This window comes from Leopardus geoffroyi, chromosome D4 (genome assembly GCF_018350155.1).
Source record: "Leopardus geoffroyi isolate Oge1 chromosome D4, O.geoffroyi_Oge1_pat1.0, whole genome shotgun sequence".
In the NCBI taxonomy this organism is placed as follows: Eukaryota; Metazoa; Chordata; class Mammalia; order Carnivora; family Felidae; genus Leopardus; species Leopardus geoffroyi.
In genome coordinates, this window is record NC_059342.1 from 45872754 (window position 1) to 45937948 (window position 65195).

Below are 65195 nucleotides of genomic sequence, written 5' to 3' on the forward strand. Positions count from 1 at the left end.
TGGGACGATGGGGCGATGGGGCGATGGGATGATGGGGCGATGCGACGATGGGACAATGGACAATGGGGCGGTGGGACGGTGGGCGATGGGACGATGGGACGGTGGGACGGTGGGGCGATGGGGTGATGGGGCAGTGGGACGATGAGACGATGGGCGATGGGACGGTGGGGCGATGGGACGATGGGACAATGGGCGATGGGGCGGTGGGACGGTGGGGCGATGGGACGATGGGGCGGTGGGACGATGGGGCGGTGGGGCGGTGGGACGATGGGGCGATGGGGCGGTGGGACGGTGGGCGATGGGACGGTGGGGCGATGGGGTGATGGGGCAGTGGGACGATGGGGCGATGGGGCGATGGGACGCGCCTGGACCAAAGCACGGATACAGTCGTGGGAGCCAGTCGCGCGCCGCCAGCATCTGGAATCTTTCTGTGAGGAAGTCGGGCGCCCAGTAGCGTTCTGCTGACATCTAGCAACAGTGGCCAGCGTCGGAATCAAGGGTCGACGGGACTGTGGGACGATGGGGCGATGGGGCGATGGGACGATGGGACGGTGGGACGGTGGGACGGTTGGGCGGTGGGGCGATGGGATGATGGGGCGATGGGACGATGGGCGGTGGGGCTTTGGGACGATGGGACGATGGGGCAACGGAGCGATGGAATGATGGGACGATGGGCGATGGGGCAATGGGACGATGGGGCGATGGGGCGATGGGAGGCGCCTGGACCAAAGCACGGATATAGTCGTGGGAGCCAGTCGCGCGCCGCCAGCATCTGGATGCTCTCTGTCAGAAGTCGGGCGCCCAGTAGCGTTCTGCTGACTTCTAGCAACATTGGGCAGCGTCGGAATCAAGGGACGATGGGACTGTGGGACGATGGGACTATGGGGCGATGGGGCGATGGGGCGATGGGAAGCTCCTGGACCAAAGCGCTGATATAGTCCTGGGAGCCAGTCGCGTGCCGCCAGCATCTGGATGCTCTTTGTGAGGAATTGTGGCGCCCAGTAGCGTTCTGCTGACTTCTAGCAACATTGGCCACCTGGAAGCCATGCGCAGGCGTGAACAGATTGCACTTTGCAAAGGAGTAATTGAGAATCTCGCACAGCACTGTGGTCAACTTGGTCACCATGATGTGTTTGATAGTAAATATTACATTAAAATATTAGACATAAGATATTAAACATTCTCATATTAAGATATTCAACCGCTATTTTCGTTAACTTTTTGCAGTGGGATTGAATGCACACAATTGAATATAACTTTACTCTTCCACCATTGAGGGAAACAAACTCAATATAGTGGAGATTACTTCTTCTTTTCAGTTGGTAGAACTGTACGTTTGACAATTTCTTGTGTCTCCCTGACAAACTTCATGTCATTTTTATTTAACTCCTGGTTAATGAAACATCTCTCCCAGTATTCCAACTTGACTCTATGGTTAAAGAGGAAGGGTGGTGTTGTGCACAAGCATTCAGCACATTTAGCAGGTGACATCTTTTTATTTTCTTTGGCAAGAAATTCATACACTGAATGGAATTTGCCAAAATTTCATATGCACTGTGGCTCCTTTGAAGACTCAGGAACTTGCACGTGCAAGGTCAGTTCTCCTCTGTATTTAACATGTTGATATTTTGTACCTCATGGATGTTCTGCGTTAGCTTACATTTTAAAGTATTGCATTAAGGTATTTATCTTGATTACTTAGATTTGGTGCCTCTTTAAATTTAGTACTTGAAGGAAGTACTCACCTACTTTACCCAAATACTGACCCAAGAAATAGCTTTTGAATTAGGGCTGTGAATTTCAATGGCTGAACATCTAGGAATGTCCCATTTCTCATCACCCTCTCCTTCATAATTTTTCAAACTGGTTTCCTCGTTTCTACAAATTTTGTCTTCTCCACTGTGCCTTCAAACTATCACCAGAAGTGGTCTGAAGGTGAGTGAGCCTGAGGGAAGGAGCTCTGACCGCTTTATACTATTCACAGAGCAGCCATTTCTGTCAGACAACTTTCAAGAGGCTGGTTCCCCGCAAAGACCTTCTTTGCGCTGTGAGATCTCTTTCCTTTATGTTCCAGGTACTGACCCCAGAGGGGAAACTTGGGCTCTGCTCCTTCACAGTCCTCAGACACTGCCCTCTCCAGGAGTGTCCTGGGTGGGGGGAGGGGCCCCATGCACACCCCTGAGGGTGTTAAGGGAGCTGCACTGAAAGCTTGAGCTGGTTTGGCTGAGTGTGGACTCTACCCAGCATTGGATGTCCTACTAGCCCTGCAGGCAGCGACCATTTACTGCGGTCAGGTGGACTCCCATCTGTGATCAGCCTAAAATTTGCAAACTTTATCTCATTTAGTCTTTACACTTTCCTTGTGACCACTACTAATGTTGTCTCCACTTCTTTTTGAGGAGGAGATGAAAATCCGGTGTCATTTATCTTCCGGAGCCACAGGTGTCTTCAAAAGTGGGGCTTTCTGCCGCCCTCCAGTCCGTCCTCTTCCTCAGCTCTTAGTACGTCGTGCCCAGAGCTGCACTGCTCTTTACAGGTAAAGAGATAGGGGAGAATTCAAACTTAATGGAGAGCCCCTTACAAGGGAAATGCAGAGGGTTGGGGCAAGTTGTCTTCGAGTGCATTGGGAGAAGTGGAAGCATGGTACCTGGATCACACCACTGAGCGTTCTTTCTAGAATTGAAAAAGAGACATGGACGGAGAGTCGGGTTTTTACTTCAACCTGGGGTCTCATTTAGGTGAACGTATCCTATTGGACTGAGACTTCTATGATGTCCATGAGTGTGTTTGATCTGCAGCGTCACAATACAAAGGAAGTGTTGAGGTCATGACGTTGTCTGAAGCCCCGACAAAAAGTGGAAAGAAGATCGGGATAAGAACCGAGGCGGCAGTCCCGGCCTAATGAAGAACCTCACGTGTAAGAAGGTGTTCAGAGCAGCTGGGTAAAGTCTCCCCCGGGTGGACTTGTGCATCATCACGCCCGCCTGGGGCCTGCCAGCCTCTTCATGATGACACTGGAGACGATGCTCTCCAGCTCTGTCAGCACCCTCCGCGGCAACCTGGCCCAGAACCGTGGCCTGCCCACGCTGGAGACCGTCACAGTTCTGCAGTATGTGGGGAGGACCGTCCTTGCTGTCGTGCCTGACGGACCGAGAACATTTTCAGGTTTCCCCAGAAGCAGGTGCGTGGCAGCCAGTTCCAAAGAGCGCAGGCCACCTCTGTCTTCAGGAGATGACGATCCAACTTCACGACGATCCAGCACGAACCGCTGAAAGTGCTCACTGGACTCCATGAGAAGGTGGATGACCCGGTGACCAGGTCGGTGCAGGAGATGGGGAAGGAAAACACCCTCCCGAGCAACGAGGACGCCAGCCTGCCTGTGGGGAGCTAGTTGCAAAGAATCAGTCTCCTCTGGCAAGAAAGTACATAGCTGCCCTGCCCGGGACGTTGTCAGACTGGAAATTCAGAAGTGGAAATCAAGAAGTGCTTTCTCTGTATTAATAAGCTCATCAGAAATCCCGGGAAGTTGGAGAGGAGACTCAGTTCAACCTTCCACAGCTGAGCTTGGGAGTTAAGATGGCAGAGGGTGACCCTTAGCTTGTCTAGTCCCTCAAACACAGCTAGATAGTTATTACATCATTCTGAACACCAAAGAAATCAACCGGAGGTCTGAATGACAAAAACTGCAAGACTGCATATAGAAAAGGGACCACCTTTTGGAAGGGAGGAGGGGAGGAGGCTTTACTGGGAGAGCTATTGCCCTGGGCCTGGCCGGTGTGAGGGAGCTGGCTTAAGGATGCTATCACAAAGTAGTATAAGCAAAATCCGACCTTTTAGCAGTCCACTCCCTTGGGGGAAGAACATGGCTTACAGGTACTCAAGCGGTGAATAGGGGCAGAATCCCAGGAGTGACAGCATGGTCTCAGGATCCCTGGCTTCGCAGGAAACGGGGTCTTGCCAACCATCCACAATTGAGTCTCATCAACGCCTAAGTGGCTTCCACTTGTGAATAGTCACCCAATTCAAAGATGTGTTTTCTTCCTTCAGCTGTAAACTGTGTTCAGTCATTTTTGACAGTTTCATGTTTTCAATAACACGGGGACTCTACTTTGGAATGGATAGACACTACATTTTTACATGTTTAAGAATTATAATTTATGCATTTATCCACAGCAAGTGTTGTATTTACAAAATGTACTTGTCATATTATTGTATGACCGGTTTTGTCTTCTGTGTTCATTTGCTTCAGGGATATGAAATCTAGCTGCAACGTTATGTCTTACTCAAAATGAGATCCAAGTGTGCTTAAATGCTTAAGGTGTCTTTAAATCCAAAGGGAACATAAACAGTTTGACTCATTTCATGGACTCATAAAGAAATATTTTGAAGTATCTCAGTAATTCACTTGTGTTGGTGAATGTGTTGGGAAATGAAACAAAAATATTATTTTCTTTAATGAAATATGGCCCTTTGTAGCAACGTGGATGGAACTGGAGAGTGTGATGCTAAGTGAAATAAGCCATACAGAGAAAGACAGATACCATATAGTTTCACTCTTATGTGGATCCTGAGAAACTTAACAGAAACCCATGGGAGAGGGGAAGGAAAAAAAAAAGAGGTTAGAGAGGGACAGAGCCAAAGCATAAGAGACTCTTAAAAACTGAGAACAAACTGAGGGCTGATGGGGGGTGGGAGGGAGAGGTGGGTGGGGGATGGGTATTGAGCAGGGCACCTTTTGGGATGAGCACTGGGTGTTGTATGGAAACCAATTTGACAATAAATTTCATATATTGAAAAAAATATTATTTTCTTTAGTGAAACACTGTGGCAGAGAAGGCTAATCATAGGGAGTAAGTAATTACGTAGGAATCCTTTCTACAATGATGAAGGAGATGCAGCAGACACTCTGACAGATTATAGCAGCTGGAGCTGGTCCACTGGACTTAAAAGTTTCTTGGAGAAATCATGTCTAATGATTGTTGATTCCATTTCAGCAATTGCATGAACTAGACACCAAAGTGAAAGATATTACAGAATCTTGGAATTTCACTTTCAACAACTAAGTAGTGAATACATCTTCTATCCGTGGGCGCTGCAGTGGGTACCCGATACAATGAAATAGTGGACACACCGCCTGCTGTCACAGAGCTTCCAGTCTGGTGGTTCTGGGTCATTGAGCTTTCAAGTAATGTCATTCTGTGGCCAGGACAGGGAACGGACAGGACGCTGGAGCACAAAGGAGCATGAAAGGGTCACAAACTCTACAAGCAGCATCTGCCAAGCTGGCATCCAAGGATCTGTAGGAGTTCGCCAAATAAATGCATGATGGTCAATTCTGAACATGATCAGTGGAGATATTGTAGGAGCAGATAGAAATAAGAGTTTGGAGATGATGACTAATGCTGGTGATACGATTCTGGGCAAAGACACACACCTGGAAGTCATATCTCAGAGATGACACTCGGAACTATTTGGGAGGTTGAGTCTGTATGTGCAGAGAGGAAGGAGTGTGGCCCCCAGCATGGAATTTTGAGGAACACCCAGATTGCCCCAAGATGAGAGAAAATAGTCAACAAAGGAAAGAGCGGAGCAGGAGCAGAAAAGCAGAAGACAGTAGAGGCACAGAAGCCACATGGAGGTCAGACTTGAAAGTGGAGGCGTGGCCAAAGGGCTCAGATGTTTGGAAATGGCAGCCAGGGCTGGCTGACAGCAATCTCTGACCTCAGTAAGATGTGGTTTAGTGTAAACCTGGGCCGAGCAGTTTCAGGAGAACAGGGAGGCTGAAGCCACGTTACAGTGAGGGCAGGACGACCTGACCGCGAAGTGGGAACAGACACCGCAGAGAACTTCAAATAGTCTGGGTATGAACAGAATGACAGAAGCGAGATAATACCTACAGGTGGTTGTAGGGCTGGGATGAAGAAGACGAAAATGAGGCACATCTGATGCTCACTTTTTTTATGTGGAAAGGGAAATACTGTCAGGAGAGAGGAGAGGTCACTGATAAAGTATAAGCATCTTACTAGAGCCTTCTCTGCTGTGCGCCAAGGAAATCTGTCCAAAGCTAAGCCTTCTGGAACTGTCCCTCTGTTTGGGGTCACAGAGGTTTTGCACCCAGGGGAAGGGCACCATGGTGAGGCTTGGGATGAGGGAGAGGGATGCTCTCTCATCAAGCGGGGGAAGGTGGAAAAGTGAGTAGGGCCTTTATCAGTAACCCGACTCTGGGCTCAAACTCATGAACTGTGAGATCACGACCCAAGTGAAAGTTGGGCACCCGACTGACTGAATCACCCGGGCACCCTGGACTTAGGTTTTAAGAATAAAGAGACTCAACAAGTTGTCTTTGATAAGAATTTATTAAGACAAAATGCATATTTAATAAAATGAAAAGGTGAATACGTTTTAAACATTTTAACACAACGTAAAGGCAAAAAACCTTTATAGGGAAATATAAATATAAATTAGTCAAAAGAATGAATGAATGAATAAATAAATAAATAATAAACAATAAATGAATAACATCAGGGCAATCATCTCTTAAGGACTGATGATCCTGAAGCCGGATTTTTTTTTTAAATATTCTTGCTTAATACTACTCACAACATATTTGTGGAATTAAAGTCAATAAATTCTGTAATGAAGGCTGCAGTGAGAGTCTCTTGAAGTGAGCAGACATAGTGCAGGGGTGATGTGGCACGTCAGGCGGTGAGAATCACTTCAAGGTGACCCCAGGTCTCCATCCTTGATGGCCAAGCTGTCTTGCAAGGTCGCCGAGGAGGACAAGGCTCTCATGATTTCCAGCCTGACAATTTCCCAGGCGCAGTCACTGTATCCCTCGTCCTCCAGGTAGACGCGGATGTCCTGGAAGTACCTCTTGATGGCCAGGGCAGGGCCGTGCATCCCCGGGGCGCGCTCTCCCTCGCCCGTGGCCTGCACCAAGCAGGCGTCCAGGGCTTCCAGCTGCCGGTGGAGGCCAGAGCGGAGTCCGTGCAGCGGCGCGGGGCTCCAGGCCGCCGAGGAGCGCTCCGTGTGCAACAGGTTGAAGGTCTGCTGGAGCAGCTCCCGCAGGACGGCGGCGGCGGCCTGGGCCTCCCGGAGCTGGCCGCCCTCCAGCATCTCCCGGGGGAAGCGGAAGTCTTTTCTGGCCCGCAGGCACGAGAAAGGGGACAGTCTCCGCATCTGGCCCAGGAGCACCAAGTTGTCCCTGCTAACCTGCGCCTGGCTCCCAGGCAGGGCACAGCCCAGAGAGCCTCCAGGGCGGCAGGTGAGCAGCGCCAGGGCGGTCAGCAGAGGGCGCAGGAGAGCCATGGGGAAGCCGAGGGGGCTGCTGGCCGGGCTGAGCTGGGCGGCTGGGGGACCTCGGGGCCGAGGTTCTCTGAGGACGGCCTCGAAGCATGGCTCTTAAATAGGCAACGCGGACAATTTCATTTTCTGAACATCCTGTGCACTTTTACTTCCCTCTTTTGTTTTCATTTATGCATTCTCCTTATTGTGTAAAAGATATCATCAATCTAAAATACTACGTTGGCAATGGAAGCTTTATTTCCCAATAAACTTCTGATATGTCCATCTCAATGGATCCCAATGGAGAGAGGGATGCTCTCTCATCAAGTGAGGGAAGGTGGAAATGTGAGTAGGGACATGCGAATGCAGATGGACCAAACTTCCATTTTTCAAGCAGATCAGTTTCACGCAAGCATGTTCGTCAGTGCTGAGGGTGTTAAAAATCTAAATTTAAAAGAAATAATATCCTCTTTCTGGTCTATTCAAGGATAACAGGAAAATAAATAAAAATAATTTTTTCCCTAGAATCAAGTAAGTATTCATTTTAAAAAATGACAGGAAAACTCAGGAATTAAGGAAAATATTTCAACACTGGAGATACTGAAATTCACTGGTACATGAAATCAAGCAAGTGGCTAATTTCACCGCCCTCTTTCTTACTGGATAGTGATGAAAAGAATGGTTGATGGAAATATTTACTCCAGGTCATGGTTAGGGAACAATTGGCATGGCCTCCAACATTTTTTTTCAAAACCTGAAGAATGAAAATTATTTTTTAAATGTATTTGGGATAATTCCCTGGGAGGAACCAAACACCAGCATCTTATTTCTTGTAGCTTCATCCTACTCCTTGGTGTTTCCTTCCTCATTATTACTCACGCCTTTTAGACGGGCCATCATTCTCTTCTTTCTTGGATTCAGCATTGTTTTTCTTCCTGTGAGCACAGATATCAGGTCTTTAAAAGAAGAAGGAGAAGAAGAAGAAAAGAAGAAGAAGAAGAAGAAGAAAAAGAAAGAAAGAAAGAAAAAGAAAGAAAGAAAGAAAGAAAGAAAGAAAGAAAGAAAGAAAGAAAGGGGTTGAGGGGCCCTGGGTGGCTCAGTCAGTTAAACATCCAACTTCAGCTCAGGTCATGAACTTGTGGTTCATGAGTTCGAGCCCTGCGTCGGGCTCTGTGCAGACAGCTCAGAGCCTAGAGCCTGCTTCAGATGCTGTGTCTCCCTCTCTGTCTGCACTCCCCAGCTTGCTCTCTGTATCTCTCTCTCTCTCTCTCAAAAATAAACATTTTTTAAAAAAATTAAAGAAAAAGAAAGAGGTTGAAAATAAGTACACATGACATTTCCTCTCTGTCCTATATGATTTGAACTTGAAATATTTAGGCACGATCTCAACTAGTGTATCAGAAGGGCTAAATGAATGATGCCACGTGCCTTCATTCTGGTGCTAATAAGAAAGCACCATGGACTGCGTCTTGTAAACAACAGCAATTTGTTTGACATGATTCTGGAGGCTGGAAGTCTAACGTCAGGGGGCCGGTGTGGTTGACTTGCAGTGGGAACCCTTTTCTGGGCTACAGATGGCCATTTCTCTTTGTATCCTCACCCGGTGGAGAGCAGTCAGGGGAAGCAATCTCTCTTGTGACTCTATAAAGGCATTAATCCCTTTCATGAGGGCTCCTCCCTGCAGCTTCATCCCGTCCCAATCATCTTCCAAAGACTCCACTTCCTAACACCATTACACCGAGGGGTAGGGTTTCAACATGAATTTGGGTACAAACATTCAGGGCATAACAAGATCCTCAAATATTGTGGTGATGGCAAAGTTTTACTAGAATAGTTTTTAATTTCCACATTTATTTGGAACAAAGCACACATTCTTTGATGCTGACTTCTTTTTCTTTTGGCACATTAATCCTAATTGTTGACTCATTAAATGTTACAGTGCTGCTCTCTGATCACGATCGCCAAGGACCTGTCAAATTCCACAGATTTCTTTCTTTCAGTCTTATCCAGAAGGATGGTGCTGCTGATGACAACCGAATCTGCAAATTACGTTACCTCTTGTAAGGGATTCATTTAATCCTTTCAACATAGTTGTTGATATTATTATTTCCAAGAAGTGCCTGCTAAGAGTTAGATAAATAAAACAATGTAATAAGTCAATGGTAAATCCCGTTTTAAAAACCTGCTGTCTCACATTCTGAACGCCACCCCCTTATCCACGACATTAGACACCTGTGCAAACTGCATGCGTTGAACCATCACTTACTTTCTGGAAGGCCTACACATAGATGTTCCTTTATTGTCTCATACCTCCCTGATCACATGTTCTCTCTGTTCCTTAAATTGTCTTCCGCCTGCAAATATGTTCATGCACTGACCAAATAAAAAGGTGTCTTGTTTTGCATAATCAAAATTAAATGATCAATTGGCAATCATTTCTCAGAGCCTAACATACGCCCAACAAAAGTAATAATTCTATTAATAATTATAAAATAACCATATTTAATGCACCCCAGATGTGGCTCATAGAGATTGCTTAGTTAATTCTCACCATAAGTTTGGTAGATGCGTGAGACACAAGCCCATATGAGTCACAGCCCCTGCACCAGAGAGTGACTGATTACAAACATTTCAGTGACTCCTGCGTAGAAAAGACTGAACTACTGACTCTTACGGATCAAAAGAACAAATACATATGCTACCAATTTAGGCGAACAGGGGAAATGATAGGAAAAATATAAGATGATACATCCTAACAGGTAACGTGTGAGAAATGGAGCAGAGCAAAAGGACTGCCATCGGCAGAGAAACCAGGGAGTCAGAAATTCATGCTTCCCCTGGGCCACGGAGACACCCCTCACTCAAGGCCCCCTAGGTGCGCCCCCACGGCCAGAAGGGGGCGCATGAACTCACCATAACCTTCCAATTGGCGCCGCCCACCGTCAGCAGTATCAGCCCGCCCCACCCCCCCACCGAGACGGCTGGAGGCTCGGGAACCGTGGGGACTCCAGTCCAGTGAACAGACCCTCCCTTGTCCGGCCTAACCGTCCAGGGGAAGCTGTGCTGCACTTCGCATCGAGCCTTTCATGTTCCCGGTCGGCCCCCGCGTGGATCCTCTCCTTTGTCGAGCAGTGTTTCAGCCAGAGCGGTTTACAAAAGGGCGCGTTTCCTCGGGATGCGGGGCAGAACCGAGATCATGCTTCGTGGGGTATGTGTGCAGATCCAGGATTGTTTCTGGGGAGAAGGACGCGAGGTCAGGGAAACGGAAGATGTGTGCCTATGTACAGATGATTTCATTCCATTTGAAAGGTTAATTTTTGCTACCATGTTATAGTGGTGAAAAAAAGATTGTTAAATTTTAAGTATTTTTCAGCAGAAAGTTTACAGGCTAGAAGGGGGTCGCACAGTATATTCAAACTGTTGAAAGACAAAAACTTCCAACGAAGAATACTCTAGCCAGCAAAACTATCATTCAGATGTGAAGGAAAAGATCATAATAAATTTATGATCTGAGCGAGGGACACATGTAACATAATCACCTTTGGGGAGACATGGAATAATGGCTTTTATACCTTTCTATATACCTGTGACAGAAACAACTATCATAGCTATGTTTAATATGTTCCTGATGTTTGTCCTGAAAAAGAAAACCAGGGGCGCCTGGGTGGCGCAGTCGGTTGAGCGTCCGACTTCAGCCAGGTCACGATCTCGCGGTCCGTGAGTTCGAGCCCCGCGTCGGGCTCTGGGCTGATGGCTCAGAGCCTGGAACCTGTTTCCGATTCTGTGTCTCCCTCTCTCTCTGCCCCTCCCCCGTTCATGCTCTGTCTCTCTCTGTCCCAAAAATGAATAAACGTTGAAAAAAATAAAAAAAAAAAAAAAGAAAACCAAAGCTGGAGGCAACACAATGCCGGACTTCAAGAGGTATTACAAAGCTGTAATCATCAAGACAGTATGGTACTGGCACAAAAACAGACACATAGATCAATGGAACAGAATAGAGAACCCAGAAATGGACCCACAAATGTATGGCCATAGTTGGCTGCACAGTTTTTGACAAAGCAGGAAAGAATATCCAATGGCATAAAGACAGTCTTTTCAGCAAATGGTGTTGGGAGAATTGGACAGCGACTTGCAGAAGAATGAACCTGGGCCACTTTCTTACAGCTTACATAAGAATAAACTCAAAATGAATGAAAGACATAAATGTTAAGACAGGAAGCCATCAAAATCCTAGCGGAGAAAGGAGCCAAAAACCTCTTTCACCTTGGCCGCAGCAACTTCTTACTCGACATGTCTCCAGAGGCAAGGGAAACAAAAGCAAAAATGAACTCTTGGGACCTCATCAAAATAAAAAGCTTTTGCACAGTGAAGGAAATAATCAGTAAAACTAAAAGGCAAGCAACAGAATGGGAGAAGATATTTGCAAATGACAGATAAAGGGTTAGTATCCAAAATCTATAAAGAACTTATCAAACTTAATACCCCAAACAGAAATAATCCGGTGAAGAAAGGGGCAAAAGACATGAATAGACACTTCTCCAAAGAAGACATCAAGAGAGCCAACAGACACATGAAAAACTGCTCCACATCACTCATCATCAGGAAAACACAAGTCAAAACCACAATGAGATACCACCTCACACCTGTCAGAATGGCCAACATTAACAACTCAGGCAACAACAGATGTTGGTAAAGATGCGAAGAAAGAGGAACCCTTTTACACTGCTGGTAGGAATGCAAGCTGGTGCAGTCACTCTGGAAAACAGTATGGAGGTTCCTCAAAAAATTGAAAATAGAACTACCTTACAACCCAGCAATTGCACTACTAGGTATTTATCCAAAGGGGTGGTTTTTCTTTTTTTTTTTTTTAATTTTCTTAATAAAATTTTTTTTAATTTTTTTTTAACATTTATTTATTTTTGGGACAGAGAGAGACAGAGCATGAACGGGGGAGGGGCAGAGAGAGAGGGAGACACAGAATCGGAAGCAGGCTCCAGGCTCCGAGCCATCAGCCCAGAGCCTGACGCGGGGCTCGAACTCACGGTTGAGAGAGAGACAGAGCATGAGCAGGGAGGGGCAGAGAGAGAGAGGGAGACACAGAATCGGAAGCAGGCACCAGGCTCTGAGCTATCAGTACAGAGCCCAATGCAGGGCTCGAGCTCACGAACTGAACCGTGAGATCATGACCTGAGCCGAAGTCAGACGCTTAACCGACTGAGCCACCCAGGTGCCCCAGGGGTGCTTTTTCAAAGTTGCACATGCACCCCAATGTTTATAGCAGTACTATTGACAGTAGCCAAAGTATGGAAAGAGCCCAAATGTCTATTGACTGATGAATGGATAAAGAAGATGTGGTATATATATACACACATATATACATGTATATATGTGTGTATATATATATATACATATGTATATATATATATACATATGTATATATATATACATACAATGCAATATTACTCAGCAATCAGAAAGAATGAAATCTGGCCATTTGCAACTTCGTGGATGGAACTGGAGGGTATTACGCTAAGCGAAAGACAAATATCACATGACTTTACTCATATGAGGACTTTAAGAGACAAAACAGATGAACATAAGGGAAGGGAAGCAAAAATGATATAAAAACAGGGAGGGGGACAAAACGTAAGAGACTCTTAAGTACAGAGAACAAACAGGGCTGCTGGAGTGGTGTTGGTGGGGGGATGGACAGTTTTTGGGATGAGCACTGGGTGTTATACATAGGAGATGAATCATTGGAGTCTACTCTTGAAATCATTCTTGCACCATATGCTAACTAACTTGAATGTAAATTTAAAACGACAACAACAACAAAAACACGTCCCTGATGCTTTCTGCCATTTATTCAATTTCGGTAACTTTGTGAGTTGTTGTCTTTTCACGGAACGGTACTTTGAATGGAATATGGTATTCTCATTATTCCTGTTTTGAAGCTGCAAAAACTATACAACAGGACAATGAAAATAATTGCCCCAATCATGCTGCAAATTGAGGGAATAAGAAAATGCCTTGTTATCAAATTTATAAGTCACCTGAGAAGACCAGAGTAACCCATGAGCAAAAAATGGACTAGGACAGAAGTTTTTGAACTTTCTTACTGGCACAACTATTTTAAGTTTTTTATAGCTGTCACTTTTACTAACAACCCTGAGGACTTACAAAATCTCTAACACTGTGCAGAATACTGGGTGAGAGTAAGAACTGTAGAAACGCTTTTGCCCCAAGGCGTCAATTAACCACAAGCATATCAGTGACCCTCAATTATAACGACCAGTGTGGGCTAAGGGGAGATAAGAGTAAAGGGCAAGACTTTGATCTTGAAAAGCACAGGACCACCGGAAATCATTAGAATGATAAAAGTTGAAATAAATTAAATGAAATGTATAAACACTTGGTAGGATTTAGGGGGTCAGTTTTCATAAATACACCCTGGGTCATGACTGCAGGATATAGCTCAATAACAATAGTTTCTGCACAGTGCTTCGACAAACTGATTAAAAAAAATTTTTTTTAGAGTATCATACTTTTTTAGGACAGGGAACACACCTTATTTGCAGTGTGTTTAACTGGAAACTACATGCTCAAATCTCAACCAAACCTCAATCCATGGTGGTGAATAAACGTGCTTGCTATAGATGAGATGTTTTGACATATTTCAAGTAGTCAAGTATCAAGGTTTGGCTTAGAATTACATATTGACATTTCATTTATTCTGTCTTATTTGCAAAATATTTGAGTGGCATCCCTATAAGTGTCTTGATAAGTGAGGGAGACAGAGGAATATAGGTGGATTTGAAGGTAAAATTTACATAAGTAACCTGAAAACGTGTCTAGAGGAAACTTTTCACAAGAATTTTGGGCCTTCCTGCTCTTTCCTATGGATGGTCACTTTCAGCATCTAACTCAGGATGAACAAAGTGTTCAGAGAATTATCATAAAGAAGTGGTAAAGTAGGAAATTTATCAGAAAACTCCAGTGAATATATTAAAATTATTTTTAACGGATCATGGGAAAAAGTAAAGACTCATCCACTTTCTTTTTTGAGAAAAATAAAATCCTAATTCAAGTACTTTTTTTTTTAAATGTTTATTTATTTTTGAACAGAGACAGAGCATGGAGCAGGGGAGGGGCAGAGAGAGGAAGACACAAAATCTGAAGCAGGCTCCAGGCTCTGGGCTGTCAGCACAGAACCCTATGCAGGGCTCAAACCCCCAAACCATGAGACCATGACCTGAGCTGAAGTTGGATGCGTAACCAACTGAGTCACCCAGATGCCCTGTGATTCAAGTACTTTTTAAAGGATTAAATAAGAAACTCAGATTTAAGGGGTGCCTGGGTGGCTCAGTCAGTTGAGCATCCAACTCTTGATATTAAAAAAAATAAAACTATGGATGCAAACCAAGTAAAATATTAGTAAAATAAATCAGAAGGCATGTTAATAATTAATAAATCATAATCCAGTAGAGTTTATCTAATAATTCAAGGAGGCTCACACCATAGCTATTTCAGTAGATTTTAGAAGTCTTGTGCTCAAAATGCAGAGCTTTAGCAAGTTCATGGGTGAAAAACTTCAATTGTCTAAAACCTCAATTACAATCAAATTCAATACATGATGTGCAAGAAAGAGTTGAGAATGATTTCTTGTATTTTTTTTTATTTTTTTTTAACGTTTTATTTATTTTTGAGACAGAGAGAGACAGAGCATGAACGGGGGAGGGGCAGAGAGAGAGGGAGACACAGAATCGGAAGCAGGCTCCAGGCTCTGAGCCATCAGCCCAGAGCCCGACGCGGGGCTCGAACTCACGGACCGCGAGATCGTGACCTGAGCTGAAGTCGGCCGCTTAACCGACTGAGCCACCCAGGCGCCCCTGATTTCTTGTATTTTAACCTGAGGACCTGGAAATACGGAATTGCCATTAATTGAAGGGGAAGCAATAAGAGAAGAAGGTTACATGTGTTTGCTTTCATTTGGTTTCCAGCTATTTTTTTTTATTGTTTATTTAATTATAAAGGGGAGAGAGAGAGAGAGAGAGAGAGACAGCGCATGAGCAGGGCGGGAGCAGAGAGAGAGGGGGACACAGAATCCCAAGCAGGCTCCAGGCTCTGAGCTGTCATCACAGAGCCCGATGCGGAGCTCAAACTCACAAACTGTGAGATCATGACCTGAGCAAAGTCTGATGCTTAACCGACTGAGCCACCCAGGTGCCCTGTTTTCCAGGTTTTTAAAAGGAGATTTCAATTTAGAATAACAAATTTGAAGCGCTCATTAGATACCACGTATCGAATAGTCTATTGGATATGTGATTCCAGAACTTTAGAATACATCCTCAAAAAGGTGTAAAGTCCTGAAAGCTAGATTGGGTCAGGACCTAGTTCATAAGTTTAAACTGAAAAGAATTCAAGGGACTGAACACAGGAAAACCACACGTTTAGATGTCACCAATGAACCTCGGAATGCGCAGCCGGAAAGGTGGAGGCACACATCCGGGATCTAACTGAAGATCTTATAGACTGTGTGTGTGTGTGTGTGTGTGTGTGTGTGTGTGTGTGTGTGTCTGCTACACAGTGTGTGTGTCTAAAGAGTTTGTATGAAAAATGAATAATGAATTTCTTTAAATAATGAAGAAAAAGACAACACAAAAGCAATGGATGCATTGTCTGTGGGTAGGAAACCCGGCCTGGGTTGCCAATGAATATGGAAATAGGGGCTCTTAAAGCCGAAGTCAGCTCCAAATCTGTTCTTCTCAGCTCTGCTTTGTGATGCTGGGGCTCCAGTTCCTTCGGCTATATTTCTGCTTTGCCAGCAGATTTTTCTTTTGAAGTTACTCCATACCAATCACAGAACATGGACTGGAAAGTTGGAGTAAACTTTGTTTACTTCACTGCTGACTGCGCTGTGACTGCTCATAACTACTAACCGTGCGGAAAAGGACAACTCATGGTTGCTAGCAGACGCTATTTGTCACCTGTCAGATTGGCAAAAACTGAAAAACAAAAAAGAAAGAAAAATATAAGATCCTGTGTTTGTCAATGTGTGGGAACCTAATAATTTATACACTCTTAAAAAACTGCTTATTTTATTTATTTACTTATTCATTTATTATTTTTGAGTGAGAGAGAATACAAGTGAGGGAGAGGGGCAGAGGGAGAGAGAGAAAGAATCTGAAGCAGACTCTGAAGTGGGGCTTGATTCCACAACCCGGGGACCGTGACCTGAGTCAGACACTCAACTGACTGAGCCACCTAGGCAGCCCGATGTGGTCTTGAATATAAACTAATATAGTCCTTTTTTGGTGGACAGTTAGCAGTACTTATTTGCAAGGTGTATGTATTGCAACCAATAAGTTTTACTTCATGGCCTCTTTGTTAGAGAAAGACTCTCAGGTATAAGACATTTACATGACACTTACATCGACACACTGTTTAAACTTAAAAGCAACTGAGAAATTGCCACACAGACAATGTGGGCAAGAGTTTGGGAAAGAGAAGGGGGAACCCAGCTAGAAGCAGAGCTAGTTCAAGGGATCCGTCCCCTCCCCCGCCCCCACCCCCACCCAATTTTGGAAGATCTATTAGTAGCCCTTTTTGAGTGCACAGCTTGTCTGATTACCCAACCCCATGTGTGTTTCTGGAGAAAAGTACAGATCTGGGAGCCAGATATGACTTGTTATGGGACCCACAGCCAGTCCTTCAGCACGTGAAGCCACTCCCTCTCCTTGGATTAGTGTTTGCCCTTGGGAGCATAAGAAGGGTCACTCCTGAGGGTCACGTCCTCCCAGAGCTCTCTAGCCCTGGGTTTTCTCCCTATGTGGTTACTCATCCTGTCTGAAATCCACGTTAGGAGAATCATTTTTAAAATTAAATTCAGTATTATTAATTATGTAACAAAAAAACAGACATTAATCTTCCCAGGGTTTCATTGCTGTGTAAGTGCGCACCTGCCTGGAGGAGATAAGGGTTGCTTCTCTAGGCCTGGATATGGGAGCCAAGAGACTGGAGTAGAGTAGAGTGAGGATGAGCTACATTGACCCCATCCTCTTGTCTCCTCCAGGTGGAAACGGCACAACAGGTGGCTCCAGTGGCTCTTTTTTCTACTTAATTTTATGATGACTCTCCTCCTTGGTGACTATTTTACGGTTCTTCTTTTTCAGTAGTGACTCCACTCAGACCTTTAATGGTGTTGACCCTAACCACATGGATGTAGAGGAATACAGAGAATGATTTCGATCACTTGACCATGTTGACATCAATGGGCTGAGCAGTGATCCTAGGTGAGGCCAGAAAAACTACTCCTGCCGTGAACCGCAGGACTTATGTTGCCTGAGAGATATCCGAGGGAGATATCCCATGGCTCCACCAAGCACACAAAGATCACAGAGGATGATGGCCCAACACTGAGAGGCCAACTCTGCACCAAGGACAAGATCCCGCACAATGCTATACACAATGACGGTAAGGATGACACTTACCCAAAAAGGGATTTGTCAGATGTGGTCTTTGTGCTCAGAGACATGCCCTGCCTGTAAACCAGTGATGAGAGGGCACTAATGTGTTCTGCAGTGTCCATGGGAGGAACCTGGGTCAAGTTGAGTGTGGGTGCATTTGGCTGAGGAGTGAGAGTTGTCTCAATACGTAATGATGGAAATATTCTCATTCCTTCCCACTAGCTACATTTTTTCCCATCTTCACTCACTTTTCATCTTTCACACACACTCAGCCTCCAAATTTTTCCTCACCATCTACCTCATGTTTTTGCCGATGCTATGTGACTACACCATGAACTATCTCATCATTGAAGGCTGTATGATCCCTTGGCCCTATGCCAATGTCATCAACCCAGGCACCACGTAGATTCTCCACAGGGATGACTTCTCTTTCTTACGGTCCCCACTCAGTGGGGAGAACTCATTGTTGAATTAAAATTTTGTTTCAGAGGCACCTGGGTAGTATGAGAAACAATGAAATTTTTCTAATTTTATGGAAACCTTTCTAAAAGTTTGTTAGTTTTATTTATTATTGAGAGACAGAGAGAGACAGAGCATGAGCATGGGAGGGGCAGAGGTGGGTGGGGGAAGGGAGGACACAGAATACGAAGCAGGCTCCAGGCTCTGAACTGTCAGCACAGAGCCCAACACAGGGCTCAAACTCACAAATCAAGAGATCATGACCTGAGCCGAAGTCAGATGCTTAACCGGCTGAGCCACCCAGGTGCCCCTGGAAACATTTCTTTGAGAGACATTTTCTTGGGAGTAGAAGGGGGAGGACTTCCTAGCTGATGAGAGGAAATACCCCCCTGCACACACCCACATGCCCACACGGAGATAGAGCCTAGGGCAGGTGTCAAGGTCGCCTGCAGGATTGACCTGCCATCCTTGGCCCAGAATGCTGTTGCTATCATCAGAATGGGGACATAGGCTCCCTAGGGAGCATGAAAGTGAGATGTTTTTGTTCCCTCCCTCTTTGAAGTATCTGAAAGTGCAAAGAAATCCCTCATTCTCTTTTTGCTGTTATTCTTTAGTGGAGCTTGTGCATGAACTGGGGCTTCTTGTGCCTAAGAGCCTCCACTAATCTCCCGTCTCCTCTTCTGGAGGTGGATGGTCTCCATTCCTGCATCCTCTGTTTCATCTTCTCCCGGTGAGGGTCTCCTAGAGTCCTCTCTCTCTTTGGCTGTTGATGATGTTTTTGTCCTGTTTGCTATCCTCCTTGGTCTGAGGGAGCCCTGCAAGCCTGTGAGCATAATGGAAGGGGCCCCTCATGGCCGTCTGGCCTTCCCTTGTCCACAGGTGAGGGAGGGGCAACAGAGCTCTGCAGGCCAGGGGCTGAATCTTTTGTGGTTGCCTCTTCTCCCTGACCTGCTTGAGGGTGTTCTCCAGAGGGCATTGCAGGCATGGCTGTAGAGTAAGCTCTTGAAACATGGGTAGATGGGGAAGAAAAAGTCAGGGTTGGGTCTTCGCCACATTAAAGTGGTTGGTTTTTACTCAAGAACTTTGAGGAGTGGGCCCCACCTCTGATGCCCACATAACTGCCCAACAGGGGCTTCTTGGCTCTGTCAATGGCCTGGATGACGGAAAGAAAGCCTCCGTGAGGCATTCTGGTAACGCTAGTGACAGTAAGGGAGCCACTTGTCTCCTTGTGTATGGATATGGGGCTTCCCAGGATGGGGCCGTGCAGAGTGGGCTCTCACAATACTGTGGGTCCTCACAGTCTTGTTGATTTGCCTCATCTTTTGGCCCACATTGTGTCCTGGGAAGACATCCGGGATCTTTCTAGTCTAACTTCTCCCCTGGGCCTCTTGATATTTCATTCTGTGAGTGATTCGCCAAGTCGCACTTTGTCTGTTTCTCAGAGCCGTGGCACAGAAGGCAGTCCTCGTAAGGGAGCTTATGGTGGTGTCATAAAACCTAAGAGCTAGAAAGGTACACCGGGAGGAGAATGGGGACAGCCTCCCAGGCAGGCCTTGGGAGGTCACATTCCTTCACATCCCTGACTTTATGATACTCTTTTTGTCCCTTACCCCAAGGCTGCCTCTCAGATTCTGTTCCCTATGGTTCTATCTCATGCCAACTCCATGCTGCCCTGGGACTCTGGAATTCTACAGAGAAGCTAGCAAGAGGGATGCCCATAACAATGGAAGAGATGAATCATCTTTTCTGAAGAAAAAGTAGGTCTAGCGCCACATTCGTGCCTTTTGGGTGAGTTCTCTGAACTGAGAAGGTACGAACCTGGGTGCCTCAAGTGAAAGTAGGAGCAAAGAGTATGTAGGTGGCTAAGCAGGATGTTCCATTGAGAACAGACTCGAAATTAATACCCAGGAATGAGGATTCAGGGTCAAAGATTCAATGACAATAATAATAAGGTCCACATGTGTATAGGGCTTTGTCATTTTAAAGTGCTTTCACACACATTGTCCCAGGAGGTCATAAAAACCCCCATGAGGTTTATGGACCGGGGAATCTCTTAAATAACGGAGTCTGAAACTTAGGGAAGTTCATTTGTCCAAAGTTGTCACCCCAAAATTTTGCTATCAAAACAATAGCTCTCCTTCTCCATCTCACACACTCTACCAGTGGGTAAGACGCAGGGCCCAGCTTGCCCGCGGAGGCGCCTCTGGATTCCAAGTGCCCCAAGTTCTGATGTCTTGCTGTAAGTCTCTCCTCTAAGCATTCCTGCTTTTCAAAAAGGACCAGCCGTGGGTGGCGACATTGTTAGCACTTATGGACCAGGGACTTTATGGAAAAGAGAAGTAAGATTAAACTGGGGAGAGCCTAGGTTCCAGGGGCAGAGCTGTGTGCTTTAAAGCCCCTGCTCTTTGCTTCCTGCCTCTGCTTTGCTGCTAGAGGACCAAAAAACGAGAGGTCAGAACCTATTGTTTTCCCTTCTCATTTTTTAAAATGTTTTTATTTTAAGAGAGAGAGAGAGAGAGCACAAGCAGGGGAGGGCCAGAGACAGACGGAAAGAGAGAGAATCCCAAGTAGGCTCCACACAGGGCTGACGTGGGGCCTGACGCAGGGCTCGGTCTCACAGCCATGAAATCATAACTTGAGCCAAAATCAAGAGTCCGACGCTTAACCAACTGAGCCACCCAGGTGCCCTATTGCCCTTCTCATTCTATTTTTTTTTTTTAATTTTTTTTCAACGTTTATTTATTTTTGGGACAGAGAGAGACAGAGCATGAACGGGGGAGGGGCAGAGAGAGAGGGAGACACAGAATCGGAAACAGGCTCCAGGCTCTGAGCCATCAGCCCAGAGCCCGACGCGGGGCTCGAACTCACGGACCGCGAGATCGTGACCTGGCTGAAGTCGGACGCTTAACCGACTGCGCCACCCAGGCGCCCCGCCCTTCTCATTCTAAAGAGGAAACAAACATTATTAATGAAATGTGTGACTTTCTACATTGGTTTGATTGAGATCTCTGCTGCTTCCATATTATTCATTTTTAAGGTAGATAAAAATACTCTCTACTGATATTTGTCATATTCAAATAAAGAAGTGTTTGTGCATGTGGTCCTTTACTGATATTTCAGACAGTGACCTCTCCTGGAAAGGGGCACAGATTCTCAGATGTTCAGAATACATCTGCTCTGTCTTATAGTGTGTCGCTTCCTAAGGACAAATCCAGTATCTGATTAGTGTATCCGAGGCTCAGCATTGTTCTCTATGCATCTAACCCAAGGGAGAGCTTGTCCAGAGACCCTTGGGATGGGAAGGTGGCTGAGGAACAGTGTTGAGAGACTATGCCCTTTGGGTGGCCTGAACTCTCTTAGTGAGCTCTTCCATGGCCCTGAATCAAAGTCTTTGGGATTTTACCCTGGATCTTCTACAACACCTAAGTGTATGGTCTGTGACTTTTGGATAAAATCCCAAATCTCTACTCTACTTTTCTCTGACCTGCCAGTTCTCATAGATTGTTGAGCTAATATTTCCTGAGAGTTCCCGTCCCTGATGTCTCTCCATTCTGATTTTTTAAAAACATTTATTTATTTTTGAGAGACAGAATGCAAGAAGGGCCAGAGAGAGAGAGGGAAACATAGAATCTGAAGCAGCCTCCAGGCGCTCAGCACAGAGCCCGATGTGGAGCTCAAACTCGTGAACTGAGAGATCATGACCTGAGCCGAGGTCGGATGCTTAACCAACTAAGCCACTCAGGTGCCCCCTGAAGTCTCTTCCTTCTAATAAATGGTTTAGAATGGTGGGAATACAGAAAAGCAAGAATCAATCTCTTTTGTGGGCTGGACGTCAGGTTTCCTTACAAAATTTGTGTGTGTGTGTGTGTGTGTGTGTGTGTGTGTGTGTTTAAACATCAGTCTACCTGGACAGCACTGAATGTAATAACACAACAAAGAGGATCCCTACTGTATACAAATAAAAAGGGGAGGAAGTGGGACCAAAGCCCCAGGATTTAATAAAATGCAGGGTAAACTAGGCAAAAATTATCCATCTAAAGCACTCTGCTGCCCAAGGCAACTGAGCCAGAGAAAGCATACTCCAACATCAAATTCCAGGCATATATTTAGTTATGGAATGGTCACAAATGGTTGTAGGTGGAAAGTAGGAAAGACCATCAAAATGGGAGGGACATATCACCTCGTTCAGTCTCTCTTTACTCCGGTTTTACCCCGATCTTAGATGAGTTTCCTTTTCCTCTTTAGAGAGATAGGCTTGGACCTCACCACATCCTTAGCTTTTGCAGGTCTGGAAATCTCCCAACAGTTTTCACGAATTCCCAGAAACACTTTTATTAGCATAATACACAGAAATTATAATCATCTTCAGCACAAAGGATTTCCCTAACTGAATACACTCTCAAACTGGCACCCAAGGTTATAAAAGATTTGGCCCGGGACCTAGCGCCTCCTTGGTATTGCCTTCCAGTTTCTTCCAGTTACTACAAGCTCTCCTGGCTCCGAGAGTGCTCACTCTCACAATGCTTTGAAAAATAATCATGGCAAGCTGAAAACATAGGCCAACTCATAAAATTAGGTGTGTTGAAGACTGTAAGAGAGTGAGTATTCCAATAATAACCAGGAGTTTGTTTCTCAATCTGATATTCCACATCTTGCAAATAAGAGAAAATATTTTTGTAATCAAACGGTGGTGGTTGTTTTTTTTAAAAAAAAAAAAACACTTTCAAAACTCTTTTATAACCTCCCTTGAACCATAATTCACATTGTGTCTTTTTATCATTTTTATATTATTCTCTCCAATCAACGATATATATTATGTGTTGGTATTATTCTTTCTGTTTTTACGATCAGCACGATTATTCTCTTCCGTGTATTGTTTTGAGAGCTTCCAATGGTAGCCACTGGGCTAGATGCCAAGGACTCATGACTTGATCAGGTATTTTCTTGCCCCACAGCTACCTTGCACACTCCCGAGGAGCTATTCTAGAGGAAAGGGATAGATCTTCAAAGGTGCTTCTATGAGTGGCGGCTAGGAGCCGGGATGTAGCCATGCTTACTTAGCCTGTAGACAGGGCACATTAGCAGACAAAAAGAGTGGACCGGGTGCAATGCTGAAGTTATTAAACACCATAATTATGAAACACCATAATTTTGGAAGTCCGTAATGGAATAGAGCTCACTATCCTGGGCTTGGAGGTGAATGAATGGAGATGAGAGGTACAAGGTCCATAGGCGAAAGTTAGTTAATTACATGCATCCCCCAGTGGTGCAGACTTTCCGTCCGCAGGGGCTTCTGGTCAACCTGAGAGGGGACTGGGGGATGGCAGGGCTCGGCGCCCAGGTGCTCACGGATGGGCTGTGAGAGATCACCATGCAGCAGCAGCTGGAAGCGGCCAAGGTTTTCCAGTGTCAGGAGCCAGAATGTGAACATGGCCACACCTCCACCCTCCCTGCCAGCCGAATCCTGCCCTCCATTGCTCAAGGCCCTCAGGCATCCGGTCGCACAGAGGAACACACTAAATACAGGGAAGCCTGCCCTCACATCTACACCCAAAGAATCCAAGAGTGGAGTTATCAACTAAGTAGAATGCTCAAGCAAGGCCAATAACCACTGTTCCTGCAGAGGGGGCTCCTTAGCACAACGCGGGTTCTGGATGCTAGTTTTCTTAGGAGCAGGTTGGCATCTCCTCCTTAGAGGAGGAGTCTCTCCTCCTCTCCTTAGAGCTCCTCACATGCCCATTAAGTGAAAGCAAAATCAGGCGGCTGGTCTTGCAAAGCTGAGTGCGGTCCTTTCACCCGGAAGAGCAGCATACGAGTGGTTCTTGTTTGAGCCTTTGGCAGAAGCAGCCACCTTCAGGCCCTTGTATCCTTGAGTGCTGGTCTTCAGGCTTCCCTCTGCCATGGCCCCCAGCCCCCAGTTCTCTTGCATCGAATTTTCCCGACTTACACTTTGCTTTTCTGTCAGCGCAAAGGTCACTTCCCCTTTTCATTTTCATGACATTCAGACCTATGTTTGTTTTCTTTATGCCCGCACAACTGCCGAGTTTTGCTTTCTAGGAAGGTTGAAATGAGAAACAAAAACCTCTCGAGTCTTGAACATTAGAGAGAAAAACTGTGCAGCCCATTTCCTCGCTTTCACTTCCCTTTGTGTTAACCTCAGGATGACGTAGAACATACATACTGGAGAAGCAGGAAGACAAACCTCGCCCCTAGGCCAGTGCCTGAAAAGAAAGGTATAACATTTTTACATGAAAAATCACAAATGGGTAAGGAGAAGAAGGCTATTTCTCCCTGACTTACTAGTCTATCCCTCACCCGCCCCCCTGCATTCTCAGTACGACAGAGATGAACAAAAAGGAAACGCCATAGAATCCTGCAGACTGAATGAACAACGGAAGTCCACTATTTCCTGTAATATTGGCTTCTACCAGGACATGTCACCATTGAGCGCAACACGTTTTTGGTGATTTCAGTAAGAGACTGAACCATAAAAGCTGCAGTGGCAACATCCAAAGCATGTGCTTACTAAAAGGTGAAATTGTTACCAGAAAGAGTAAGGGAGCCCCAGATAAAGAAAGACAAGATACAGCTTTCAGGACACAAGAGAAATCGTTTCAGGCCCCAGCGATTTTTCCGATTTTCCGTGATCTCGGCCCCACTGGGTCTACTTCCCCAAGCACCCTTCCAGGGAGGTGTCAGAATGGCAAAGGAATGGGAAAACCTCAGTAGTTAACGCACTTTAAGGGAACAAACGGAGTGCGAAATAGTCACTACCCGGCGTGGAAATAACCATATCAGAAGACCTAAATCCGGGGTACAACTCCTAGCGCTGTCTCAAAAGTAAGCAAGACCCTGTTTTCCTCGCCCGACATAAGGAGTCCAAGACCCCATCCAGTTTATACTGGTTCTCTGAGCTTGCCTGTAGTCCCTTCCCCTAGTCTGACCTTCACCTCTGCTTCATTATAATGTTAAAGTCCCCGTCCCAGGAGGAGCACGAGCTTCATTAATGTAACACGGGATGCCTGCATAGGTAGGTTTTCTAAGTCCCCCCCCCCTTTACACGTGATGACAAAGCTCCCCTAAACATTCATCATAAACCTTAAATAAAAAGCACCCGCTCACCCCTGCTGGGGAGTCACGGCTTTGGAAGTGTTTCTCCTTACTTGATGCAAATACGGTTTCCTGTGTGTGACATCCCCACCTGGTGTAGTCTAGCTGGAACTCACCAAGGAGCAGACTCACCTTAGTTGGGTTACAAAATGATTACAACTGGGTCACTGCCCTACTTACTTAGACAAAACAAACTTTTGCCTTCAGCCCCTGAGAGGGCTGTTGACCCTTTTGATACCTGGTCAGGAAAGGAAGGGGTCGCCCCTGAGAATTGGGTCCCTCACACAAACGCTCCAGGGGCAAGGGCAAGGATCTAGGAGCATTAACTGTTTTGCTAACAGAGAAACCAGCGCCCCCACAGCAGGGGAATTCTAATGTCCTCAGGACAAGGTGAGCCTGCCCTCAGGGAGTGAGTCCAGGAGAGGTTGGGTTGACGTCACTCAGTCCCTCCAGAGGAAAACTGTTGCTAAAAGTGATAACTACCTTGTCTGTAAAGTGTTGCCGGGAAAATAAGATCATCTTGGAATTACAATCATCATAGCACAAGCACCTTAAAAGAACCAGGCTTCCTGCTGGGGGTACTGGGACAGCCTGAGGAGAACTATAGGCCCCTGGTAAAACAAACAAACAGACAAACAAACAAACAAACAAACAAATTGTGGAGGAAAATATATATGTTAGTCCTGACTTTGTGGTCCCAGTGAAGCATAGCCTCAACCCTGACTGAGGTTCCAGAAGGAAGAGGAACATCAGAGAAGCTCATTCATTAATAACCATCAACCTCTGCTGTGATCCAAACGGGAAATAAAACGTAGTCCTTGGTTCTAAGGAGCTTAATTGCCAAAGATGGTCTGGTGAATCCCTAAACAAATATAGAAACCCTAAGGACTGAAGGAGCTAGCCTTCCTGTGTAGAGAGTAAGGAAGATAAAAAGGAGCTATAATTTTGTTCCTAGACAGTTAAAACAATAAAAGTGACTGAGTGTGTCTCTGTGTGTTTACATACCTACTCACTTCAGTCTTTAGGACAAAGATGATTCTCATTTGATAAGAATCCATTGGAATGGACACATGGGAAGTCTCCTAGGAAAATAAACTTCCGTCGTACAATTATTCACTTAGAATGATGACATATTTTACACAATAAGGAGAATGCATAAATGAAAACAAAAGAGGGAAGTAAAAGTACACAGGATGTTCAGAAAATGAAATTGTCCGCGTTGCCTATTTAAGAGCCATGCTTCGAGGCCGTCCTCAGAGAACCTCGGCCCCGAGGTCCCCCAGCCGCCCAGCTCAGCCCGGCCAGCAGCCCCCTCGGCTTCCCCATGGCTCTCCTGCGCCCTCTGCTGACCGCCCTGACGCTGCTCACCTGCCGCCCTGGAGGCTCTCTGGGCTGTGCCCTGCCTGGGAGCCAGGCGCAGGTTAGCAGGGACAACTTGGTGCTCCTGGGCCAGATGCGGAGACTGTCCCCTTTCTCGTGCCTGCGGGCCAGAAAAGACTTCCGCTTCCCCCGGGAGATGCTGGAGGGCGGCCAGCTCCGGGAGGCCCAGGCCGCCGCCGCCGTCCTGCGGGAGCTGCTCCAGCAGACCTTCAACCTGTTGCACACGGAGCGCTCCTCGGCGGCCTGGAGCCCCGCGCCGCTGCACGGACTCCGCTCTGGCCTCCACCGGCAGCTGGAAGCCCTGGACGCCTGCTTGGTGCAGGCCACGGGCGACGGAGAGCGCGCCCCGGGGATGCACGGCCCTGCCCTGGCCATCAAGAGGTACTTCCAGGACATCCGCGTCTACCTGGAGGACGAGGGATACAGTGACTGCGCCTGGGAAATTGTCAGGCTGGAAATCATGAGAGCCTTGTCCTCCTCGGCGACCTTGCAAGACAGCTTGGCCATCAAGGATGGAGACCTGGGGTCACCTTGAAGTGATTCTCACCGCCTGACGTTCACAGCACCCTGCACTATGTCTGCTCACTTCAAGAGACTCTCATTCCTGCTTTAGTAGAGCATATTTAATTCAGTGACCACTTTGTCAGTAGTATTAAGCAAGAATAGGTTAAAAATAATCATCTCCCAAGGCCTCAGTCCCTAAGCAATGACGGCACAGGTTTATTTATTTGTTGTTTATTTGTTTATTTATTTATTTATGTATTTATTTATGTATTTATTTATGTATTTATTCTTGCATTTGTCCTATCTCTATTTATATTTTTATATAACCAATATTTGCCTTCACAAATTATTAGCATTTAGAAAACATGTTCTCCTTTCCATTTTATTAAATTTGCTTGATATATTAAATTCTTATCAAAGGAAACTCCTTGAGGTTTTTATTCTGAAAAACTTTGTAATCCTTACTCTTTAACGTAAATCTAATCAGAATATACTCGTCTATTGAGTCCTTTGGCACAGTCATACAACTTACCAGAAAATGCCTGTTAAAAGCTGGCATTTCCATGAAGTTGAGAGGTGTCCTAGAAAATATCAAAATTTTTGGTACCCGCGTCAGGGGTGTTACGGATTTATAGCCAGTCGGCACACAGTGGCAGGTGGAATGTCTGAGGGGAATCATCTCCCAGAGTGAAGTGGGGAAAACATGGAATTTATTGGCCGATCCTGACACCTGGCACTCTTCCCCCCTACCCCTCACCCTTTCCCCCACCCTACTTTACTGAATCCATTCACTCCTACACAATCTTTTTGCTCCCTCCACCTCCTGCCCATCCACAAGGGTGCACTGGTTCTGTTGTGGTTTCTAGCTTCAAGATTTCTGTTAAGAGTAGAAAGCCACGGGCAGAGAGCAAAAGTTAAACGGAATTCTATGTTTTTCAAAACCATGTAGGCTGGCTTGTTTCTGTGTCGTGATGAATAGCTGGGGGACCCGAGTGAATGCCCCCATGGCAATGATGAGCTAAGTGTTGAACTTGAAGGGAAACAGGGGAACCCAGTTTACTGAGTGGGAGAACAAAACCCTCACAGGGAAGTTCGTCCCCTGCTGGCCATGATCCAGGGCCAAGATCAAACTTGGGAACGTGGCTTTTCTTCCTTCCCCCACTCCTACCCTTTCCTGAGGAGTCACCAAGCAGGCGTCCAGGGCTTCCAGCTGCCGGTGGAGGCCAGAGCGGAGTCCGTGCAGCGGCGCGGGGCTCCAGGCCGCCGAGGAGCGCTCCGTGTGCAACAGGTTGAAGGTCTGCTGGAGCAGCTCCCGCAGGACGGCGGCGGCGGCCTGGGCCTCCCGGAGCTGGCCGCCCTCCAGCATCTCCCGGGGGAAGCGGAAGTCTTTTCTGGCCCGCAGGCACGAGAAAGGGGACAGTCTCCGCATCTGGCCCAGGAGCACCAAGTTGTCCCTGCTAACCTGCGCCTGGCTCCCAGGCAGGGCACAGCCCAGAGAGCCTCCAGGGCGGCAGGTGAGCAGCGCCAGGGCGGTCAGCAGAGGGCGCAGGAGAGCCATGGGGAAGCCGAGGGGGCTGCTGGCCTGGCTGAGCTGGGCGGCTGGGGGACCTCGGGGCCGAGGTTCTCTGAGGACGGCTTCGAAGCATGGCTCTTAAATAGGGAACGCGGACATTTTCATTGTCTGAACATTTCCCTCCACTTTTACTTCAGATTTTGTTTTCATTTATGCATTCACCATGTTGTCTAAGAATATGTCATCATTCTAAATGATTACTTGTACGAAGGAAGTTTATTTTCCCAGGAGACTTCCCATGTGTCCATCCCAATGGATACTTATCAGTCAAATGAGAATCACTCACTTTTATTGTTATAACTGTCTAGGAACAAAATTTTAGCTCCTTTTTATCTTCCTTACTCTCTACACAGGAAGGCTAGCTCCTTCAGTCCTTAGGGTTTCTATATTTGTTTAGGGATTTACCAGACCATCTTTGGCAATCAAGCTCCTTAGAACCAAGGACTACGTTTTATTTCCCATTTGGGTCACAGCAGAGGTTGATGGTTATTAATGAATGAGCTTCTCTGATGTTCCTCTTCCTTCTGGAACCTCAGTCAGGGTTGAGGCTATGCTTCACTGGGACCACAAAGTCAGGACTAACATATATATTTTCCTCCACAATTTGTTTGTTTGTTTGTTTGTCTGTTTGTTTGTTTTACCAGGGGCCTATAGTTCTCCTCAGGCTGTCCCAGTACCCCCAGCAGGAAGCCTGGTTCTTTTAAGGTGCTTGTGCTATGATGATTGTAATTCCAAGATGATCTTATTTTCCCGGCAACACTTTACAGACAAGGTAGTTATCACTTTTAGCAACAGTTTTCCTCTGGAGGGACTGAGTGACGTCAACCCAACCTCTCCTGGACTCACTCCCTGAGGGCAGGCTCACCTTGTCCTGAGGACATTAGAATTCCCCTGCTGTGGGGGCGCTGGTTTCTCTGTTAGCAAAACAGTTAATGCTCCTAGATCCTTGCCCTTGCCCCTGGAGCGTTTGTGTGAGGGACCCAATTCTCAGGGGCGACCCCTTCCTTTCCTGACCAGGTATCAAAAGGGTCAACAGCCCTCTCAGGGGCTGAAGGCAAAAGTTTGTTTTGTCTAAGTAAGTAGGGCAGTGACCCAGTTGTAATCATTTTGTAACCCAACTAAGGTGAGTCTGCTCCTTGGTGAGTTCCAGCTAGACTACACCAGGTGGGGATGTCACACACAGGAAACCGTATTTGCATCAAGTAAGGAGAAACACTTCCAAAGCCGTGACTCCCCAGCAGGGGTGAGCGGGTGCTTTTTATTTAAGGTTTATGATGAATGTTTAGGGGAGCTTTGTCATCACGTGTAAAGGGGGGGGGGGACTTAGAAAACCTACCTATGCAGGCATCCCGTGTTACATTAATGAAGCTTGTGCTCCTCCTGGGACGGGGACTTTAACATTATAATGAAGCAGAGGTGAAGGTCAGACTAGGGGAAGGGACTACAGGCAAGCTCAGAGAACCAGTATAAACTGGATGGGGTCTTGGACTCCTTATGTCGGGCGAGGAAAACAGGGTCTTGCTTACTTTTGAGACAGCGCTAGGAGTTGTACCCCGGATTTAGGTCTTCTGATATGGTTATTTCCACGCCGGGTAGTGACTATTTCGCACTCCGTTTGTTCCCTTAAAGTGCGTTAACTACTGAGGTTTTCCCATTCCTTTGCCATTCTGACACCTCCCTGGAAGGGTGCTTGGGGAAGTAGACCCAGTGGGGCCGAGATCACGGAAAATCGGAAAAATCGCTGGGGCCTGAAACGATTTCTCTTGTGTCCTGAAAGCTGTATCTTGTCTTTCTTTATCTGGGGCTCCCTTACTCTTTCTGGTAACAATTTCACCTTTTAGTAAGCACATGCTTTGGATGTTGCCACTGCAGCTTTTATGGTTCAGTCTCTTACTGAAATCACCAAAAACGTGTTGCGCTCAATGGTGACATGTCCTGGTAGAAGCTAATATTACAGGAAATAGTGGACTTCCGTTGTTCATTCAGTCTGCAGGATTCTATGGCGTTTCCTTTTTGTTCATCTCTGTCGTACTGAGAATGCAGGGGGGGCGGGTGAGGGATAGACTAGTAAGTCAGGGAGAAATAGCCTTCTTCTCCTTACCCATTTGTGATTTTTCATGTAAAAATGTTATACCTTTCTTTTCAGGCACTGGCCTAGGGGCGAGGTTTGTCTTCCTGCTTCTCCAGTATGTATGTTCTACGTCATCCTGAGGTTAACACAAAGGGAAGTGAAAGCGAGGAAATGGGCTGCACAGTTTTTCTCTCTAATGTTCAAGACTCGAGAGGTTTTTGTTTCTCATTTCAACCTTCCTAGAAAGCAAAACTCGGCAGTTGTGCGGGCATAAAGAAAACAAACATAGGTCTGAATGTCATGAAAATGAAAAGGGGAAGTGACCTTTGCGCTGACAGAAAAGCAAAGTGTAAGTCGGGAAAATTCGATGCAAGAGAACTGGGGGCTGGGGGCCATGGCAGAGGGAAGCCTGAAGACCAGCACTCAAGGATACAAGGGCCTGAAGGTGGCTGCTTCTGCCAAAGGCTCAAACAAGAACCACTCGTATGCTGCTCTTCCGGGTGAAAGGACCGCACTCAGCTTTGCAAGACCAGCCGCCTGATTTTGCTTTCACTTAATGGGCATGTGAGGAGCTCTAAGGAGAGGAGGAGAGACTCCTCCTCTAAGGAGATGCCAACCTGCTCCTAAGAAAACTAGCATCCAGAACCCGCGTTGTGCTAAGGAGCCCCCTCTGCAGGAACAGTGGTTATTGGCCTTGCTTGAGCATTCTACTTAGTTGATAACTCCACTCTTGGATTCTTTGGGTGTAGATGTGAGGGCAGGCTTCCCTGTATTTAGTGTGTTGCTCTGTGCGACCGGATGCCTGAGGGCCTTGAGCAATGCAGGGCAGGATTCGGCTGGCAGGGAGGGTGGAGGTGTGGCCATGTTCACATTCTGGCTCCTGACACTGGAAAACCTTGGCCGCTTCCAGCTGCTGCTGCATGGTGATCTCTCACAGCCCATCCGTGAGCACCTGGGCGCCGAGCCCTGCCATCCCCCAGTCCCCTCTCAGGTTGACCAGAAGCCCCTGCGGACGGAAAGTCTGCACCACTGGGGGATGCATGTAATTAACTAACTTTCGCCTATGGACCTTGTACCTCTCATCTCCATTCATTCACCTCCAAGCCCAGGATAGTGAGCTCTATTCCATTACGGACTTCCAAAATTATGGTGTTTCATAATTATGGTGTCTAATAACTTCAGCATTGCACCCGGTCCACTCTTTTTGTCTGCTAATGTGCCCTGTCTACAGGCTAAGTAAGCATGGCTACATCCCGGCTCCTAGCCGCCACTCATAGAAGCACCTTTGAAGATCTATCCCTTTCCTCTAGAATAGCTCCTCGGGAGTGTGCAAGGTAGCTGTGGGGCAAGAAAATACCTTATCAAGTCATGAGTCCTTGGCATCTAGCCCAGTGGCTACCATTGGAGGCTCTCAAAACAATACACGTGAAGAGAATAATCGTGCTGATCGTAAAAACAGAAAGAATAATACCAACACATAATATATATCGTTGATTGGAGAGAATAATATAAAAATGATAAAAAGACACAATGTGAATTATGGTTCAAGGGAGGTTATAAAAGATTTTTGAAGAGTATTTTTTAAAAAAGAACAACAACCACCGTTTAATGGATTACAAAAATATTATCTCTGTATTTGTAAGATGTAGAATATCAGATTGAGAAACAAATTTCTGGTTATTATTGGAGTACTCAGTCTCCATTTTTCTCTTTGCCTTTTCAGTAAGCACCTGGAAAGAACTGTCAACTGCTTTTTCCAGCCTGGCAAACAGTGACATAATTGATTAAAATCGGTTGAGTATAACATCATGTCCTGATTGTTTCCTACAGGGATTATTAACTAAGGGAAGAGTGCACTTCAGTTTTCTTTCTGACAACTTCCTAGTCCTTCATATGGGGTATGATGCCCTGGAAGAATCTCTGGACAGCAATATCCCCATAGGACAGGGCTAAAGGATTTCTATATTCAGCCTTTCCTCCAGTAGTTCCTGGTTTGGTGGTTAAGGCTAAAGGGTAGATTTCTCCAGGAGGATCTTCCTCTAAACTAGCTGTGTCTCCATACTGAGCCGACTGAAGATATGCTGGAGAATATGATAGCAGAAACAGAGATCTTATGCCTTCTGGATTTTGATGATATCTCTACTTTCCTCAGGAAACTTGAATTGGATTCTGGCATTCCAGCCTAATTTATAGGCATTACTTTTCAGATGCCTTAAAAGAATGCAGGTGTCCTTATTTTCCAGGCTTTGGCTCCAAAATCATAGCGAACCAAAGGAATAGACTCAGCTACCGCTGACCATCACCATTGCCGTGTGCAGAGACCAGGAGTGGAGAATTTCTCAGCTTCACCTGGACCACAGTGAAACCGCGGTTGCCAGCTCTTAAACAGCGCGCGCCAGGCCCCCTCGCTACGCCCCAACGGCCAGAAGGGGGCGCTCGAACTCAACGTAACGACCCAACCGGCATCGCCCACCAGCGGAACCTGCCAGGCAGTCTAACGCCGGGTCCCGCGGAAACCGCAGCTTCGCAGGCAGCGGGGGCCCCTCCCGGGAGAGGCGCCGCCGGAATCCGGGACAGGGTGGGGCCGCGAGGACGGCGAGCAGACCCTTCCCTTGTCGGGCCTGACCGCCGAAGGGGAGCAGAGCCGCACTTCGCACCGAGCCTTTCATGTTCATGGTCGCGTGGATCCTCTCCTTTGTCGAGCAGTTTTTCAGCCAGAGCGGTTTACAAAGGGCTCATTTCCTCGGGATGCGGGGCAGAACTGAAAGTGCACTTCGTGGGGTAGGTTTGCAGATCCAAGATTGTGTCTGGGGGAGAAGGACGCGAGGTCAGGGAAAGGCGGTAGGCATCTACAATCTGGACACGAATCAATATATATGATTTTATCGAAATGTAAAGGTTACTTTTTCCTGCAACGTTAAACTGTTGGAAAAATATTGAAAAGTAGGTGTATTAAAACTCGGATTATTTTAACGTTAAATATTTTATGTATACCAAACCCAGAATTTAACATTTCCTGGGCTTCGATGAAAGCAAACTCATGAATCATTTTCAGAACTAACTATTTTGCTCAATTTATCTTCATTTGAGAGAGTTGCCGTCTGAGAGAATTTAACGTTAGTACTGAAACGGTATTGGAGAAATAGCATACACATGTTTAATTTACATTAATTCTTTTCTCCATCTTTCCCTAATTCATTTCCACGTTCCAGGTGATATTCTTTTCCCACAGTTTGAAAATATGATTTTATGGCAGGCCATTATTTTGATAATCTTTTCTTCGGCTGAAAACAGTGATAACTATCTTGTTGGCACATTTTTAGGCTCGGTCTCCATTTTGACTAAATCAAAATTTTTATCAAGTGCTTCTCTATGTATTGAGACATACACTTCACTATCAGAGGTAAGTAAGCAAATCATACTCCTTTCTGGCAGTGTCATGTGACTAGTGTTCGGGATATTTAGCAAGTAAATGAACTTCAGTTTCTTTGACAAAAAAATGGGTAGACCAAATGGAATTTGTCAAAATTGAACTTTGCTGCCCCTTCACCCAACTTGTACAACTCTCAGGCTTTTGTAATTCAAGGCCAGATCTTGTCTTTATTTAAAATTTTGATATTTTGTTCATCAAGGATTTTTTGTCATTAACTTTTGTTTTTAAGAATGTTGCCTTGAAATATTTCTTCATTACTAAGTCATTTGACACCCCTTTTCAGGTTGTGTGTGAGGCAAGTTCCTAACTCACCCAAACTGAATGGCCACACTGGAAAGAGTTTTTGATGTGAAGCGTTGTGATTTTCCTTGGCTGAAAATTATGTCTGAAAATCAGAGAACATCCCCTTTCCCATCTCCCTCATTTTATATTTACATATATATATATATATATATATATATATACATGTATATATATATATATATATATATATATATATATATATATATTTACAAGTTGTCTTTGTCTTTTTACCATTGTTTTACCTGTACCTTAAAGATTCTCACCACAGGTGGCCTGAAACTAAGTGAAGATGCTGGAAGAGATTATTTATGTCAGCTACTTACGCATTTCACAGAGTAGCTGTAATTTGCCAGACATCTTGCTGAGGTTCGGGTTCTCCAGAAAGAGCTTCAAATGTGCTCTGCTGTAACAACGTAGGCTGGGCTTTGCTGCTTCACTAGGGAACCTCTCATGCCCAGGGCTGCCTGCAGGAGCCCTGGGCACGAGAGGTTCCCATTTGGGAAGTGGGACTCCCCTGTTCATTAAGCTTCACAACAACCGTGGAATTGTCCAATAGTTGAACTATGTCGCACCCAAAATACAAAATTAGGTCCATCTGTGTGAACTGCCATAGAAAGATTGCCAGGATTGTTCTGCAGAACTCCATGTTATATAGAAGCTATATAGTGATGCCTTTGGTATACTCTTATACAAGCGGATCCAAAAAATACATTGGTTCTTGAATACCAGCTAAATGCTAAGCACTTAATGCTGGTGATCGAGCAGCGAGTCCTGGTTGTGCAAGGCGATAATAAACAACTGAGCCAAAAGTCATAACATAGACTAAAGGAGTATGCCTGGGGAAAGAAAGGCAACTTTCCCAGCTGGAAAGTTCAACGGATTCACCTTGAGAAACCTTTTTCACTATAACAGGAAAGGAGGAGAGGAGGGGTGGGGTACACTTTTTTTTTTTTTTTTTTTAGTTTGGCGAAGAGAAATTCTCTTCTGGTGGCTTCTGCTTTCTCTGTGACGTGGCATGTGATGCATGTGTTGAGGTTGGGGGAATAGAAGTTTGTCAAAGTGGAGAACGTTGGAAATAGTTAAGGACAGGAGACTTGACCATGGAACAGTGATACCAGGTCCCAGGAGCAGGGAGCAATGTCAGTCTTGTTCACTCGTGTCTCTTAAATGCACTGAGAAGGAACTTAGCCAAACAGGTGGGATGAATGGAAGTCCGAACTCCAGGTAGTAGTGGAGATGTCCCTTAGCTGGAGACTATAGGACTGTGGTGGCACAATATACTTGCCTGGGTGATGTTATCTAGCGAGTCTCAGCCAGATCAGGTGCGGGGAGACGCAGAGGGTTTGGTCTTTTGCCTGATAGGAATGATGAATCAAGAAGGAGGTGAGGGTGTTTAGAATGTTGCTTCAGTCATGGTCCATGAAGTCTATTTGTTGGCCAGGGCCTCCATAGCAAGTACTACCATGGACTGGGGGCTTAAACAACAGAAATTTGTTATCTTGCGGTTCTGGAGACTAGAAGTCCAAGATCAAGGTGTGGGCAGATTAGGTTCCTTCTGAGGCCTCTCTCCTTGGCTTGTAGACAGCTCCCTTCTTGCCGTGTCCTCACTTGACCTTTCCTGTGTCTCTACACCTTCTTATAAGGACACCGGTCATATTGGACTAATGCCCACCCTGAGGGCTTCATTTTAGCTTAATCACCTCTTTAAAGACCTTCTCTCCAAGCGCAGTTCCATTCTGAGATACTGGGGGGTTGGTACCTAAATATGTGAATTTTGCGGGGTCGGTGGTGGACACAACTCAGCCTATAACATCTACCATGGATGAAGAGAGAACAAAGACCAGAGGGAGGTTGCTGATGGACGCCTATAAGAGTCAGCAGACTGTCGTTTCCTGACTAATTGGCCTATGAAGGGCAATTTGGAAAAAGCGAAGGCAGAGGTCAGAGAGTGGGATTCTAGACTGGATGATTCTAGTACTTCACAACGTAGAGCAGCCCCCAGTGAAAAGCAAAGAGCTGTGAGTCAGAAGCGGCTTGTTATGGGACCCACGGCCAGTCCTTCAGCACGTGAGGCCCCTCCCTCTCCTTGGGGGAGTAGCGTTTGCCCTTGGGAGCATAAGGAGGGTCACTCCTGAGGGTCACCCCCTCCCTGGGTTCTCTAGCCCTGGGTTTTCTACCGATGTGGTTACTCATCCTGTCTGAAATTCACGTTAGGAGAAGCAATTTTAAAAATTAATGTTCACCATTTTAATTATGTAACGAAAAGCAGACGTGAATCTTCCCAGGCTTCAGTTGCTGTGTAAGTGTGCACCTGCCTGGAGGAGATAAGGGCTGCTTCTCTAGGCCTGGATGAGGGAGCCAAGGCAGGTGAAGAGACTGGAGGAGAGCTGGGATGAGCTACATTGACCCGACCCTCTTCTCTCCTCCAGGTGGAAATGGCACAAAGGGTGGCTCCAGTCGCTCTTCTATTATTTCATGGGGACTCCTCCTCCTTGGTGACTCCACTTTTTGGTGGCTCTTCTTTTTTCAGCAGTGACTCCACTCGGCCCTGTAGCGGCATTGACCCCGACCATGTGGATGGCTGTGGAGAGACCTTTGGAATGTTTGGCCACGTTGGCTTCAGCGGGCTGAATTGTGGTCCCAGGTGAGCCCAGAACACCCGCATCCTTGTCACAAATTGCAGAACCTGCCTGTGGTTCAGGTGCGGTGTATGTCCTGAAGAAGATACCCCATGACTCTACCAAGCATGCAACGATCACCAATTATTCGCATTGAGCACACGATCCTGCACAGTGTCATCAAGAATGGCTGTAAAAAAGGACTTACCCGTAAAGGGGTCTGGCAGGCATTGCTTTTGTGCTCAAAGACACCCTCCCCCTCTACACCACCTCCTCCACGCACAAGAAAACACGTGCACACGCTTGCCGAGATGGCACCAAGTTCAGGTCACCTCGTCAGTGTTCTAGGCAGCCACCAGCAGGTGGAGCCTGAGTCAGGTACTGGGGGAGAAGAGCAAGGAATGGGAGTGGCCTGATTCGTGGTGACAGAGACCTTCTCCTTCCTTCCCATCCGCCTGTGTCCCTTCTTTTCACCCACTCAACCCTTGACCCTTCCTCACGCTCTCCTCACTTCGCTACAGGTGCTGTGCATCTGCAGTGTGAACGTTCCTGTCACTGATGACCGCGGGCGACCCATTTGCCCTGCTTTGGTGTTGTTGAGCCGGGCAATGCCTCAGGGGGACCAAATGGCAGGGAGAATTGACTTTTGAGTTCAAAGTTTGTTTCAAAACAGATGGGTCTTGCGGACAATGCCCACCTCTGAGTAGCACCTGTTGTCGTCTCAGGCCTGAGCACATCCATCTCAGCACCTAGTTTGCGATACTGACCCCCTTCGTTGCTGGGCTGCCTGGTGGGCAGAAGAGGGGGTGACCCGTGTCATGGCTCACTGTTCATGTCCCTACTTTTGCATCCAGTTCCTTTCCAGTGGCTTAGAGAGTGACATGCGTGTTACTGGAAGACATGTGTCCGTTTCTTTCCCGAACCTGTAAACAGTGTTTTCTCCTTTCCCTCCCAGCTTTGCTGAGCCAATTTTATCAGCTGCCCTGCCTGCAGCTACCTCCCCATCGGGAGGGGAAAGTGGAGAACACGTCCTGCTTTAGCAACCCCAACACGCCCGTGGTTCACGCTTCCCGACAGACCACCACCACCAGCAGCACTTTACCAGAACAGAGCCCCAAGTTCTGCGTCCCCTACTGGCCCCAGGGCACGTCCTGTGGGGGTGGGGGGTCAGCAGTATGCTTTCACCGAAGCTGAGAAATGAGTCGCAGTGCCCACTTCTGCAGCTGTCATCCGGAAGGGAATGGGATCTTGGGTGCAGGTGGAAACTGTGCCCCACCATAGATTCATGGTCCTAGATGTTTCCCCCTCACCCTCTGAACTCAAGGCTTCACTACAGCAATTTTGAGTTCCACAGGTGGGGTGTAGGAGTTACAGTCCCTGCTCTCCACTGGGGCCAGCTCAACACCTTTGCAAGGGGTTCGTGCTAAACTTGTGTGCAGTCCTAAACTGGCCTCATCTCTGTCCTGAATATTTGGATGATACTTGACCCCAGCTTCCTGGAGGGAGCGCTAGATCTTGACTGCCCTTGTGCTAGTTAGTGATAGGAGATTTGCCAGGTACCCAGGCAGATAATGTAGGAAGATGAGAATTGGTGGATGGTGGAGAGCAAGGCCCAGGGGTGCAGGGCTGGGACTCTCTATGAACCCAGGCTCTAGAAGGGGTGACTTATGGGCCCTTGATCTGTCCTGAGAGCCCACAACCACCTTGGGAGAAGGGATTGTGACATTTACTTGGTGCTGTGGGCGTACAATCTCACACAATCTAGCTCTTCTGGGTACGCTTAACATGTCCAGAAAAGTGTGTATATAAATCTTGTGCGATTCCTGTGACCAAAACAAAGCTGTCAACTTTGAACACATATGTGGAATCCCAGAGAATGTCCACCATGTCTTTAAGGTGGGGTACACAGGGTTATGGAGATACAGGTATTCGATGTTTCACCTTCTACCCCTCGGAAAAAATGTTGAGCACACACCTCCAATGTTCATTTTTATTTATAATATATATATTATAGTTATAAAATACTGTGCATATTATAAAGTGTATGTTTGTAATAGAGATTTTAAGATGGATAAGAATCTATGATAAAATATTTGTTTAATGTTTATTTTTGACAGTACAAGCGGGGGAGGGGCAGAGAGAGAGGGAGACACAGAATCAGAAGCAGTCTCCAGGCTCTGAACCGTCCACACAGAGCCCGATGCGGGACTTGAACCCATAAACTGTGAGATCATGACCTGAGTCAAAGTCGGATATTTAAACAACTTAGCCACCGAGGAGTCCCTATGATAAAACATTTTTAAATTATATTTTTATTATTAAAGGGACATCATGATTTGTCCTCAAAAAATACACATAATATGCCCCTAGGACAATGTGACAATCTGCATCAATATGCAGGGTAATTACAGGAATATAATGATATTTCTTTTTTTTTTTTTTTTTTTTTTCAACGTTTATTTATTTTTGGGACAGAGAGAGACAGAGCATGAATGGGGGAGGGGCAGAGAGAGAGGGAGACACAGAATCGGAAACAGGCTCCAGGCTCTGAGCCATCAGCCCAGAGCCCGACGCGGGGCTCGAACTCACAGACCGCGAGATCGTGACCTGGCTGAAGTCGGACGCTTAACCGACTGCACCACCCAGGCGCCCCAAATGATATTTCATAGAATCCAAGTAAAGGTTAAACAGTAAAACTTGAGAAGAGGTAAGAACTACATAAACTCTAACAACCTCAGAACATTGTCATTAATGTGACTTAGTTCCTAAGTCTAAGGTTCTGGCTTTCTTGAGTCAATTTTTTTTTTAATTAGAGAGTGCTTTTTTTTTTTTTTTTATTAGGTGAGCAGGGGAGAGAGGTTGGGGGGGGAGAGAGAGAGAGAGAGAGAATCTTAAGTAGGGTCCACACTCAGCATGGAGCCTAATCCCATGATGCTGGGATCATGACCTAAGCCAAAATCAAGAGTTGGACACTCAACCAAATGAGCCACCCAGACACCCATTGAGTCAAATTTTTTAAGAATAGCTCTCTGATTGGCAACAGCAATATAGCTTCCAGATCCTGACGTCATAGCTGAAGGGCAGTTCTAGAAGGGCTGTGAAAACAGATAATGTGGCTACTCCATCCCACCCTTGGCTTCCCAATATCCACATCTTTCCCATTCCCTCTATTTCAACGATGCCCAATTCAACGATCCCATCTGTAACTGTAATGCCCTCAATCAGAGACAACTATCACATCCATAAATTGCTTCTAATAAACATCATAGGGCCACTGTTCCCCAAGTGTACTTTGCCCAGCACAGTCCTGTTGTGCCTTTTTGCAACTTGTGGACCAGGATGAAAATTTGAGTATGACCATCCAAAAGAAGCAAAAGGAAGAGAAAAAAAACTTTTATAAGAAGGAATAATGAAGTAAAAGGGTAGTTTTTCAATTTTTGTACAATCAAGAAGAACAAATATCTTCTAGAGACTGAAGAGCTAATTGCTGCGAGTGGTAAGGAGGCAGTGATTGGATGGTAGAATATTCTTTTCTTCCCCTCACATTCTTTTTACTTATTCAGCTCCTCAGTCGGCCTTGTTTGTGTGGTCGTATATATATATTTTTTCATCACAAGATTCCTTTTAATGGTGTTAGGTGACCCACTCTCACATCCAGTGCATTTAAACTGCTCAGCTTTTCTTTAATTATGAAACATGTTTTCATTATAAAAAATGTTTAACAGTATGTAAATAGTGGAAGACTGCCACCAAACTCCCTGTATAAAACACTATAAATAATTTGACATATATCTTTGTAGATCCATATTCTATACATATACATATATGTCAAGATTCAGCTTTTTTTCCCCTCAAGTTAACATACGGTGTAGTCTTGGCCTCAGGAAGAGAACCCAGGAGGCTCCCCCCTGTGCGCATCCCAACAAGTGCCCTCCTTAATGCCCATCACCCATTTACCCCACCCGCATCAATTCTGTTTGTTTCCTGTATTTAAGAGTCTCTTACGGTTTGCCTCCCTCTCTGTTTTTATCTTATTTTTCCTTCCTTTCCCCTATGATCATCTGTTAAGTTTTTTAAATTCCACATATGAGTGAAATCATATATTTGTCTTTCTCTGACTTATTTTTCTTAGCATAATATACTCCAGTTCCATCTATGTTGTTGCAAATGGCGAGATTTCATATGTGTGTGTGCGTGTGTGTGTGTGTGTGTACAGTAACGTAATATATAGGGCAGAAGACTATGTGGAGTTTCTCTTCTCGTGGACTGTTCTGGTCGATGCAGACAACCATTTCTGAATATTGTATACCATGTTTTCCATAGGTCCCGGTAAGGCTGATGGAGGCTGGGGGCCTGATTGTACAAACCTACGAGAAGTCTTAGAGGGGCTTAGAAGTCACATGGCCATCTGGCCTTCCTTTGCCATAGGTGAAGGTGTAGGGAAAGAGCTATCCAGTTTAGGGACTGAATTTCTTGTGATAATCTCTTCTCTCTGACCTGCTTGGGGGGTTCTTCCCAGGGACTCTGCACCCTTGGCGTGGAGTTTGTCCTTGAAACACAGGTAACTGAAGAGGGGAAAATGGACGTGGGAAGTGTAGGTCAAGTGAGGGGGTAGTGTTGAAAGACATGGTGGGGAGTAGGTTCTGGTAGCTTTGCATGCTCTGTGTCGAAAGTAAAAGGCAAGTGGTGGGGTCAGAATGATCCTTGAATATCATGGGATCCGGTGATAAATAGATTTGGTGGAAGAAAGGCACCCCTTGGTGGTGGTGATAAAATGGAAAGTGAGAGGTAAAATGGTCCAGTGGGTAGGGAGGGGTCAGCGATAAAGAGATCAGAGTAACGCCCCAGTGGATCCCAAAGAGAACAGAACAGTCTTCCCCAGGTCCCACATGGGAAAGAATGCCTGCTTCCTTGGTGGCTGTAACTGCTCCAGAAAAGTAGCCTCAAAAAGGAACTTGTACAGGTCCCTGCAGGAGATGGGAGGTTCAGAGTGCATCCGGGAGCAGAATGGGGACAGGTCAGGGTGCTACACAGCCCTTTACTGAGAAGGCCATCCTTGTCTAGACTCTCCTCGGTTTCTCTACTTTCGCAGATTAACATGTTCGATGTGAGAATAGTGTGATAAATGAGCTCTCTGACCAGTCATCCATACTCCCTCCAGGGAGGGTTTAGATATTATTTATTCACATCAACAAAGATAACCCAGTCATCTGATGCAGCCAGTGTGATTTGAAACCTATTTTCCTTAACTGTTATTTGGTCTTGGTATATTCTTCAGTCACTGAATGCATGCATTCTAGGTGTTTTCTCTTTGCTTTTTGTTTTTTGAGAGGGAGAGTGTGAGCAGAGGAGGGGCAGAGAGAGGGAGAGAAAGAATCCCAAGCAGGCTCTGCGCTGCCAGCCCAGAGCCCGAGGCAGGGCTTGAACTCATGAAGCAGGAGTTCACGACCTGAGCCGAAACCAAGAGTTGGACACTCAACCAACTGAGCCACCCAGGCACCCTACTAGGTGTTTTATCTTAATCACAAGGTTCTGTGTTTCACTCATAGCAACATACTTTTCGCTTGGGGAATCTACCAAGAAACAGATTTAACGCAAGGACAAACAGAAGGTTTCAGTGCGTTTTAATTAGGTGCTGTCATAGTGAACAGCAGGTAACAGTCGTGAGAGTCATTCGTCAATACCCACTCTGAGATGAATCAAGTAAAGTCCTCTCCTTCAAGGGCTCTCATCTTCCAGGAACAGGACACAACAAAAGAGGAATATAGGGTAATTAGTGCCGTAAAAACAGCCATGCAGCAACCGTAGGCATTCAGCGTTGTGAGTTAAGAACTCTGCCAAGGCATTAGTCTTCAGGGTTCAGTGAAGATGTGATAATTAGCTGGGCTTTTCACTAGGGGTGACTAGGAAGTTTCCAGACAAACATGGAGGAGGACTGCTCTCTTTTACTACTGTGTCAGAGTTAGAAAGGGATGTTGCAATCCTGATGCAAAGTTTTGATGAATAGATTTTCCTAATTATAAAGTCAAGAGATCTGGTATAAAAAATGAATTTGTGAAACTGGGAGTTTGCCATTAACTGAAAAATTTAATGCACCATCAAATATGAGATTGTCCTCAAAATACCTTTGCAGTTTTTACCCTCAGATTTTCAGGCCGTACCCACCTCCTAGCGTCAGACAGTACGAGGAGCGGGTCATTAATCAGGGGCCCTGAGTTTGCACACCAGGTTGGAGAAAGGAAACATTTTGCACCCTCTTGCTCTCACTATAGCTGCCTCAGGCCCAAAAGTGCCAGGCCCTGCTTAAAGGTGAAGACTCCTCTTCTGTAATGAAAGCTATGGCATGAGGCTTATTCCTAATATGAGGATCAATTTCTGCTAGGAAAGAGCCTCTTATCAGTTCCAGAGGAAAATTCCCCCAAAGAGGCACATCTACACAGACCAGAAAAGCCTGCCCTCCACAGACTTGGTGTCTGGCCCTGTCGTACTTGGGCATCATGGGCTCTTCCTGCCAGAGCTTTATTAGCCCACACAGTGACTGCATCCTGCTTTCTGTTTCCTTTGAACTACATGGGCTGGTTGCCCTCATTCTTCAAACGTATTCGACGTAAAAAAGGAAGACTTCTCTTACATACGTTTTTTTACAAAATCTGGAAATATCATTCAACTATTTGTGTTCATCTGGGAAACGTTTCAGCCAGAAACCACAACAGAATAGGGAGCTGCTGTACTGAAAGGGCAGTGTGAGAAAAAGGAGAGCAGGAGGAGGGCTCCCTGGTAATTGATGAGCTGAATGAAGAAGGAAACTTGTGTGAAAATGGAGGTAAGGGAATAATAGATCCAGAAAAAGAGGGAGAGGTATCAGGCGCTGGAATCAGCAAAAGAATCAGGTACATCTTCCCCATCCTGGGCTAGGAGCCTCCTCCCAATTTCAGATACTGATGTAAGACGCTGACTGTGCTGACTGCACAGAAATCAAACACGTCTTTGATGTGATGCCCGCTTATTTTCTTCAGGTTTATTGCTAGAACTCAGCTGACTTGTCAGCTATCAAGAGCGAGATGGCATAGTTTCAAACCAGTTTATAGGAAAAGACATGTAATAGAGAAAATGAAGAAAATAGCTACCACTTATTAAGTGCTAACCCCAAGGAAGGGGTGGCTAAGAGCCTTTAAATGTACTTATGTCAGCTCTACAAATATTTTTTACTCCATTTTCCATTTGAGAAAACCACAACTTGGGAAGCTGAGTCGTTTCTGAGCAGAAGGGGTGTTCCATGCAGAACCCTGCATAGAATCTGCAAGTTGAATCTCCCCTAGTGAGTTATGGGTGATTGTTTAAGTTGGATTTCTGGTTTTTTAATCGATTTTTTTTTACTTGAAAAATTATTCTTTCTCTTTTTCCTTGGGCTTCTCTTTTTAGTGGTTACATTTGTACTTTCTGATGCTTTAATCTATTCTTTGTTCCCTACCTTAGATTTTTGTGAAAGAGAAATTCTCTAATACAGCTTCATTTGCCCATCTGGTGAAGGAAGTTTCTCAGAATTTTATATTCACTGCAGGATGGTTATGGTAACATTATAAAATTTCATGATTTTTAAAAAAAATTTTTTAACGTTTTATTTATTTTTGAGACAGAGAGAGACAGAGCATGAACGGGGGAGGGGCAGAGAGAGGGGGAGACACAGAATGAAAGCAGGCTCCAGGCTCTGAGCCATCAGCCCAGAGCCCGACGCGGGGCTCGAACTCACGGACCGCGAGATCGTGACCTGAGCTGAAGTCGGACGCTCAACCGACTGAGTCACCCAGGCGCCCCTAAAATTTCATGATTTTTATAAGACCCATGCTGACCTCTGTAGAACAATTCAGAAGTTAATCAGGAAAGATAACCAAGCAAAAATATCGAAGAATAGAACAGGAAACATTTTTATATATCTAGCTTTACCAGACAAGGAATTGGATTATAATACAGTTATAACACATGTAAACATGGTAACAGTAAGGGAACTCAGGTGGCCAGAACAATGAAGAAAACAATCCCAGATATGGTCATATTATCAGTAGTAATTAAGTTTAGAATTAGTTGTTAATACAGAAGAAGAGAGCTTTCCAGTAAATGGTAATGGGATAAATGCCTGGCACTCTAGACACAAATTGATTTAGATGCTCATCTCAAATCATAGATAAAAATAAACAAAATTCTAATGGAATATAGAAAAAATGTGAAGGGGGGGCACCTGGGTGGCTCAGTTGGTTGAGCATCTGACCCTTGATTTAAGCTCAGGTCATGATCTCGAGGTTCCTGAGTTCGCCTCGCATCGGGCTCCACAAGGATGGTGCAGAGGCTGCTTGGGATTCTCTCTCTTCCCTCTCTCTCTGCCTCTCTCTCTTCTCTGACCCTCCCCCACTTGTGCACACATGTGGTCTCTCCCAAAATAAATAGACTTCAAAAAAAAAAAAAAAAGAAGAAGAAGAAAGAAATGTGAAGTATTTAAAACATAAATGGGAACTGATAATTCACAAGATCTATGGAGGAATGAGGACGGAGAGTACTGGTGTTCTACACATTCAACACACCGGCACTCAGAGAAAATATAAAGACAATGGGCTGTTATTTGTAAATATGAAATTGACAAAGAGGAACATCATAGGACTGTAGCCACAATCTGCTTGAGGTTTATACCCACTTTTCAGAAGTAAGGATATATAAAAACAAAATTCATCAGGACAGTACAAAACTAGTTAATGTTGTAAAATGAAACCCAAATAAAGAGAACTAAAACTAGCAAACAAAGCAAATGAAAGAACATTCTAGCCCACGAGTACGTAAACATGATTGAACAGTGATGCCTGACATTTTAGCCTATTAAATAAGCAATTATTTAAAAGAAATAAAATACTGATTTTATACGCTTGGTGCCACTACACCCATTCCTGGAACTCTATCCCCCAAAATGTTTGTAAAAAGGTTGCACCTGATTTTGAAAAATTTTTAATTTATCTTTTTATTATCCCAATTTTTTTCCTTTCAGGTCCTTCCCTATTTCTCTTCTTTCCTTCACAGATAAACCTTCTCAAGAAAAGTTTCTATCCACTCTGTCTCCAATACCTCTTATCTTATTTACCCTCAATCAATAGTTTCTATCCACTCTGTCTCCAATACCTCTCTTATCTTATTTACCCTCAGTCAATACATTCTGATCTGGATTCCGGGGCACGAATTCCGCCAAACCTCACTTTCCCTGAAGACAAGACATCACCTTTTGACATATCTCTTGCCTTAAACACCTCTCATCACCCTTGTCTCCTGCTTGTCCTCCTATTGTGCTGCCTCCATTCCAGTGTCGTTCTCAGGCTCCTTATTCTCTTCCCCCATGAAATCGTGAAGGTCCCTATGGTTCAATTTGTGGTAGGCTTTCTATTTTCTATGTCTAAAAGACCTCATTCATTCCTTAGCATTTAGGGACCAGGTATACTTCAGCTCCCAAGTTAACATTTCTAGCCATAGCACTCTGCAAATTCTAGAACTGTGCAACAGATATCAGGGCTTAGTATTTTTGCATCCTCCAGTTTCTGGTGATAGATGCTACTTTTCTTTTGCTTTCTGTGTTAGTCTATAATGTAGTTGAAATTAATTAACTGATTGCTTAAGACTGTCATGTTTCCTTCCAACAAAAAGGAAAAGTTCCAAGAGGGATGGCACTTGGTTTTCTTTATTCAGCTTTTTATCTTGAAGGCAGGCAAAGCGCCTATGATTTAGAGACGTAAGTATTACATGTAGTTTGGATGAAATGAATGGATGAACTGTACCTTTAATTAAGCTACAAAAACAGTCTTGGTGTTTATTTATTAAAAATAAACCAATACAAAAAGATTTGAAAGTAAAACTTTAAACAGAACAAAGAGAATAATTTAAAAATATAAAGGTGACCACTGTATAACTAGTATAATGTACAGGTGAGCATAACAGCATACAAGCAAAAATATTGAAAACAATAAATATAATAAAATACGTAAGTACATGAATAAAGTCATTTATGATGGGCTGGTGCCTCCTATGAACTGGGTGTTTTGACTTTATAGTTGCTTAATACTATCAATAAATGTGACACATTTGATTTATTTCATGATGAAATCTTTCAAAATGACTAAATGTGGGAGTATGATGAAGTGTATCTGTCCATAGTAATTGTTTTTTCTAAATGTTCATTTATGTATTTTGAGGTGGGGGGAGTGCATGTGAGATCTGGGGAGGGGCAGAGAGAAAGAGAGAATCCCAAGCAGGCTCTGTGCTGTCAGCAGACAACCGGACACAGGGATTGATCTCATGAACCTTGAGATCATGACCTAAGCTGAAATCAAGAGTCTTGACGCTTATCCAATTGAGCCACCCAAGCACCTCCATACTAATTGTTTTATTAAGAGCACAGGTCTGGGGTACCTGGGTGGCACAGTTGGTTAAGAGACCCACTCTTGATTTCAGCTCAGGTCATGATCCCAGGGTCATGGAATCGAGCCCCACATTGGGTTCTGCGCTGTGTGTGGAGCCTGCTTAAAGATTCTTTCCCTCTCCCTCTGCCCCTCTACCCTACTAGCTCTCTCCTCTTTAAATAAACAAACAAACAAACAAACAAATAAAAGAGCATAGGTCTGTTTCCTTAGCTTTTAATCATTCTTGCAAACTTGATAATAAAGAGATCTCATCATTTCTTGCTCTGACAACTGTCAAAATAGTAGCTCTATTCTTCCTTTTTCAGATAGAGACTGATTCCTTGGAATTCCTTCACAGCCAGTATGGAGTCTTCATTGCTCAGGGGAGTCTTTCTATCGCCAACTCCTGCACCAAGCAGGTTTCCAAGACTTCCCAATGCTGATGAAGTCCAGTAAAGAATATTTTCAGGTCAGTCTCAATCCAACCAACCTCTTATGCTGAACATGTTTAAGATATGCTGGAGCATCTGGTGGAGGCCACTGGCAGTCTGAACCTTCTGGAACTTGCTGCCATCTACTGAAACAAAAGAAAACGATTGGAACCAGCTAACTGTCCATCAGTAGGGGATTGGTTAAATAATTTATGATACAACCATTTATAGGGAAACAATATAAAGTTCTCTATTTACAAATATGGGAAGATCTCCAAGTGAAAAAAAAGTAGGTGCAGAACAGTGACTATAGGTTGCTATCTTTTACATGAAAATAGAGTATAATAAAATGTTATATTCTTACTAGTTTGCATATGCATAAAGAAACTAGACAGATTTAAAAGACATGAATCCCGGGGCGCCTGGGTGGCGCAGTCGGTTAAGCGTCCGACTTCAGCCAGGTCACGATCTTGCGGTCCGTGAGTTCGAGCCCCGCCTCAGGCTCTGGGCTGATGGCTCAGAGCCTGGAGCCTGTTTCCGATTCTGTGTCTCCCTCTCTCTCTGCCCCTCCCCCGTTCATGCTCTGTCTCTCTCTGTCCCAAAAATAAATAAACGTTGAAAAAAAAAATTAAAAAAAAAAAAGACATGAATCCCTTCAGACTGTGGAAAGTGTTGGAAGAAATTGTGTCACAATGTACATTTATTCATATGCCGAAATTTAAGTTTACTACGAAAGAAATTCAAGCTAATAAAAATATTCATAAAGGGAAAAATAGAGGGGAAATGCACAAACATTGCTGGTGACCACATTTTGGGAACATTTTTATATGTCTTGAGTCCCATCCTTAGGATTTATCCAAAAACGGGGGAAAGTTTTGTGCCTAGATTTTTTTTTTTTAATTTTTTTTTTCAACGTTTATTTATTTTTGGGACAGAGAGAGACAGAGCATGAACGGGGGAGGGGCAGAGAGAGAGGGAGACACAGAATCGGAAACAGGCTCCAGGCTCTGAGCCATCAGCCCAGAGCCCGACGCGGGGCTCGAACTCACGGACCACGAGATCGTGACCTGGCTGAAGTCGGACGCTTAACCGACTGCGCCACCCAGGCGCCCCTGTGCCTAGATTTTATAAGTTTATTAGAGACTATAAAAGAATGAAGTACAAGAAGTTATATATATTCAGGAACAAATGGGCAAAGGAAACTATAGTATGTATATTCATTGGAAAGTTGTATAGCCACGTAATGATGTGTGAGCGGGAAACAATTACTGATGATGGAATTGCATTTTGAGGACAAAATTTAGGCTACGTTATTCACATAGCGGGGTCACAGTTTGGTTACTGAGAGACACACGATGTATGTTTCAAGTGATTAGTAATTTGAAAATATGAACCCAAGTTATAATTGAGGTGTTATTATGTTGTGCCGGATAGAAATCACAGCTAACGTGCTTTATTGAGGCACCGTGTTAAGCACCTTCCTCCTCCGCCCTCTCTACTGCCCCATTTCTTTTCAATTCATACAAAAGCCGCATTCCATTGTTATTCCAAAGGCAGAAGCCAGGAAGTACAAATCTTAAAGAAAAAGTACGAATTGAGGAGGAGAGCTCGGAGGCCGCGACACGTTTATACCACACACGCAGCGTAACTTACGGTCACCCGTTCCGGCCCATTGAATCCCACCCACGCAGCGACCCCGGGAGGCTCAGCTCGCGGCCACACCACACCCCTCCTCCTCCCCAACCCCCGCCCTTTGCGTCTCCCCCGTCCTTCCTCCCCATCCCCCATACGTCCGCCCACTGACAAGGTCTGACGGCTGCGCAGCCGCAGTAGCTGCCGCGGCCGCTCCTAGCCCTGGGGATCCTGGGACGAGGCCTTTCCGGAAGGAGCGGCTCGGCGTCCGGGGCTAGGCCCTTTTTCCAGGCCCGGGCTCAAGCCAGGCCCTCGTTCCAGGCCCTCGTCCTAACACAGCTCTCCGTAGCCGCCGCGACGCTCTGGTGACGGCGGAGGGCGCCGCGGGCCGCTCGCTGAGGTGGCCGGCCTCGCCGCCAAGCGAGCCGCAGTACGTGGCGGCGCCTCCCCCTTGGCCCGGAGCGGAACTGCTGGAGGAGCGGCAGCGCAGGCCGGACGGACCAGGTGAACCGGGTCACTTAACAGCTTGCTGGTGATGAATCATCTGCATGACAGTCAGATTTGAGGTCCACAGCCCTTTGTGGTCCTGCTATCGGACAGTTTTCAGTGGACGACTGACTGGTGTGATCTGAGGGGTGCCGCAGGGACTGCTTGCCCTTGATAAGGAAAGCGAGCTCCCCGGCTCTTTGGACGGCCTCGTTTCCTTGAAAGCTTTCAGATTATAACTTCTTTCTCCGGCACAGAGCTGTGCAAAAGGAAGGCTTTCACACATGAAAGTGTCTCTTGGTAACGGCGAAATGGGCGTCTCCGCCCATTTGCAGCCTTGCAAGGCAGGAACCACACGTTTTTTTACCAGCAATACTCACAGTTCGGTGGTATTGCAAGGCTTTGATCAGCTTAGAATAGAAGGATTGCTTTGCGATGTGACACTGGTACCGGGTGATGGAGATGAAATCTTCCCGGTTCACAGAGCTATGATGGCGTCTGCTAGCGATTATTTCAAGGCTATGTTCACGGGTGGAATGAAAGAACAAGATCTAATGTGCATTAAGCTTCATGGGGTGAACAAGGTTGGTCTGAAGAAAATAATTGATTTTATTTATACTGCAAAGCTTTCTCTTAATATGGACAATCTTCAGGACACGCTTGAAGCTGCCAGCTTTTTACAAATCTTACCTGTTTTGGACTTCTGTAAAGTATTTCTTATTTCGGGAGTCTCTTTAGATAACTGCGTTGAAGTTGGACGAATTGCTAACACCTACAATCTCATAGAAGTGGATAAGTATGTCAATAATTTCATCCTGAAGAATTTTCCTGCATTATTGAGTACTGGAGAGTTTCTAAAACTCCCTTTTGAACGGCTTGCCTTTGTGCTTTCCAGTAATAGTCTTAAGCACTGTACTGAACTTGAGCTCTTCAAGGCTGCCTGTCGCTGGCTAAGGTTGGAAGACCCTCGGATGGATTATGCTGCAAAATTAATGAAGAATATTCGATTTCCATTGATGACACCACAGGATCTCATCAATTACGTGCAGACAGTAGATTTCATGAGAACAGACAATACCTGTGTGAATTTGCTTTTAGAAGCTAGCAATTACCAAATGATGCCATACATGCAGCCAGTGATGCAGTCAGATAGAACTGCCATTCGATCTGACTCGACGCACTTGGTCACATTAGGAGGAGTTTTGAGGCAGCAGCTGGTTGTCAGTAAAGAACTGCGGATGTATGACGAAAGGGCACAAGAATGGAGATCTTTAGCCCCCATGGACGCTCCTCGTTACCAGCATGGTATTGCTGTCATTGGAAACTTTCTTTATGTAGTTGGTGGTCAAAGTAATTATGACACGAAAGGAAAGACTGCTGTCGATACAGTTTTCAGATTTGATCCTCGGTATAACAAATGGATGCAGGTTGCATCTTTAAACGAAAAGCGCACATTCTTCCACTTGAGTGCTCTCAAGGGACATTTATATGCTGTTGGTGGGCGCAGTGCAGCTGGTGAGCTGGCCACAGTAGAATGTTACAACCCAAGGATGAATGAGTGGAGCTATGTTGCAAAGATGAGTGAACCGCACTATGGCCATGCCGGAACAGTGTATGGAGGCTTAATGTATATTTCAGGAGGAATTACTCATGACACTTTCCAAAATGAGCTTATGTGTTTTGACCCAGATACAGACAAATGGGCACAGAAAGCTCCAATGACTACAGTCCGAGGTCTGCACTGCATGTGTACAGTTGGAGACAAGCTCTATGTCATTGGTGGCAATCACTTCAGAGGAACAAGCGATTATGATGATGTTCTAAGCTGTGAATACTACTCACCAACCCTGGACCAGTGGACTCCAATTGCTGCTATGTTAAGAGGTCAAAGTGATGTTGGAGTTGCCGTCTTTGAAAATAAAATCTATGTTGTAGGTGGATATTCTTGGAATAATCGTTGTATGGTAGAAATTGTCCAGAAATATGACCCAGAGAAGGATGAGTGGCATAAAGTTTTTGACCTTCCAGAGTCTCTTGGTGGCATTCGAGCTTGTACTCTCACAGTTTTTCCACCTGAGGAAAACCCTGGGTCACCTTCTAGAGAATCACCTCTTTCAGCACCTTCAGATCATTCTTAGGACTAAAATGTAATACCTTTACAGCGCATCATGGATGATCTCACACTTCCCCTTCAGTTGTTATCTTCTTACAGCGATTGGTACAATTAATTAGATAAGTGGTAACTGATGTTATTTGTATTGTTTGGCTTAGTGTGTTTATCATATGGTTAACAAATGTATTCTGAAAATGTATTCAACATAGCCAGCTGTTTTAACAGATGTAAGAAGATAGGTAGCGAACTGTTTTAGATGTCTTTGTGGTGTTGTGTAAGTCAAATTGTAGGTGATCGTAGTAAATGTGTAACTGTGTTCATTATGCTTCAAAGTGGAGAGTTTTCATCTTTGACTTCAAAACATCAAAGGGAGGCTGCCTGCTCTAACCTAAAATAATAAAAGGTCGCCAAATATTATTACCACCGTCCCTTTTTTCATATAGTTTTTGACATCGTTGCCAATTCACCAGATCGTGTGAGTGCATTCAGAGTATGTGAAGTTTCTTAGAAATAAACAGGAAAGCCCTAAGTCAGGGTTTTGTATTTCTCTCTGGAGAGGGAAAGGGAGAGAGAAAATATAAGGTCGTGTGTGCACACACACGCATACATACATGTGTATATACATTCGTATGTCCACACATAGGCACATCTAATTTTTAAATTGATATTTCATCTGTAGGGAAATTGTTTTTAAATTAATTTTTTTGTTCTACCTAGCAGCTATTTATATTCAAATGGGAATTCAGTACCAGAGAATAAGTGTCTGTAGAGTCATACTAAATTGAGACAGATAAGGGCTACAACATATTAAATTGACCACCAAATTTGTAATTTGACTAAATTGTCACTTCAGATGAAACTTCTTTTACTTCTTCTGCTTGTGAATTCTGTGGAGTTGCTTTTATACAGGTTATTTAGCAAAGTTCAGGTTTCTGAGAATTGGTTTAGCTGAGTAAATGTAAGCTGTGCTATTTTCTACCTTTTTTATTTGGTAAAACTTACATGAAGACAGCTGAGAAAGGAATATGCTGAACAAAACTATAGGATTTTAAGTTCGGTTTCCCAACTTAGTCATTCTAACATGATCATTTGATTTGGGGTGGTTGCTCCAGTTTTGTGTGATCTGCCTCAAGGCTGTGATTTGAGCAGGAGAGATACAGTCAGTTCTGTGTCGAATCAGAATAATGTCCTTTTGGCTATGTCTAAAGAACAGGACCAACTTCAGATTCCCTAAGAAGCCAGCTACAGAAAGCTTAGGACTCTGCTGTCTTTCAGGCAGTACTAAAGTCGATGTTCAGCCTTTAAAATACCAAGGGCACCCCTCCTGGTTGCGAATCACATGGGGAGATCCTAGTGAGACTTTTTCAGCAAAAGGAGTCCTCTTTATGTAGTGAGTGATTCTGGAGAGGTGCTTTCCTAGAATAATTGCCTACCCGAAGAAAAAATTTACATATGTACTTTGACATACATATGAATATGTATATCCCTACACTTGGGAAGTTGTCATAGTATAAACCAGGAACAATCTTTTTATTGACAATCCCATAATAAAACTCAGGAACCAAGACAAGAGGAATTGGCTTCCAGGGATCTGAACCTTACTGCCCATACAAGTGTTGATTCATTTTAATGCTTTTTATGATTTCTGCATTGGCAGAAAATTTCATACTTTCTATGTTTTTTTAAATGACTAATTTTTTATTACTAAAAGTAGCACATTGAGTACATTTAGAAAATAGAAAAAGTAGAAATTGATGTAAACTTTGTGCATTGAATAAGCAAGAAATGGCATCCCAATCATTTCTTTATTAATAAGGTTAAATATTTGTGTGCTTTCTTTTGAGTAGCTGTGTTTCCTGTGTTTGAATGTTCATGTCTTTTACCCTTGTGATGATACCTATTGGAGTTGCTTTGTTTTTTCATACCAAGTTATAGGCTCTCTACATAATAAATATAATTTAACTGGCATTTGCTTGCATCGATTTCATTTTCTCAATCTATTACAGTTTTACAAAGGCAGGGCCATTTAGTTAATTTTTGAGGTAAAATTTGTCCATCCTTTTGCATTTTGACCTTTTAGGGATAATTCTGCTATAGTTCCTTTATTATTATTTTTTTTAATTTATGTTTATCTTTTAAGTAGGCTTCACACCCAGCCTGGGGCTTGAACTCACAACCCAGAGATTAAGAGTTGCGTACTCTACCAACTGAGCCAGCCAGGCATCCCTCCTTTATTTTTTACCTAGTATTGATGTATGACTCTTTTGGCGCTAATTCTGACAGGCTGAGGTGGTATTGCCCTGTTTGCCTTCTAAAAGCACAAGCTTTTCTCTTTGCCTTGTTGAAAAAAGGTTTCTGCCTTCTGTTACATTTGACTCTGTTGCTTTGTAATTAGCTAAATGTTGCCTAACTGCTCCCCCTATATCCCCTGCCTGCAGCCTCACACACTCCACCTCTCATCCTTTCACTTTATAATTTTCTGCAGTTGATCTCTCTCTTGGCAATCATAAAATAGCTGACTGATGCTATTCAAATACTACTAATTACATCCGGAATTCCTTGCTTATAAAGAAAACTTCAGTAGCTTTGAAATGATTGGAGCTGATTTTTTTTTTTTTTTTACAGAAAAGATGAAAAAAGGATAAACTCCAAGTACATTAAACATTTCTTAACATTTCTTATTTTCATTTTTCTAAGTTTAAAAATTATATTTTTCTGATTATAGAAGTATTATACAAGCATTTTAGAAAGTATAGGAAAATAAAAGTGAAAAGTATAAATTATCAATGATTCCATATGTCAATGGTAATTTCTGTTAATATTGGGTATATTGTGCATATACACATGTACAGACATCAAATATTTTTCAAATCTGCCAGACCCTAACCTAAAATCTGGATGGTAAGAGGAAATAAATTCAACTTTCAAAGACACATGCTGCTATCATGACTTTTTCTCCAGGTTTTACAAAATGTGTATAAAGTAGTAAATAATGTGCTTTTTTCCTAATTATCAAATACATGTGCATTAAGAAAAACATTCTATTTTTACTCAGGCAAATCCATACTTCTATTTTTCCCTTCTTGTCAACAGAATTCCTGTAGTTTACCTGCAAACCAAACACATTCAATCATGTTCAAATTTTTCTGGTTTGTAATTAAAATTACCTGGTTTTGATTATAAAGACCCAACTATGCTCCTGCAGAACATTTCATTCAAAACTACAGAAATCTGTCAAAAGCAGTGAAACCAATGTCCTATCCCCAGCTCACCCGTTTAAGTAACTGAAAGACCCTGGGATAAGTAAGCTCTCAAAGCTTGAGTTTCCCCTTGAGTATGTGAAACTAGGGTGGGTGTTAATAATTGTATCTCTATCAAAATTATAAGTAGAAAATGTTACAAAGTGATTAGCATAAGATGTGCACAGAGAAGCATTTAGTAAACGATAGTGGGTATAATAAAATTGGCATCATTTTGCATCACAATTTTTTACTTCAGTTTTATCTTAATGATTAAAAAAAATTTTTTTTAACGTTTATTTTTGAGACAGAGAGAGACAGGGCATGAATGGGGGAGGGGCAGAGAGAGAGGGAGACACAGAATCTGAAACAGGCTCCAGGCTCTGAGCTGTCAGCACAGGGCCTGACGTGGGGCTCGAACTCACGGACCATGGGACCATGACCTGAACCAAAGTCAGCCGCTTAACCGACTGAGCCACCCAGGTGCCCCTTATCTTACTGATTTTTATAGGTTATTTTCTTAGAAAGTATTAAATGCCTGTACAATTTTCCACTCACGAATGTACCTTCATATATTTTCCATTTCCCAATAAGTGTATATTTAAATATCTACCTTATGTTTTCACCATTATAAATTGAGCAAGATTTTATATTCCTACATAAAATTTTGTCCATGTCTGACTCTGATAAATTCTAAAGAAGTAAAATCTAAGTCAAATAGTTTAGGTTCTTGAAAAATATTTCCAAGGATGCGCCCATGTGCATTTTCCAGCAGAATGTGTTTAGTGATTATTTCAAAGGAAATCTTTGCAGTTCTAGTTACCTTCCTGGTTTGGGTTTATATGTTTTCAATTACTGACAACACTGAATTTTTTGCTTATTGAGCAGGTGCATTCTTGTGAGTCATTTTTTCCTGTCTTTTGCTTTAAATGTCCTATCTGCTACAAAGACTTTTTTTTTTCTTAATTGGTGGGGGCAGGTCTACTCAACTTTTTAAGGTGAGCTATATAATCAACATATGCTAGTTCAGGTTCACATTATGATTTGATAATATGTATATGCTGTGATAAGGTCACCACAATAGGTGTAATTAACATTCATCACCACACATAGTTACCGATTTTTTTTCCTGAAATGAGAACTTTTTAAGATTTACTTTCTTAGCAACTTTCGTGTACACAGCAGTATTAACTGTAATCACTTGCTGTGCATTACATCTGCAGGGCTCATTTATCTTATAACTAGAAATCTGAACCCTCTGATCACCTTCACCCATTCAATTTGACACAGCCAAATATGTCCATCTTTTTTGCATTTTGAACTCTCAGTGATAATTTTGCTGTTTTTTTGTTTTGTTTTGTTTTACATAGTACTGATGTCACATTTCTTGCCCTGTATCCTATTGCTTTATCAGTGCTAATTTTTAACTTGCTAAGGTGGCATTTACTGCTTATCTTCTGTTCAGATAGCTTTTCTTCTTTCTGATTGAAATGAAGATGAATTTTTAAAACACATTTATAAAAATCCTTTTATGTTAATATTAGTCTCTAATTACAGTATTTCCCCATCTTCTTTCTTTGAGTATATGTCTTAACATGCAAGGTTTTTTGGTTTTTTTTTTTTGTAATGTGGTGAAATTACTTTTTCCTTTGTCATTTTTAAATGTTTTCTTGCATATTTTCCCTCCATGATATGGTACAATTATCCCAGTATTTTATATTATTATGAATATGATTTTTTATTAGACTTCTGGCATGAAATCTAATGTATGTTTGCAAATTGTTATCCAATTGTCCCATCACCACTTTCTCACTGAATTTTCACTTTCTCACTGAATTTTTAGGCTTTTTAAAATCGTATAATAAAATCTTATATGGGTCATTTAGGGTCTCTTTCTTCAGTTCCAATGACCTTTTATTCAAATTGTCTTTGGTATATAGATTGCTGTTTTGAATGAGATTTTGTTTTCATCTTGTATTCCAGACTTTATTGCAGTTATAGTGGGAAATACATGGTTGAAGCATGCTGGTTTTCTGTCATCATTACTGTCATTGATTCTTAAGTTTTTGGATGAAATGTTACTCTCATTGATTTGTAACAGATTTTTGGGTTGATTCTCTAGTGTTTTCACCTGGGATAATTATGTTATCGGCAGAGTATAAAAACCTTGTTTCATATTATCTGTATCGTAACTAAAAACATTAGTTTATGCTTCCAGCACAATTATAGTAGTGACACAAGGCATTGTGTCTTGCAGGTGATTTTAATAGGGGTAATTATAGTTTGATAATTTATTTGTTAAAGAGAGAGATTCTTGATTTTGCTCATTAAATGTAAGTGCACACAGAGCAGAACTGTTGAAGTTGAGTTCCTTAACCAAGAATAGGTTAGTTCCTCTATTTGCTTGCTAACAGTCCCCACTTTCTAGGGACTGATATTATTCTGCCATCTACTGGTTGAAAGTAAAAGTCCTCGTTTTAGATAGATTGCAGAAAATGTATCTCCTTAAAGACAAACGACAACAGCAAGACCCCAGTAATGACAAAAACCATGAGAAATTTTGGTAGCATATGGGAAACTTCAAGGCTTCACATCATACTCATTACATAAATATACAAAACCTATGGTAACTTTTGGTGGATACAGTGGGACAGTTATCAAAGAGAATGTATTTTTTGACATCACATAAAAATATACATGTAAATTGCTTTGATCATTATTTTATTGATAAATTCATATAATTATGACTATTATCAAAGGTTTGCAACATTTTGTCTAAGCAACCACATTCACTACTGCATGCCCTTTTTCGGGTGGGCGGGGGAGTACACTCCCCATTCTTAAATTTTTTTTAGCAGAGAGCCTTATCATGAAGACACTTACACAGTAAATCTTTTCAACAGCAGAAAGGATATAATACGCAATAATCCAGGTATAAGTAAATCTGATAAACATATTATTCTAAGAGCTTTTTATATGGGCTTGCCCATGTGGATTCCACGGATCAGGTCACTGCTCTAGCCACACAGCTTTCATTCAGCCTAAACAGCAACATATGTACACAGGCACACACACGTGTAATACAGATATCCAAATTCTTTAGAGTACCATCCATGGGCTTTCTTTGAGAAAGCGTGTTTCTTGGCCGTGGGAATGGTAAGAGTGGCATAACTCCCCATTTTCTAATTCTCCAAAACATTGTCTCAGATTAAAATATCCTCCTACATTCATACATTAAGCATTCTTTTCCTCAGGAGGGATATGACTGAAAACAGGTGACTTCTTACTAAGACCGGTCCTGAATGACAAACAAGTCGCTGGCTGGATGTTCTCTTTAAAGAAAAAATCATTAAGACAACTGATGATTCTGGGCCACAATAGCACTTCCCTGGAGTAGTTATTACACTTCTGTGATGTCGCAGGACCAAGCTGTTCTATTTGAAGAAATGGGCAGTTTTTGAAAACTTCATCATAGAAATGTTGAGGATGCTGTTAGGGAGATGACCACAGATGGTGGTATTAGGCACAAGAAACATGTACAACCTGCGACTGCTCAGCTCCATGCCTGCATAGAAAGAGTGATTTCCCTCTAGTCCACATTTCTGTATAACTGCCCCACTGCTGGCTTTCAGGAGACCAGAGTCACAGAGAAAAATCTCAGCAATAACGTAACTCCGTAACAGCCTTGTCCACCCCCTCGGAATGACTTCGCACCCCAGACCTAACCTATAGCATAGTCCCAATAATTCTATTCTACCCGAATTGGGCATTCAAGCCGTAAAAACTGCTTTTATTAATATTGAGGACATGGTACTGAGAAGCACTGTCCTCTCACATCATAGACGAGTATCTATTTGTCTGATATCATATATCTGATTATCGTCTTTTTGAAGTTTCTGAGCCACATGGCTCAGCCACATGGAAATCGACCCAACAGAGCAGCAACCCAATTTCCAGCTCACCTGCAAAGCTTTGTATAGTGGGTTTTCATACACTACATTCCACATTTATCCTGGCATTATAGTTTCCAAGGAAAGAGGAATCCCGGGTATCCTTCTCAGACCTGTTGGTAAAGGAATGTGGCCAATAAGACACAACCCTCTCAACTGCAAGTGAGTTTTACTTTCTTACCAGTGACTACCCCAGCTCCACTGTGTTCCTAGAACATCCAGGATAAAACCAGTACATACTAGCTCAAGCACTTTGGTCCAGCGCTGATATTCTTTTCCCTGATTCCCTTAGAATCATGTAGCCCAAGCTCAAACCCTGTAAGAATCCCCTTTCTGTCCCTTCCTACTGAACCTTGTGATTCTTCATGGTGAATGCTCTCACAGCAAAAGTTAAGAAACCTGACCTGGGTTGACTATAGATCTGTTGCTGTTGGTCTACACCTGCCGTGCCTCATTACAACTCCAGAAAAGGAAGGAGTGTGAGAGTAACCCAAGAGAGAACCAGCACAATCTTCGGCCCCATCTATGCTGTTAGTGGTCAGAGAGAAGATAATTCAGGGCTCATTTGGGGGTGGGGGGAGGAAGCTGGCAGATGTCCCCTTTACTTTATACACATAAGTAACATTTTTAACTATTGTTAAAATATCTGAAAGATTTTAGAAGAAAAAAAAACCTTTCTTCTAATGTGAAAAGAAAAAAAATGAGGATGGGGGAAACCCATAACAGAGAAAGCTATAACATTATGTATTTTATATGTGTGTTATAGATAATAGATATAACATTCTCATAGCTATTGTGTAGATATTTTGAATGTTAAAAAAAATTTAGTGATGCGATCACATCGTGCACCACAATCCCTTGAAATGAGAAGAGCATGATTGGAAACATTGCTTTTGAAGACCTCCTGGAAGATTACAAGCAGATTTGATTGGCTCGGATTCTAAGAGCTGAAAACACACGACCCGCGAGGTGAGTATGACGAAATCGCTACAGAGCAAGAGAAATCACGGGGAGACTGAGACAGACTGTGTGTCTTCCAGAGATGACCCACCACAGCATCTCCCAGCCCACATGTGTCTTGAGAACGTTGCCATTTCTCGAAAAGTTGAATCCAATTCACCTCCCCTTAAATATGGGAAGGTTTGGAAATTGTTTACAAAAAGATTTGTTAGAAATAGTGTTGTGTGACTTCAAGATTGGAATTAAATCAGAGTTTGTCAATCCTGACACTCCTAATGCTTGTGGCCAGATACGTCTTTGTTGTGGGGACTGTCCTGTGCCCTGTGGGGATATTTACCACCATCCCTGGCCTATACCCACTAGCTGCCAGCAGCGGTCCTCGTCAGTTGTGACAACCAAAAACGTCTCCAGACATTGCCAAAAGTCCCCTGGGGGACAGAATCATTCCCACTGAGAATCACTGGGCTAGGTCATAAAAGGTGATACAGCTTTGTCACTGGGTCACTCACTTTTGAGCCCTTGGTCCCCATGTAAACGGTGCAACTATAGTGAGTCCACCGATCTGTCAGAACAAAACAGGCCTCCAGGAGACGTTCTGGCGAGGTGGCGAACCATCCAGTGGGGTGTGTTCCAAGCTGAGGCCCCAGACATTGTGAGGGACACTCCTTCTGTACCCTATACAAATCCCTGACTCACAGAACATGTGAGAGTAAGACAATTGTTATTTAGGATAATACTTTCTTTTAATAAGAGAGAGCATTCTTCCTTTTCTTTTTCTTTCTTTTTTTTTTTTTTTTTTAATGTTTATTTTTGAGACAGACGCAGCGCGAGTGGGAGAGGGGCAGAGAGAGAGGGAGACACAGAACCTGAAGCAGACTCCGGGCTCCGAGCTGTCAGCACAGAGCCCAACACAGGGCTGAACTCATGAACTGTGAGGTCATGACCTGAGCTGAAGTCAGATGCTTAACTGACTGAGCCACCCAGGCGCCCCTTGGATAATACATTTTAAGGTAATTTGTTTCAAAGCTATAGTAATGGGGATATTTTGTATTGGGCGTGGAGTGATACAAATTATAAATAAATAACAAACCCTGTTTATCAGATCAGACTAAGAGACTGTAAAATCTTTTTTTTTTTTTTTTTTCAATGTTTATTTATTTTTCAACAGAGAGAGAGCATGAGCAGGGGAGGGGCAGAGACAGAGGGAGACACAGAATCCAAAGCAGGCTCCAGGCTCCGAGCTGTCAGCACAGAGCCCGACGCGGGGCTTGAACTCACAGACCGTGAGATCATGACCTGAACTGAAGTCGGACACTTAACCGACGGAGCCACCCAGGAACCCCGAGACTGTAAAATCTTTTAACACTTAAGGAAGATCTAAGGCACCTTACAGATTTTCAAACAGACATAAGGCCCTTAAGGATCACAAGGGAGTGCCTCACAGATTCTTGCCATTCAGCAAGAGGATTCCGAGAGACCAAATTGTTGTCTCACAGAAGCCCTGTGGGAAGCCCAAAGTGGAAAAGCGTGGATTTGGAGAGATTTGTGGGTGTACCTATCGTCCAATGACACTCTTTATCAATTGAAACACAGCCAACCCACTAAATGTTCAAAGTCATAGATCAGTTTAGACTGAAAGTAAGAGATAGCCTGAAATAAAGAGGCCATTGGAGCCCCCAACTTTTCCAGAAAGCAAGAAGGTTGGGAAGACTATGCGGCAGCTACACGAACCACTTCTTGTGGGAAAGGAAGGACAATTTAAAAGGCAGAACCAAGAAGCGCAGAGGAGAAAGGTGAGCCACGGAGAGCAATGCCCAGGGAGCTGGCCTGCCCTAACGGATATCAGATTTATAACAGACTAGGGACTGCTGTGTGCTTTCTGCGCTCCCTCATTTTGAAGGGGAGTGTCGGTGATGTCGGCACATAACCTCTCTGTTTGGATTGTAGGTCTTCACATTGAGAAGAAGGACACTCACTGAGCAGGGCTGTGGAAACGGCCTTGCTCACGATTATGTCAGTTGCACATGATGGAGGCACAGTAAAAGAGAATGGATACAGAATAAATATTACAGGGGTGCTTGGGTGGCTCCGTCGGTTGAACGTCCAACTTCAGCTCGGGTCATGATCTCACAGCTTGCGAGTTCGAGCCCCGCGTCAGACTCTGTGCTGACAGTTCAGAGCCTGGTGCCTGCTTTGGATTCTGTGCCTCTCTCTGCCCCTCCCCTGCTCACACTGTCTCTCTCTCTCTCTGTCCTTCTCAAAAATAAATAAACATTTGAAAAATGTAAAGAAATAAAACAAATATTGACATAAGTAGTTAAGGGCAGGAAATCTGCCTTAGAACTCACGTAACCCCACTAGCTCAGTGTCTCATCCCTTCCTTTCCCTAGGTATCTATTGGCCATTTTGGCCAGGTGCCTCCCAAGGTTAGGGAAGGGTAGGGAGCCTCGCAGGCCTAGGCTAGATGAGGTTTTAGCACACTAGGGAACTGCAGGAGCACTGGCTGCAGGCTCAGTCTTTGCCCAGAGAAACGTGACCCAGTGGGGAGAAAATTACTCTGGAGATCCGAAAACTCCCAGCCCATGACCTATCAGAGCACAGTCCTGAAATGACCTGAGGTCCGCTGGTTGCCAGGGGAGGGTGCCGGGTCCTTGGGGGTCCTCAAAATTCTATGCTCGACGCCTCGCTCCATCCTCTCTGCACGTGCAGTCTCAACCTCCCAAATAGCCCCGAGTGTCACCTCTAGGATTATGACTTCTGCATGTAGGTCTTTTTTTTTTTTTTTTTTAAGTTTACTTAGTTATTTTGATAGAGATAGAGTGAGCAGGGTGGGGGGCAGAGAGAGAGAGGGAGAGAGAGAATCCCAAGCAGGCGCCACACTGTCAGCGCGAAGCCTGTTGCAGGCCTTGAACTCATGAACCATGAGGTCACAACCTGAGCTGAAACCAAGAGTCAGGCGCTTAGTGGACTGAGCCACCCAGCTGCCCCGTCCATGTGTATGCCTTTACCCAGAGTCCTATCACCAAACGTTAGACCCATATTTCTACCTGCTGCCCTAGAACGTCTCCACTCAACAGGTCCAACATGGAACATCTGTTTTCAAACTTTCTTGCCCTTAAGATCTGGTCTTCTTCCTGTGTTCCCCTTCTATGTGAGTGGATTCATCCTTCTGCTACCAGAGATAGGGACACAGACGTCATCCTTGATTCCTCGACTTCCTCAAAGCCCATACCCAAGAAACCTCACACTATCATTTGAGCACTTATAATATCACCTATCATATTGACGGCTACCCATCTTCTATATAACAACCTTCCACATTAGGGGATAGTTTACCTTACGAATCCTGTGTCTTCAGGTTGTGGGGTTTTGTTTTTTATTTTTTTTAAGCAATCTCTATGCCCAGTATGGGGCTTGAACTCAGGACCCTGAGACCAAGAGTCGCATGCTCCACCAACTGAACCAGACTCGTGCCCCTCAGTTGTGGTTGTTTTAAAATACATCCACAAACTGCCTCATATTCTTCCTTGTCCCTTCCCTTGACTATATACTGGATGTTGTGACTCCCCTGTAATGCATACACAACATATGGCTGAAATGATTCTGGAAACTTCTAAGGCTATGCCACAAAACAATTTACTGCCTCCTCCACTCCTCTCTTCTTTTATCACTCGCTCTAGTTGAAGCCAGCTGCCATGTTGAGCAGACAGCCCAGACCACCATGGGGAGGCCCATGTGGCTGTGATGAGGAACTTCCACGTCCTTCCTGCCAATGTCCATACAAGTGACCCACGGTAGAAGCAGATTCTCCGTCTCAATGAAGCCGTCAGGTGACTTCAGGCCAGTTGATATCTCGACCACATGGGAGACCCTGAGACCACTGAATCTGCTTTCCAATTCCTGATTCACAAAAACTGGTAAAAAACTATTGTTGTTTAATAACTAATTATGCATCAACGGAAAACTCAATTAACAATGTAGAAGACGCAATTGACATCTCCAGTCTCCTTTGCAGATAGAACATGGTCACTTGAATACAGCTGCCAATCAGAAGCAATGTGTGACATGTTAATCCTAAAGTGAAAAGCGAAAAGATTCAGGCTCTGTGTGGAAATTCCACGTTTTCTAGCTGAGGTGACGGTTTCCCATGGCGGCAAGTTCAAGTTTCTGGCAAGGAAAAGGCATGATCAAATGGCCATTCCTTCCAGTTCTTACCAAAGTCTGCAAAGGTGTGAATGGAATTAATAAAACTATTTATGGTCCTTTTGCATTTCAAGGCAGATTAAAGGTGTATGGACATTTTGTATCTCTTTACAGGTATGGGTAAGACCCAAACATTAAAATACAGATTTAACTACCCCGACAAAGCAATATAGACAGAAAGCAAAGCTTAACATATTATAATATAAATGATAACATTTGCAAAAATAGAAATTATTATAGGATATTAAATTCTCATTACTCAGGTTAAAATGCAATTCCTTTTCCCAGAAGTATAGTTTCTGATTAATACATCATGTGCTGCAAACGACTCACCACATTTTAAAACTGACCCAGACAAAAAATATTTCAGTGAATATTTATAAAATTGAAGCCACACAGAAATAGATGAGACTCAATTGCAGAAGGTTGCACTGAGTCTCCTCTCCAACTTCCCGGGTTGGCTGATGAGCTTATCAATACAGAGAAAGCACTTCTTGATTTCCACTTCTGAATTTCCAGTCTGACAATGTCCCGGGCAGGGCAGCTATGT

The 65195-nt window shown here is 44.3% G+C and overlaps 4 protein-coding genes and 1 long non-coding RNA gene across 5 annotated transcripts; 3 read left to right on the forward strand and 2 right to left on the reverse strand.

The window, feature by feature from the left end:
- Nucleotides 1–6576: 6576 nt before the first annotated feature.
- On the reverse strand, nucleotides 6577–7445 carry LOC123593140 (interferon omega-1-like). The gene has a single exon (XM_045468676.1). The coding sequence runs from the start codon at nucleotides 7306–7308 to the stop codon at nucleotides 6718–6720; it is 591 nt and encodes a 196-aa protein (XP_045324632.1). The 5' UTR covers nucleotides 7309–7445; the 3' UTR covers nucleotides 6577–6717.
- A 19091-nt stretch (nucleotides 7446–26536) lies between these two features.
- LOC123592710 (interferon omega-1-like) lies at nucleotides 26537–27234 on the forward strand. Its single transcript, XM_045468061.1, has one exon. It carries the CDS (start codon nucleotides 26644–26646, stop codon nucleotides 27232–27234), a length of 591 nt encoding a protein of 196 aa, XP_045324017.1. The 5' UTR covers nucleotides 26537–26643.
- A 987-nt stretch (nucleotides 27235–28221) lies between these two features.
- Nucleotides 28222–28761, reverse strand: LOC123592711 (interferon omega-1-like). Its single transcript, XM_045468062.1, has one exon. It carries the CDS (start codon nucleotides 28759–28761, stop codon nucleotides 28222–28224), a length of 540 nt encoding a protein of 179 aa, XP_045324018.1.
- Nucleotides 28762–33345: 4584 nt separating this feature from the next.
- On the forward strand, nucleotides 33346–39259 carry LOC123592566. The gene is made up of 4 exons (XR_006709838.1): nucleotides 33346–33628; nucleotides 34171–34250; nucleotides 37114–37227; nucleotides 37723–39259. It is a non-coding gene; the product is annotated as an uncharacterized LOC123592566 (long non-coding RNA).
- Nucleotides 39260–49873: 10614 nt separating this feature from the next.
- Nucleotides 49874–54261, forward strand: KLHL9 (kelch like family member 9). The gene has a single exon (XM_045467747.1). The coding sequence runs from the start codon at nucleotides 50465–50467 to the stop codon at nucleotides 52316–52318; it is 1854 nt and encodes a 617-aa protein (XP_045323703.1). The 5' UTR covers nucleotides 49874–50464; the 3' UTR covers nucleotides 52319–54261.
- The last annotated feature ends 10934 nt before the right edge of the window (nucleotides 54262–65195 follow it).

Bases quoted from the DNA above. Each gene is read 5' to 3' on its own strand.
- LOC123592710 (XM_045468061.1), top strand. From the start codon at position 26,644: ATGGCTCTCCTGCGCCCTCTGCTGACCGCCCTGACGCTGCTCACCTGC.
- KLHL9 (XM_045467747.1), top strand. From the start codon at position 50,465: ATGAAAGTGTCTCTTGGTAACGGCGAAATGGGCGTCTCCGCCCATTTG.
- LOC123592711 (XM_045468062.1), bottom strand. From the start codon at position 28,761: ATGGCTCTCCTGCGCCCTCTGCTGACCGCCCTGGCGCTGCTCACCTGC.
- LOC123593140 (XM_045468676.1), bottom strand. From the start codon at position 7,308: ATGGCTCTCCTGCGCCCTCTGCTGACCGCCCTGGCGCTGCTCACCTGC.